Below are 72,089 nucleotides of genomic sequence, written 5' to 3'. Positions count from 1 at the left end.
GATTCCCGAGTTGTAAATTTTGGAGAATTATTAATTAAACTTTTATATAAGAGATTCCCTTCAGCGAGTTATTTATTATTTTTATTTCTTTTTGCACTCTGTGCTTGTTTAAATACTTTAATTCTTTTGATATCTCTTAATTTTGTGCGCGGATTTGATCAACCCGTGTTCCGAAATTAGGGGGTATCACATTAATTAATTTTGGCGGCCATTTTTTTCACCAAGCTAGCGGCGCACGAAAAATTATTCCTATTCCTCCCAAATTCGCACATAAACCATTCCTATTCCTCCCAAATTCGCACACATCGATCTATCAACCAAAATCGACACAAAACCCTAATCCTCTTTAAGTCCAAATTTCACGAGTTTCACCTTCAGAAGAAAAAAACCCAGGTACATATATATATATATGTGTGTGTGTGTGTGTGGTTCATATCTGTTCATCTCTGAACTCTCATCTCTGTTCTTCTCCTCTCTTCCTTCTCTAAGCTCCAACACAGGTACTATCCGATACCTAATCAAAAACAAAAAAAAAAATCACTATCCTTCTTCCCCTAATCCCTCCTCAATTTTCTCAGTTTCCCTGCGAGCGCAAATTGATCTTTTGATCAAATTCCACTATCCGATCCCTAATCAAAAACAAAAAAAAAAAAAAACTCACTCTCCTTCTTCCCCCTAATCTCTCCCCAATTTTCGCCTCTTTTTATCTAAAAAACCCTTGATTTATCTTTATTTGATGTGCCCTCGTCTAACAAGTTTGGTAGCGAAATCGGACTAGCTACGAGGTGTTCAGACCAATCATCCCTTATTTTATTTTGGGCTAAATTGCATTGACATCCCTTAGGTTTGGGTTAAAGACAGTCATCTATAACATGGACATTTTTTTAACAATGACACTCCCCAGGTTTGCAAAATTGAATAATCACATCTAACATGTGATAAAATGACATAAATGTCTTTTGACTTGTCAACAACCACATTTTAATCATGAAATGCCTTGAATGCCCTTTTTAACAATTTTAATTCCCCTCTCACTATATTCATAGTTTAAACTCTATTGATGCTTTTATTGAACGTCGGGAAAGTTTCATGTGATACCCCCGAATTTCCGAATGCGGGTTGGCCAGGCCCACGCCCGAATACCCGAGGATATCTAAAATAAATCGGTAATAAACGAACACAAAGTACAAAAGAATAAAGAAGAATAAATAAAATGCTGACAATAAACTAAAATGATAATCTAATAATAAACCTCATAATATATTTCCATTAATTAATAAACTCTTCTGATACAATTGATCCTCCAAAATACAACTCAGGAATCCATATTGTGTGGACCCCTAGAAAATCCAAACTAAACAAATGACAGCAATAACTGTCTAAATCAGGAAACTGAATCATAAAGGAACTCTTATGTAACATCGGAAGAATGAAGTAGATTGATCCCAGCTCAGCACGAACAACCTCTACTCCTGACGAACACCTGAAAAATAATGGTGGGTCAGGCCCACAAACAAGTTCTACTCTACTACAGTCCAAGCAGAGATCCGATACACGTATACATCCTAGTCAATTCAACAGTAACTAATAGTCCGTATATATATATACACACACTAAAGGAACCTCACTAGACTATAGGATTGTCTCAATCTGAATAGTAGGCAACATGCAAAACGCACATATAGTGGGCATGAGTACCTAGACCTACCAGGGTACACAACTACACTATATCTAGCTACACATCCCTGACGATATACGCACCCTAACCACTGATCCTGAGACTCAAGCTCATATCATGGCACCATACTTATATATATATAATCTAGTAACCATCATATTCAGTATAAATTAATCTTCCATAAGTCATTCAACTTGTTCAGCTGACCTAACTTGAATATAAGTAGAACTTAACATTTTAGTTAATCCATTCCCTTATATAATAAATTAATCCTCCATAAGTCATTCAACTTGTTCAGCTGACCTGACTTGAATATAAGTAGGACTTAACATTTTAGTTAATCCATTCCCTTATATAAAATAGGTAGGACTTAACTGATAAATTAATCCGTCCCTAGAATGCCACCGTCACATACCAGTGCATTAAACCACACAATCCAACAATTAATGTAACGATTAAGGAAATACATCAAACAATCCAGAAATAACTATGATAATATGATATCAAGTTATCACAAAATAGGAATGACTTATTATTTATTTAAGCTTCCTACATAAACTGATTCTTATACATATGATGATATTTTATTATACCGACAAATAAGCATTCTCCATATCCAATTCATCCTACATATTTAATCTCAATTGCTAAAACATATTAAAAGATTAAATCCATTCGTTTGTTTAAAACATTCAAATAGCAAGCATCATTATGATTGAGTCCATTTAAATTTATTTAAACCCAAACCTAGTTCTTATTTAATGTTCAGGAATCCTAGGCATGTTTCTACGTTCCATCATTCCACAGATATGAAAAATATTTAATTTAAACATGTAAAAATTCACACCGAAAATAAAATCAAAATCATGCATTTATCAATTCATAACACAAGAACAGATATGAACAAAATTCATAAAACCTATGTTCTAATCCAATTAAACATGCATAATTATTTAATTTTATGTGTTTAATAAATCCTGAAATTTCCTAGGCATGTACAGAAACACGAATCAAAGGGAAAGAGATAGAAGAAGAACTTGCCTTAAACTTTCGGATCGAAAGTTACACTTCTTCTTCCTTGATCTTCTCTCTACAAGGTTTTTCTTCTCATTTCTTCCTTTTCCTCTTTCCTTCTCTAACTCTTTCTCTCTCTAGAATATATCACGTGAATATTTCTAACCCCCTTTTACAACCTATAGCTATATATTTATAGGCTAAATAAAATAACTTTAACCTTTTTCCCAATCCAAGTTAACTTAAAAAATATATATATATTAAAATATTAAAAAGATAAGTAAAATATGTTACATATATAATTTATGTATATCTTTATTAAATAAATAAATTATACACATCCCATTATTTTTTAATGGATTATCTAATAATACTTAGTTACCATAATATTATAAAGTAACTTTAAAACATAACACGTATCAAATCTATGTATTTTTATTATTTAAATATAAAATATATACATCAGATTGAATATTACTATCTAAGTTACCATAAAAGTAATTAATAAATTACTTTCCCTTTTATATATATTAAAAAGGTAAGTAAAATATGTTACGTATATAATTTATATATGTATTTATTAAATAAATAAATTATACACATTCCATTATTTATTAATGGATTATCCAATAATACTTAAGTTACCATAATATTATAAAGTAACTTAAAACATAACACGTATCAAATCTATATATATTTTTATTATTTAAATATAAAACATATACATCAGATTAAATATTACTACCCAAGTTACCATAAAAGTAATTAATAAATTACTTTTCTTTTTATATATGTATATAATATATATCTATAAATATACATACACAACTATTCATGGGTAATAATCCATACACATTCAACCTCCTATCCAAATAGTTCATGGAACCCAATTGGTTGACCCATTACTACTAACCATGACCATAAAAGAAAAAATAAAATAAAATAAAATAATAAAAGAAAAGAAAACATTTAATTTACAATTAATCAAAACACCATTTAAGCACATAATCTAATTAAACAATTAATACATAGACAAATACAAATAATACATAGACACATAATCAAATAATCAAGTAATACCTAATTCAATTAAACACATAAGCAATTAGTTAAATAATCAATTAAATAATTAAAAATACAATTAAAACAAATAAATAAATACCGAGACTATCCTTTTAAAATTAGGGGTATTACATTCTTCCCCCCTAACAAAAGGAATTCCGTTCTCGGAATTCGCCCTTACTTTCTTTTATTGTACTTGGAAACTGTGAGCGAAAAACATCTTCCTATTCCCAAGTAGACGCAACCTCACTATAAGGGCTCCACTTAACTCCAATATACCAAGTGGTATACAGGGTTCCTATATTTTAAGAAACACAATAATCATAGAATGCGTAGGTTGTATTAAATAACAACGTAATCCTCCCATGTTGACAAGGGAATGATCTACATACCTCCAAGTGCCATAGAATATATGCACAAACTCCTATGCACCCAACGCTAATAATTTGGTAACGCCAATTCAGAGGCGACTGCCTCAATTACGAAACACAATCCTCTAAGAGTCAATGTAATAAGTAAAATTAACCTTTCTCCAAAAATCGTCGTTCTTCCTACATGGAAAACAGAACGAGCAAACTACTCCCTGATAGAAAAACTCTAGTATACGAGTTTAACTATTTACAACATCCCACTGTTGCCTCCCAACTGCGCGCAGTTCAATACAAAGGGAAGTATCTCTTTCCGACATATTTTTAAATGAAGTCGAGGTCTGATTGTACAACCCTTACTTCCATTTCCAACCAACAAATAAGAGGTATGCATTGTGAAAGATACAAAACCTCCAAAGTTGTCACACTAACCTCCTTGTACAAACAATATCACAGACAAAATTCTGACAGGTGAAGTAAACACTTCCAACTGTCCATAAAAATCTAGGATATGCGCCTCAAACATATCCTGTATGGTTTAATTTAATCTCTCGATTAATTCGTCCGTCTATAGATATGAAGTAGAGCTGCTGCTCCAAAATCTTCATAAAGCTCATTCGAAATAGCACTTTGCATCCACTAATATGGACATCCACATGCTATAACACCACTATCACTGAACTATAGAACTACTATGAAGTTCTAAAATAAGCATCACTCAAATTTATGTCCTCAAGTGATCTTTTTCAATCCACCACTCGGATTCCATATGAAAAATTGAAATTCCAAATCAATGTCGATCCTTCCCACCGACCGTCACTCCTGTTTAGTTTAGCTTCCATATTTGTTATAGGAAGTGGCTAAAGGTTCTTATGATATCCGATGATCAACTTTCCACCTTTGTAGCAAATTTTACACTTAGGGCAATTATATACACGTCCCTATCCGTATCTGTTCACCAAAACTGACATTTAATGTCGTGATGTACCTTCTAACCATTTAGGTGTACCAAGAAAAATTATAAATTTCCATCTCAGTCGCCCGACCGTCATATCACTATTTACATAAACTACTAACTCTCCTCCAGTACCTTAAACTCATTCTCTAGGGTCAGCACCAATATTTAAAATTGACCTCTTGAACTACCTTGGTAATAACAAGTGTTATTATTACACCTGCTATACATTCAACTAATAACTCATCAACGAACTGAAAGATTTAAATATCTTATTGGTTGTTAAGAGCATCCACTTCCATAATTGCTTCCATCAGACGGAACTTGATATAAAGTGTGAATCACCACTTCTATCAATTTAAACCGTCTCGTGATCCATTCTATTCGTATGAACTAAAGTCCTACCAGTTCGAAATAGACAAGAACTAAGCTGACCTAACTTATCAGTGAACCAATATCCCATCCAGAATCATGACCCTTGTGTGAAGTCAGCAATCCCTCAACTAAATCCGTGAAAAATGCTCTCTCATTTCCACTTCAATATAGGGAATAGCTGTAAATGATCTAGTGCTCTTTGATGGTCCATCTCAACTATCTAATAAAAATTATAATGGGAGACAAAATCACTATGTCCACCCTCCTGCTTGTTCCCCAAATGTCTGCTTCATACCGTGAAATATCATGTTTCCACTAAGATAAATAAAGAACTAAGAGTTGTGAAACTCAGTCCTTGCATCCTCTATCCAATTTGTCTGTAGAAAGTACCGTTAATCCAGTACCACCAGCTTTCGTCTGTACCCATTGTTTAAATTAGAGCATCTTCAAAAGCGTATTCTGCAACTAAATCTATCCACCAGTGATCTGTGATAAACTTACCGATACTGAAAGTCAATCGGTAATTCCATTTATCAATAGTCAACTATGATTTTAACTCAACAAAAGTCAACAAATTACGACCTTTCCATTCATACCATGCACCTCATCTTTATATAAGTGTTTGGTCTCACCATATTGTCTTTGACACACCCTGCTTCTTTAAGACAAGTTAATGACAATCCAACTTCTTTGTCTAACTTCAAAAGAATATGAAATCTTTACATCCTCTACATAAGTCATCAATTTCCTTGCAAAAGCTAATTGTTACAAATTGTGACTAAAAAAAATAATTCCATATTATTTATGGAAATGAAGAGACTTAGTTTCCTCCTCCATGTGCAACACCAGCAAATTCCTCCTAATGACACACTTTCTTGAATAAATTCTTGATTAAGAATTTATTGATGAATATTTATTCAGTCTCCTATCCTCACTCGGTGTCATTCCAATAAGTACTTAATCGAGTACTAAATCCTCCTTCCGACTTGGTAACAACTTCTGAAATTTTCAAGAAGATGTTCAGCAAATCCAACACCTCTGATATATCATCATGGCGTTACAGTGATCTTTATTTACCACTACCTCACGCATACCGAAACATTAACAACCACCAATATTATGGCGTTGTAATATGATACGAATCCATACCTAACATAAAGTATATCAAACTAATCGTTCAAGATTTTTTTTACTCGTAGTGATGGTTTAATTATCCCATCCCAAAACACACCATAATGATACATGTCCAGATCCAATAGATTGGCTAGATTTATGTGTATCTACCAAATTCTACGACCGTATGCTCACAAATCTAGCGTAAATAGCGCTATTAGTTCATATTATTAAAATAATAGCTAGCTGATCACACACTTGTGTCCCCAACTAAACCACATACCAAATCCCGAGTAATTAACAAAAAAAAAAAATTAAAACACGTATGATAAACACAATAAAACAAGATATACTCCTACTTAAGATATCGTTTTTTTTCTATTAAAAAAAAAAAAAAATCTCTTTTAAAATCAACCTTACTAGATTTTTTCAAAATTTCCTTTATAGTTTCATAAATAATCATCCAATCTCGAAACATATCCTTTAAAACATAGCTTAAAAACACAAATATTTGCCTAAGCAAATACCAAGGGCTTAACCCTCATCCTTCTTATATGCGGAATGTAAACTGTCTAACTTGGCTTTTTAAAGCGAATTAGAACGTCACAACATAATACCAATGCCCTCTTGTATGTGATTTAAAAATTATGTATTTCATTCTGATAAGAACACATCCGATCCCCAAACTCCTGAACAATACTTCTTATATACTTCTTTTATAGATGATAAGAAAGCTTAATTATTTGTAGATTGATCAACCCCAATTCTACTACTAACATTCGCTATACTACTAGCAATTCAGATCACCTTGCGCGATCATCCATCTTCAAGATTTAGTACCCTTTCTATTGGATGCACATAAATCTCTTCCATTAGGATCCTCTTCGGCTCCTACTCCTCGCTTGTCTCCTTTTTGAGATCAACTGATGTCGTGTTGGCCCTGATATGCGGTGACCTATCACGTACACCTAAATCCTTCCTTGGCTTATACTTTTATAGTAACGCCAAATGAACATAAACCATCGATCCCTAACTTTGCCTTCTGGTAACGAAATCGATAACGTACTCCTTTACTCATTTGGGTTTTTATCGCTTTCGCCTTGAACCCATCCTTTTCCTAGTGCCAACCATTCTATGACTACAGAATATAATTGACATCAGCTCCTTCCCAACAAACAGTAAATAGAGTACAACGAATCCTAATACGGGCTCTAAGTTTTAAGAGACGCAACGCGGAAGTCACATAAAGAAAGACACTCCTAAGGACACTTGAACCTGGAGTGCTCTGATACCAACTGTGATACCCCCGAATTTCCGAATGCGGGTTGGCCAGGCCCACGCCCGAATACCCGAGGATATCCAAAATAAATCGGCAATAAACGAACATAGAGTACAAAAGAATAAAGAAGAATAAATAAAATACTGACAATAAACTAAAATGATAATCTAATAATAAACCTCATAATATATTTCCATTAATTAATAAACTCTTCTAATACAATTGATCCTCCAAAAGACAACTCAGGAATCCATATTGTGTGGACCCCTAGAAAATCCAAACTAAACAAATGACAGCAATAACTGTCTAAATCAGGAAACTGAATCATAAAGGAACTCTTATGTAACATCGGAAGAATGAAGTAGATTGATCCCCGCTCAGCACGAACAACCTCTACTCCTGACGAACACCCTGAAAAATAATGGTGGGTCAGGCCCACAAACAAGTTCTACTCTACTACAGTCCAAGCAGAGATCCGATACACATATACATCCTAGTCAATTCAACAGTAACTAATAGTCCGTATATATATATACACACACTAAAGGAACCTCACTAGACTATAGGGTTGTCTCAACCTGAATAATAGGTAACATGCAAAACGCACACATAGTGGGCATGAGTACCTAGACCTACCAGGGTACACAACTACACTATATCTAGCTACACATCCCTGACGATATACGCACCCTAACCACTGATCCTGAGACTCAAGCTCATATCATGGCACCATACTTATATATATATAATTTAGTAACCATCCTATTCAGTATAAATTAATCTTCCATAAGTCATTCAACTTGTTCAGCTGACCTAACTTGAATATAAGTATGACTTAACATTTTAGCTAATCCATTCCCTTATATAATAAATTAATCCTCCATAAGTCATTCAACTTGTTCAGCTGACCTGACTTGAATATAAGTAGGACTTAACATTTTAGTTAATCCATTTCCTTATATAAAATAGGTAGGACTTAACTGATAAATTAATCCGTCCCTAGAATGCCACCGTCCCATACCGGTGCATTAAACCACACAATCCAACAATTAATGTAACGATTAAGGAAATACATCAAACAATCCAGAAATAACTATGATAATATGATATCAAGTTATCACAAAATAGGAATGACTTGTTATTTATTTAAGCTTCCTACATAAACTGATTCTTATACATATGATGATATTTTATTATACCGTCAAATAAGCATTCTCCATATCCAATTCATCCTACATATTTAATCTCAATTGCTAAAACATATTAAAAGATTAAATTCATTCGTTTGTTTAAAACATTCAAATAGCAAGCATCATTATGATTGAGTCTATTTAAATTTATTTAAACCCAAACCTAGTTCCTATTTAATGTTCAGGAATCCTAGGCATGTTTCTACGTTCCATCATTCCACAGATATGAAAAATACATAATTTAAACATGTAAAAATTCACACCGAAAATCAAATCAAAATCATGCATTTATCAATTCATAACACAAGAACAGATATGAACAAAATTCATAAAACCTATGTTCTAATCCAATTAAACATGCATAATTATTTAATTTTATGTGTTTAATAAATCCTGAAATTTCCTAGGCATGTACAGAAACACGAATCAAAAGGAAAGAGATAGAAGAAGAACTTGCCTTAAACTTTCGGATCGAAAGTTACACTTCTTCTTCCTTGATCTTCTCTCTACAAGGTTTTTCTCCTCATTTCTTCCTTTTCCTCCTTCCCTCTCTAACTCTTTCTCTCTCTAGAATATATCACGTGAATATTTCTAACCCCCTTTTACAACCTATAGCTATATATTTATAGGCTAAATAAAATAACCCTAACCCTTTTCCCAATCCAAGTTAACTTAAAAAAAATAAATATTAAAATATTAAAAAGGTAAGTAAAATATGTTACGTATATAATTTATGTATATCTTTATTAAATAAATAAATTATACACATCCCATTATTTCTTAATGGATTATTCAATAATACTTAAGTTACCATAATATTATAAAGTAACTTTAAAACATAACACGTATCAAATCTATGTATTTTTATTATTTAAATATAAAACATATACATCAGATTGAATATTACTACCTAAGTTACCATAAAAGTAATTAATAAATTACTTTCCCTTTTATATATATTAAAAAGGTAAGTAAAATATGTTACGTATATAAAATATATATATGTTTATTAAATAAATAAATTATACACATTCCATTATTTATTAATGGATTATCCAATAATACTTAAGTTACCATAATATTATAAAGTAACTTAAAACATAACACGTATCAAATCTATATATATTTTTATTATTTAAATATAAAACAAATACATCAGATTAAATATTACTACCCAAGTTACCATAAAAGTAATTAATAAATTACTTTTCTTTTTATATATGTATATAATATATATCTATAAATATACATACACAACTATTCATGGGTAATAATCCATACATATCCAACCTCCTATCTAAATAGTTCATGAAACCCAATTGGTTGACCCATTACTACTAACCATGACCATAAAAGAAAAAATAAAATAAAATAAAATAATAAAATAAAAGAAAACATTTAATTTACAATTAATCAAAACACCATTTAAGCATATAATCTAATTAAACAATTAACACATAGACAAATACAAATAATACATAGACACATAATCAAATAATCAAGTAATACCTAATTCAATTAAACACATAAGCAATTAGTTAAATAATCAATTAAATAATTAAAAATACAATTAAAATAAATAAATAAATACCGAGACTATCCTTTTAAAATTAGGGGTATTACATTTCATAAGCCCAACCCTAATCTCTTATAGTATATATATATATATATATATATACACACACACACACACACACACACACACACAATTTGTGAGATATATATTTTATAATTGGCTAATTTCGTTCTCAAAATAAGTCCGATCGAATTGTAAAATTTTGGTTCAGAATTTCAAGATTGAAGATCGGAAGCGGATTTGAAGAAGTTCAAGTGTTCATGTTTTGATACACTCCGGGATAATGAGAACAATGCTTTAGAAAGGTATGCGAGTATGTGAAAACACTTAGGAAGTTTTGAAAATTTGAAACACAATTTTTTAGGAAGTGTTTACATTCTGCCCAACTTGAACTGGTTCTAGAATTTTGGAACAGGTCAACTTTTGAGGCTTTTGGTTGAAATCGAGTCTGGCCAACTTGAACCGATTCGACCACCCTGAACCGGTTTAAGTATCACAAAAAGTTTAGGTTGTTTTCTTTGAAAACATACAGGCCAACTTAAACCAGTTCAACCACCCTGAACCGGTTCAAGGTCTTCTGATAGCTTTTGTAACTTTAGTTTCTTGATCTATTTTTATTCCTATTTGGTATAGACTTCCTTCCAAAATCCTATGCATGAATTTGACTTGGTTTCCAAGTATCTTTAGGTCTTCCAAATTTCTATATAATGTCTCTTTTATTCAATATTGAGGTATGGTTTTTTAGAACAAAAATTCATTATTTTGAGAGAGCCTTTTTAGAGATACTCTTCAGAAAATCAAATCTGATTTTTTATTATTATTTTTTTGAGAACACACACATATATACATGAGTGATTTAGTAGTATAGTTCTCTATCTGATCGGAATTGGAGCATAATTGAAGATTCAGAGATTTCGAAAAGCATATCTATTTCTTCTACATCAAATTCAGACCTTGAAGAAAATAGGTAAAGTAATCACACTTTGAAGGGGTCAAAACATTCGTGGAGTGTTGTTTGATCTACCAGCAATCCTTCTACTGAGATTAAGTGTAAGCTTGGAGTCAAGAGCTGTTGGACGGGACGTCTAATGCAGCCCCACGAGGTATATATAAAAAATTAGATGTTTATATGTGGCAAATGGGACATCAACTTTTATATTTATAAAATCACTAAACAACTATACATTAGTATAATGAGAAGGGATCGTCCACTAGGATTATTGGCTTGGAATTTAATTTAATATCAATGAGCATGAGACTGAAAAAATAGTACGTGATTGGTTTGATTAAACTAATGATGAATTCAATGTGTAAAGCATGCACTTAAAATAAGCTAAGGTAAACTTGGATTAAGGTGATAATTAAGGAGAAAGAGACTTAGGGCAAGGATTGTGTGATACCCCTCGGATCCAAGACACGGGTTGATCAGGCCCAGGCCCAAATCCGAGGGAAATATCAACCAATTAATATGTAATTGAATACAGAATACAAGATGAAATAAATAATAATAATAATAAGCTGGAAGAATGCTAATTGAAATCCTCAAAATATAATTATTGAAATCTGTTAAATCCAAACTTCAAAACTCTATAAGTTACAACTCGGGAATCCATTTAGTGGACCCCTTATTAAAATCCCAAAAACTAAAACATCTTAAATAAAAGCTAAAGGTAAACATAGCAAAGATTCATATGTAGTCGGAGGAATGAATGTCTGTATCTGCTCTGCACGTCCAAGCTCTAACCTTGGAACTAACAAATACCTGAAAAATAAAGGAGTGGGTCAGGCCCACATGCAAGTCCTGATCTACTACAATCTAAACAGTAATCCGATACGCAGATACATCCTAGGAAGACTCAACAATATCTAGAGTAGTCCATATATGTATATAGTATACACTATAAGACGCTCGCTAGTCCAGTAGGTCTATCTCAGCCTGAATAGAAGGCAACATGCGAATACGCACCCTAAGGTGGGCATAAGCACCTAGACCTACGAGGGAACAAAACCTATGTCCAGTTATCCATCCTAGGCGATATACACGCCCTAACCATGGTCCTGAGGCTCAAACTCATACCATGGCACCATATAATAAATATATAAAGTCCGTACTGCTCCTATTACAAAATACCATCCATCTGTGTCGTGTTCTGGTATCTGTATAATCATCCGTCCTGAAACCATAATAAGTCATCCAACTATTTTGTTGACATGACACAAGTAGGTGATGGACTTAACCTATATGGTTAATCCATACCTTAATCCAAAGTAGATAAGACGTAGTGTTTGGACTAGTCCGTACCTAGTATGTCACCGTTCCATACCGGTACATATAATCCTCTAGTTAACACAGTTAACAAAAATAACACCATATACACTTATTAACTATACTCCAGAATCAACATACAAACAATCTAATCTGTGTATGATTCAATTATACATTCAATATAAGATATAGAAATCCTATTCTAGTCCTTCAAATTTACAAAGAAAGACTACGCATATAACTCCTTCAAAACAGTACAATAACTGATGAAATATATTGTATAATTAAACATCAATTAATTTCTATTTAAGCGTACTTATTTTTCCCTAGAATAAATAATATATGCTTATAAAACAGTTGAAACATGAATAACAGTTTAGAATCATGCTAGAAACCAAATTGCTTTATGGAAACAGTAAGCAATGTCAAAGTATAATTCAACCTTCCACATACAGTGTATTATTGTAGGTTATCTCATGCTTCAATATTAATACTAACATGTTTTCCAATCCTTTTTATATCTCTGGGACAGTTATACAGACCATCCACATCCCCTGAACCAACTTAGAAACCTTCCTACAGGCCAAACTGAAGTCAGAACGTGGAAAATCACTAAAAACAAAGGAGAAACCGCCTCCACAAAAATAGAGCAGGTTCTACCCCTTGTAGAGGCAGCTTCACCCTTGTGCTGAGCCGGCTCTACTCCCCTGTGAGCCTTTTGCGCGAGAACTGCTCATCTTCTTCACCTCTATCGAAGTTCAGAGCCTCTGTACAGTTTTCATAACTTATTCTAGAGTCCAATTGATGTTCCAAAATTAATTATAAGCATGCGTCACATCGCATATACATGAAAGATTTGCAGGTTTAAAAATCAATACAAACAGATTTTCAAATAAGGACAACTTCCAACCAACGACAGATTTATGCAACGACTTAAAAGTTGATACAAATATAATTAAAAGATGAATTATGATATTTATTTAACCCATTTTGACGTTGGTTTAATCCCTGGAGTCATCCTAAACATGCACAGATCACGAATTAAAGGGAAAGAGAAGAACAAGACTTGCCTTTGAGTTTTAGATTTAAAACTCTAACCCACTGTCTCCGATGCTTCTGTCAACGACCAAGAATTGTGATGACCTTGTGGGCGGGTGTGCCGTAAGCGGGTACGAGAGACATTGTCAGGCTACCACACTAGCGAGCTACGGGTGCACAATCTCACATCGCCTAGGTAGAAGAAAGGTGAAGTGCTTATATGTAAGTGTGTCATCTCCAATTGGTATGAGGCCTTTTGGGGTGAAACCCAAGAGCAAAACCATACGAGTTCAGGCCCAAAGCGGACAATATCATACCATGTGGTGGAGTGGGTCGTTACAAATGGTATCAGAGCCTGAACCAGCCGGAAGTGTGCCGACGGGGACGTCGGGCCTCCAAAAGGGGTGGATTGTGATGACCTTGTGGGCGGGTGTGCCGTGAGTAGGTGCGAGAGACACTGTCAGGCTACCACACTGGCGAGTTACGAGTGTACAGTCCCACATCGCCTGGGTAGAGGAAAGGTGAAGTGCTTATATATAAGTGTGTCATTTCCAATTGGTATGAGGCCTTTTGGGGTGAAGCCCAAGAACAAAACCGTGCGGGTTCAGGCCCAAAGCGAACAATATCATACCATGTGGTGGAGTGAGTCGTTACAGATTACACCATTAAACTCATGCAATTATACCAAATACCTCAATTAATGGGGAAAACAAATTATAATAGAAATGTGGCTACAAGCTCACATCAATGTCAATAAGATAATACAAATTGCAATAAATAAGCATGAACAATCAAATTCAAGCATGAACTATCTACCTAACTGCAATTACTCTAAGGTGTAGCGCAACTCATCAAGACTAAGCATAATCCATCAAACTAAGAGCAATTGTATCAAATAAAAAATCATGCATGGCCATCACTAAGCACAATTACAAAAAGTATAAACCTTGGTACAATCAAATATGTATTCATAAGACCAAGTAAAATTAATTACAATTCATAATCCCCAAAATTGAAAGACAGAAGGTTTACTTACACAAGCTTAGGACTCATTCAAGCCTTAAGTGAAGAACTAGCCACTCATAGAGAATGTAGATGTCATCTTGGCGGTCTTACAATCCATCTCCAAACTTGGGTTCATCTTATTTGTCTTTCTCCTTGAGAGAAACCTCAGAGAGAGAATGTAGAGAGAGTGTCCCAATTGTCTATTCAATCTTCTAATAGTCCAACCCCATTCAAATTGGGTTAATCTTCTATTTATATATGACTTTTAGGATCCCACAATGGTCAGAATATATGCACAAGGACACCTGATGGATTGCACCCCAAGCCCCCTTGAATCAAGGCTTAAAACATTATTTTCGCACCTGGTAGGCTTCAATTCAATCGAGCGGGTCAGAAGTCCGAACAAGTGGATTCCGAACACAGTCCAAACACAATCCGAGTGATCGGATTTCCCTTGACTTTGACTTTGACTTTGAGCTTCTTTTGACTTTGACTTTTAGCTTCTTTTGACTACTCTCCTAAGACACTAAGGACCGAGTGGAATAAAATATGAAGAGGAAACCTAATCACGCAGAGTTGGGATGGGGTAAACAAGATTTCATCATTTTCAAGGCCCCTCCTGATGATAGCACTCTCATCGTTTGAGTAAAGACGAGTGGTGACACTGTTAGGGATGTTACAATGAAGGTGAAGGGCCTCGGTGTTAATGCCCATGGTAATGGGAATAAGGTTGAAAAAAGAGAGAAGCAATTGCAAAAAGAAAAAAACTAACCTTGAAGACGAAGAAAGCAGGAAAACAGGGAAGATCGTTGGAAAACACAGACTCTTGCCGGAGGGAAGCTTGTGGATTATAGTACGGAAATTGCAAGGGAAGTACTTGACATTGACAAGAGAGGAAAATGAACAAAGCCATCTCCAATTTATAGAAGTTTAAGGCCTTCACGTGGGGAAGTCAGGAGTCAAAAGCAATCATGACGATTCAGAAACCGAAGCACCTAATGTGGCTCACCCGTACACATCCCCCCACACCATCACGTCCAATCATAGCCTTCGTGGCCATCATTATACATTAATCTCGCCCTAATCATTATGGCGAAATTAAAGGGGCACATGAAGAATTGGGAAATGCGAATAGGCCTGGGCCAGGCTAGATGTAGCCCAATAGACCCGACCGACTGGGCTGCTCATCATCCGAGAGGTTCATAGTTCAAGCTCAAGTTGTATTTAATCAAAAATAATAAAAGCAGGGCCTGTTTAAATGGAGGCCTGTTTAGTGTAAGCGGACCACCTCTTAAAGGATGAAGGCCCATCAACCTGCAACCTAAGGGCAAAATGTAAGAAATTAAGGCAAGTGTAAGCTTCTATTAATAGAAACTAGAGAAGGAAAGAACAACAGATTGTTTGGAGTGTGAGAAAAAAATTTTGAACGGTATTTTCTTGCATCTTCAACAATACATGATTGGACCCCACTATTCAGATAGAACCTTCTTCCCTACCAACGGACCACGAAGCCTGCGTTGCTTCAGTGTGAACATAGTCCCAGAGACATTGATTCAATTACCATTTCCATCATACCGTCGGCCCAGTTTTTCTTTCTTGACCACCGTGCCTCTTTTATGTGAGTGGGATGAGGGCATCCCATATTTACATAATTTTCATCGAATTCTCAAATTTTGTATCATTATATTTCTCTTTTAATAAAGATCAATGCTATTATTAGGGTCAAGGCTTCCATAGAAGGTTTTGCATGAAAGGACGGCAGTGCCCTATTAATTTTTATTCTACATAGGTATATAATAACATTTATATAGTTCCCTTTGAAATTATTATTTTTTAAAAAGAAGTCTCTAATTTTATCTTTCTTTTCATTTTGTCTCTTCTTTCTTCAATAGTTTTTTTATTCTCTTAAAAAAAAAAATTGCATTCCCATTAGTCAATCACACGTTTTTTTTTTTTTTTTTTCCTTCAAAGTTTTTTTTTTTTTTTTCTTTGTTTTCCTTTTTGACTTCACTTGTTTTGGTTATTGTAGTTGAACAACTATAAAGAGATTTTCGTTTTTTTTTTGCAAAATCAATATAATTGTAAATATCAATTTAAAAATAATTCAAACAATTTTTTTATCGGACATTGAGCAACAAATTAGTTACCGAACATATTTTTATTTTGAAATAAATGACATGAACACAAAAAATTATTATTTTTGCTTCATATGAAATTCAAAATGCAAAATAGAACTTTTGGCACCCTTAATATTTGTATTTTATATTTTTGATTTTTTTTAACAATAATTGTTTTTTGAATTATTAGATACCATATGAATTTTGATTACTCATTACACTTCTATTGTTGTCTTGCTGCACCATTAGCTGGAAGAATTTTTTTCTTTTTGTTTTATTTTGTTTAATATGGTGCCCGTGTAAAGAATTCCTGACTCTTTCATTGTTCGCATCCATATGATGCATGTGGTGGGACCCAGAGTAAAAGTGTTAACTCTTTGGCCGAATTAGTGTTTTTCTTTAATAAATAAACTTTGTTAAAAATAATGTTAAATTATAACTATGTCTTTACTCTTTAGTGTACTTAATAGCAATAATTTATGAATTGCTGAGAAGGTATAACAGTATAAGGACCAATTTTGTAGTCCCTAGTCTCATGCCTAATTAAGTTTTCAACCCCAACCGTCGCTAGTGTTCACTAAGATTATGTTTTTGGTTGATACGCGACGTATCGGTCAGCTTGTAATTTTTTTTAAGAGTCTGATCTCGTTACACACTTTTATAAACCGACCCGACCGATTTATACCGATAATTGTCCAAATCCGTTACACTCTGACCGTGAACGACACCACGACTACTAAGATGCATTAATGTGCTCTAATTATTCACCTAATTTGTAGGTAGGAGCACACTTTGAATCAGAATCATGGGGCGTGTACGTACAACATATTCAATCAACCTAAAGCCCCAACTAAATTTTCATTCACACAGACTAATATATAATCTCCATTACTGAATAACTTTTAGATAATCTCTATTGCTAATTTATTTATTTAAATTGTTTTTTTTAGTTGTGCATGCATTGTGTTCCCAAACTTTGGCCTACCAGCACATTGATTTTTTTATTTTATTTTCAATAATCGGGGTGTCCGAGACTTTGACCCAACTAATTCATGAGACCCGTGCAAAGCAACCCCCGACACTAATCGAATAAAACTCAGATTATATATGTTCGAAGTAAAAAAAAAGAAAATTCAAAGCACATTGATTTCTTAATAATGAAAAAACAATGAATAAGCCAGTATATGATCCCCAATAGTTGATTCTATAGGAAGTGAACAAGGTAGAGAATTAACCAACATTTGACATTATTTTTAAAATTGGAGCCATTTGTGACATTTATTAGCTAAGCTTTCATACCTAATTAACTAAGAAATGTATATATTATTAATATATTGCTGAGTTACTTAGTTCAGTGGCCAACTGTATCAAAGCTTCTTGTTAAGTTCTTAAGAATTTAATTTTAAATTTTTTTTTTCTCTTTAGTAATGAAAAATCAACTCATTTGTTAGTCACCTTAGACTTTTAAATCGTTTGCAAATCCTACAAATCACATGCATCATTTAAATCTAGAGGTGAGACTCAAACCATAAATCTAAGGAGAGAATAGCCAGAGACTTTCTTCCAAGACTTTTCCTTCCAAGCTGACGGTGCTGGCTTAGAAACTTGAACAATCCTTTCTTCACACTAACATTAATCCACAGAAGACAAGCCTCACTGAAGACGTGCCACAGAGACAGATATACAGAGACATAGAAGAAGAAGAAGAATTTGTTTATTCCCAATATATAGATAAATCAACAAGTCTGCAATTTATGGCATGCTTAACTTAATTCACTTCCTTTATTTAATTTGTTTATGCTGAAGTTTCATACATAACTCTCTCTCTCTCCCTCACACACACACACACACACATAAAATTAAAACATACTTATCATATAAAAACTACATCAGTAGCAATAGAGTGCTTCTCTGAAGTCTAAACATTGCTTTGTCCAGCTCAGGGCGTGGTGATACCTGCACCAAAGAGGTAAAAATAAATAAATAAATAAAATCACACGTCATATTTTTCTGCAGATGTATAAACACACACATTATATATATGTGTGCCTTTCGACAAAAAATAAATATATATATATATATGGATAATTACAAAAATAAAAAAACATGGAGTTTTGGAGACTAATTCACAAAGTCAAGGAGTCAAACTACACTTGGTATTTTAAGGTACCAATTTTGTGCACATTAGTATCACTCTTGTGCGGAGGTACGTACCACTTTTATATATTGACACACCACATTTGTGCAAATTATTTTGAAGATTTGATTTACACAAAAAAAATATACATATACCTGCCTGCACGAGTATATTAATACATTTATGCACAAGATTGATACTTACATATACAAAAATGATACCTAAACATATTAAAAGGTAATTTGGGTAAATGGCCTGTGTTTTTTCATCTCCACCTTGTACTCTAAAAAAATAATAATAATAAAAAATCCATGATTGTAAAAAACGTTTACTTTGTAAATTGGCCTCCAAATTAAACTACTTGTTTGTGTAATTATCCCATATATATATATATAGAAAGAGGAGGATATTAGAGCTTACTTCCACACTTGTAATGGCGAGGGACTTGGCGTCCACAACCCTGAACGACTTTGATAGCATAATTAACATCGATGAGAGGTGCCAGTTTAGGTGTAATAACAGAACAAACACATTCAACATGGGTAACCCTCACTCTTTCACAGCAAAATGGGCTTGGGGGCTTTCTTGTCAGCACAGGCTTACATGCACTCACCAATATATTCCTCTCTTCATGGCACTGAGCTTCTGTGAGAGCCCCAACACTCCCTGCATTCCACATAACAACAACACCCATTAATGCCACCAACAACACAACACAAGCTCTTGATGACCTACCTATCGCTCTCTTTCCTTCCATCTTCGTTATTTTCTTGCCCTAGCTAATAATACACATATCTTCCACTTCACTACATATCTATATATATTACACACGCATGCATTCATATGTAAGGGTGATTTATGAAAATGCACTTGGTACTTGAGAAAATTACTCTCATGGTCTAAAATCATTATCATATTGAGTAATGAGATAAAAACAATACTAAGTAGACACAAAGAAAAAGACATAACACGTCTGTTTTTCCTTTGACTATATTGGTATATACCATGTGGGTGGAGCCCATTCCACCTCCTCACATTTTGAAATCAAAATTTATTTATGTATAATTTATAATTTATAAATATGTGAAAATAATGAATTTTTATTTTTTTAAAAATAAAAATTTGCCCTCTCACCGAGGAGGGAGGAAAAGTGTCTTGTGTGGACTAACCATTTTTATTTTGTGTTAGACTTTGTCATGACACACTTGTGGACAACATGGTCCCTTAGATTGAATTATTTATTGGGATTGTAAATTTATGAATTATTTTTATTTTTGTGGTTGGATTGTCTCCCACTAAAACTGTGGGCCATATTGTGACATGTATTCTGGATGCGACCTAAACAAAATTGACTTGGTCAACGGGTGAATTTCTTGGTGAACACTCTAAAACAAAACCTACCAATAATATGTACTATATTATCATCATACCTAGTTGCTTTTGTTGACTACATGCCTATGTCTATGGAGAAGAAACTTACAGTAACACTAACAGTTTTGTTAATTGTCCTTGATACATGGATCTGAATTATATTTAGCACAAGACTCGGGTCCTTCTCCGTGTGCTGCCGAGGTAAACCTATAAAATTTAGATACTTGTACAGAACGAATAAAATTGTTTTGGAATGAAGTGATGAATCTGTGATTGATGTGGATACCGGTGGGATTGATTGAATGGATTTGGAGGGTTGTTGATTTGGTTGTTGTTGTTGGTGGTGGTGTCAAACTGAATAGAGTCAATGATTGAAGAGCTGAACAGTGTTACGAGAGAAGATAATCATTACTCAAAATGAAAAAAAAAAAAAATACGGTTTAACTCGATGGATAATATTCATCTTCAAATTATATCTATTTTAGACAAGTATCGAAATTTTATTGATCCACGAGATGAAGTTGATTCTCTTTTAAGAGAACCAAAGTCCTATCCTTATATTTATATTATTATTGTTGGCATAGAAGAAGATTTATGTAATTTGTTTTTTTTATAAATTGATATGGTGAGTCATTGGTGATAGTTTCCTTAAATCTGATTCCTAATTGATACTACTGATTTTTCTTAAATGAGGATTTGTCTTAATTAGAACAATATTGTAATTATTTATTGTGTTGTGATTTTTTTATTGAGACATGCTTAATAAGAAGAATTCTACTCCTTTGGGAGAACCCAGTAATATTTTGCATTGTCTTCTCATTTTTATCTTATATTATTCTGCACTTATATAGTCCATCTTGTGTTTTTTTTTTTTTTTAATGAGTACAATGCTTTTTGAGTTCAAATAATTTTGAGGTCTAGTGTAAGATATATGCTTCTCCATTGGATACTCTTCGTCCCAAACAAAAAGCATCAACTTCTGTCATCATTTGTTTAGCTTTCGCCATGTCTACACATCGGGGAGACCTTCGGTAATCTTTCATTAGAGGTCTTACCATTGATGAAAAACTGTAGTGTTGTTATGCGGATGGTCTTCTTGTGATAATCCTGTGGGCAAGTGTGCCGTGACTCTTGGGCTTTATTCCAAAAGATCTCATACTAATTGGAGTGGCACACCTATATATAAGTACTTCACCTTTTCCTCTCTCAGGCGATGTGGCCTGTCAGTCAGTATCTCTCGCACCCACCCACGACACACCCGCCTACAGGGTCATCACAATCTACTCCCTTGAAGGTTTTTTTTTTTTCAATAATTGAAGTATTTAGGGTTTTGTCCCACTTATTTCACGAAATATGTGCAAAACACCCTCTCACACACGAATGAGGTAAAACTCTGATCATATCTACAGCAGTGATCCTAAGAAATTGGCATACCCCTTGTCAAGCAGCACAGAACTTTTACAGACAAGCAGCATTGTAGTATTAATAGCTGCCATACCCCAAGTCAATTTCTTTCAAAAAAAAATTATTTAATTATAATATTTTTGTTTTTTACTAGAGGAATGTACTCCCTCATTTGGTCGAACCAATCTAGCTTGAGTCGAGAAATAAAAAATAAATAAATAGAACACTCAACATTAACTCTTTTTATTATTCAACTCTGTTTTCTCTCTCTCTCTCTCTCTCTCTCTCTCTCTCTCTCTTGCAAGTAAAATAAATCCACTTTTAGAACACTCAACATTTCTCTTTAAAAATTTGAAGAATCTATCACTAAACATTTGCATAAAATTTCATAAAACTCTAGGTGGCTGTATCAACGTCATCTTTGTATATCTATTTACTCTATAAAAAGTGTATTTTATTTGTATTTTTGATATACACTTTTTTGTAATAATAATATATACTTTTCAAATAACTATTAACACCTATTCTAAAAGTCACCTTTTATTATTGATATTTATTAAATCATTAATTTTATTTAATAAATAAATACAACTTTTCAAATAACTACTAACACATTTTCTAAAAGTCACCTTTTAACTGCACTTTGTATTTTTTATATATACTTTTTTATAATAATAATATATAATTTTCAAACCTTTTATTATTTATATACAATTAAATTATTTAATTTATTTTAATAAATAAATTTGACCTTCCAAATAACTACTAATTGTGGGCCATCTTGTGACATGTATACTGGATGCGACCTAAACAAAATTGACTTGGTCAACGGGAGAATTTCTTGGTTAGCACTCAAAAACAAAACCTACCAATAATATGTACTATATTATCGTCATACCTAGTTGATTTTGTTGACTACATGCCAATGTCTATGGAGAAGAAACTTACAGTAACAGTAACAGCTTTTGTTGACTACATGCCAATGTCTATGGAGAAGAAACTTACAGTAACAGTAACAGTAACAGTAACAGCTTTGTTAATTGTCCTTAATACATGGATCTGAATTATATTTAGCACAACACTTGGGTACGTCTCCGTGTGCTGCCGTGGTAGACCTATAAAATTTAGATACTTATGTAGAACGAATAAAATTGTTTTGGGATGAAGTGATGGATCTGTGATTGATGTGGATACCGGTGGGATTGATTGAATGGATTTGGAGGGTTGTTGATTTGGTTGTTGTTGTCGTCGTTGGTGGTGGTGTCAAACTGAATAGAGTTACCCATTGAAGAGTTGAACAGTATTATGAGAGAAGATAATCATTACTCAAAATGAAAAAAAAAAAAAAAATTCGGTTTAACCCGATGAATAATATCCATTTTCAAATTATATTTATTTTAGACAAGTATCAAAATTTTATTGGTCCACGAGATGAAGTTGATTCTCTTTTAAGAGAACCAAAGTATTGTCCTTATATTTATATTATTATTGTTAGCATAGAAGAAGATTTATGTAATTTGTTTTTTTTATAAATTAATATGGTGAGTGATTGGTGATAGTTTTCTTAAATCGTGATCCCTAATTGATACTACTGATTTTTCTTAAATGAGATTTGTCTTAACTAGAACAATATTATAACTATTTATTGTGTTGTGATTTTTTTATTGAGACATGCTTAATAAGAAGAATTCTACTTCTCTGGGTGAACCAAGTAATATTGTTGCATTGTTTTCTCATTTTTATCTTATATTATTATGCACTTATATAGTCCATTTTGTTTTTGTTTTTTTTTTTTAATGAGTACAATGCTTTTTGAGTTCAAATAATTTTGAGGTTAAGCGTAAGATATATGCTTCTCCATTGGATACTCTTCATCCCAAACAAAAAGCATCAACTTCTGTCATGATTTGTTTAGCTTTCGCCATGTCTACACATCGGGTAGACCTTCGGACTATCACCAATCACTCACCAGATTAATTTATAAAAAAAACAAATTACATAAATTTGTCTTAACTAGAACAATATTATAACTATTTATTGTGTTGTGATTTTTTTTATTGAGACATGCTTAATAAGAAGAATTCTACTTCTCTGGGTGAACCAAGTAATATTGTTGCATTGTTTTCTCATTTTTATCTTATATTATTATGCACTTATATAGTCCATTTTGTTTTTGTTTTTTTTTTTTAATGAGTACAATGCTTTTTGAGTTCAAATAATTTTGAGGTTAAGCGTAAGATATATGCTTCTCCATTGGATACTCTTCATCCCAAACAAAAAGCATCAACTTCTGTCATGATTTGTTTAGCTTTCGCCATGTCTACACATCGGGTAGACCTTCGGTAATCTTTCATTAGAGGTCTTACCATTGATGAAAAACTGTAGTGTTGTTCAGCGGATGGTCTTCTTGTTTTCAGTTCTTGTTTTTTTGGATAATCGCGATGTTTAGAGTTTTGTCCCAATTAATTCAGGAAATCTGTGCAAAACACTCTCCCACACACAAATGAGGTAAAACTCCGATCATATCTACAGCAGTGACCCCTAAGAAATCGGCATACCCCTTGTCAAGCAGCACAGAACTTTTACAGAAAAGCAGCATTGTAGTACTATTAGTTGCCATACCCCAAGTCAATTTCTTTCAAAAAAAAATTATTTAATTATAATATTTTTGTTTTTTACTCGAGGAATGTACTCACTCATTTGGTCGAACCAATCTAGCTAGAGTCGAGAAATGAAAAATAAATAAATAGAACACTCAACATTAACTCTTTTTATTATTCAACGCTGTTTTTTCTCTCTCTCTCTCCTATACATTCGCATAAAATTTCATAAAACTCTAGGTGGCTGTATCAACGTCATCTTTATATATATACATATCTATTTACTCTATAAAAAGTGTATTCTATTTGTATTTTTGATATATACTTTTTTGTAATAATAATATATATATTCCAAATAACTATTAACACCTCTTCTAAAAATCACCTTTTATTATTTATATTTATTAAATCATTAATTTTATTTTATAAATAAATGTGAGTTTTCAAATAACTACTAACACATCTTCTAAAAGTCACCTTTTAACTACACTTTGTATTTTTTATATACAATTTTTTGTAATAATAATATATAATTTTCAAATAACTACTAACACCTCTTCTAAAAGTCACATTTTATTATTTATATATAATTAATTTATTTTAATAAATAAATTTGACTTTTCAAATAACTACTAACACCTCTTCTAAAAGCCACCTTTTAATTGCAAACACTTATTTATCACCCTATATCTCACTCCTCTCTATTTCTTTCCATCTCTCTTTGAAAATAATTTCTTTACAAAAAATTTGTTAAATGTTTCTTCTTCCACAAACAATTTTAACGACTTTAAGAGTAGACTCGTCTTTTAGTTCATGTACATCAAATTATAACTCAAAACCCTTTCAAAAAAATTTTTTAAAGGTATATTATAATATGGATTGAAGAACAATTTATATATCTTATCTTTTTATCTAATCATATATATATTTATATTGTTTCAATTCATACATAATTAGTACATGAAGAGTTATTATATTTTATATGTTCTCCTAATAGTTCAGTTCTTGAATTCTTTTATTACGATGTGAAAGAAATATGCATGAATATTAAATTTGTTCTGTTCAGAAAAATTACATAGATAAAATATATGAAATATTGTATTTTATATGCAATATACGTGTACAAGTATATATAGATAACTGACGCGTATGATCATTGATTGAAATGTCAGTTAGTTATCATAGAATTCTTTCACGAATGAATCATTTTATATTCAATACATAATTAGTACATGAGGAGTTTTTATATTTTATATGTTAAAGTTTATTCAACTTTGATTTTTATACCTTATAAAAGTGTATTTGATTTATAATATTTATATACATTTTAAATGAGAGTGGAAGACTTGATAAATGTTTTTTTTATGAACGTGACAATCTTGGAGCCTTTCAACTCTCCAATTGGCCAGAAGTTTTTTAGTCTCTATTACTTTAAGATGCTTTTACTGATATTTTATTGGATTGTTATTATTTTGTAATACTTTATTTGTACTATTTATATTCTGCTCTAACTAAGTGTTTTGGTCTAACTACATCCTGATCATGTTTAAATATTAAAAAATTCCCATTCTCTACGTATATGACGTGTTTACTGTTCTTTGTTGTTTTTTTGTCTAATTTTGTGTTCCTTTCCTATTTAATTTTTTAAGAAATATTGTTCTTTTATATACGTTTGTCTAATTATCTCTAAAGTATTTATGATTCCATTATATACTTTGTTTATATTTGGAAGTCTATTCCATGAAAATTTTTGGAAGCATTGAGAAATTGCAATGTAAAAAAAAATAAAATAAAATAAAATAAAAAATACTGAGAAATTAAGAAATTCTCTAGAGTTACATTTAGAATAAAACGGCATTTAGTTCAACTAGTTTAATATATACTTTATCTGTAATATGTGTATTACATATACATATATATGTGTATATATATCATTAGAAACCAATTTCTATTTACTTATATCGATTTTTTTTTTTTTTTTAAAAAAAAAAAAAAGCATGGATAGGATCTTCAATTGAAAAAATATTAGATCATCTCAATACATCATATTCATCAAATAAAAACTCACGTTAATTTCACTTCTTTAGTCATTTATATTACTGAAAGTCACAATTTTTTTTTAAAAAGTATCATAAACTAAAACTCTTCTTAAATGTGAAATTTTTTTTCTTTTTTACTCTTCAAGCAGCGTAAAAGTTATTTTCTAAATTCTTTCATAAGTAGAGAAGCTTTACAATCCTTGACTAAAAGTCAATCTCTTTAAATAATAAATTATTAATATTAAATAATAAATTAATAAATATATGTCTAATTCAAAAATTAAAAGTTGTGTTTATTCAACCGCATTGGAATAAAAAGCTCATAACATTCTTGTATATAAAGTTATTCAATTTTACTGAAATTGATATAATTAAACATCTTTTAAAGAAACCAGATGATGGCTGAAAGTTACAAATTTCATTTATAAATAAATCTCTCCTGACGAATTTTAGTTATCTCTGAATTTCTGGTATATATTAATTCCATGTATTGAAATCTATTCATATGAAAAAGTATGAATTTGAATTTATTTAGAGTGTTGGAAGAATTTATTGGATAAAAATGAAAGTGTCATGAAGGTGAGAGTGAAACACATAAATGTTATACTTCTTTTCTGAATTTAGAAATTAGAGAGACACACTTATAAGTATTATACAGAGTGAAATAGGTAAGTGTTATAATCCTTTTTCGAATTTAGAAACGTTTATTGTGCGTAGATAGACACACTTTTAACAGTAAACACTTGTAGAAAAATTAGACTGTTCATAATTATAGATTTTATTTATTAATATATCATAATACTTACTCTATATCATAATAATTATGTGTGAACAACTTTAAGGTCTCTATATAATATACTATCATGTATATTATATTCTATTAAGTCATACATAACAAAAATAATAATAAAAAATCGATATAAGACGGGCATATATAATTATTTAATTTTTATTGCATGTTTTTAAACCTATTTATAAAAAAATGTAATGTGTTATATGTAGTATTTATAAACGTAATGTTATATTCTAATACATCCTATGATTTGATATAATAAATCTCTTGTACAATTGATTCAATAGTCTTTTACATTGCTTTGCAAAATAAAATTATATTCTTTAATTGTTCGGCTATAAATACCACAAGAATATTAGGATTTGCATAAGATTTTAGATAAAGAGACTTTGAAGATGATAAAAGTCTTATATATATTTGAAATTAATAGTCAAATAGTTATTCGGATGATAAATAATAACTTAAAGTTTTGAATTTATTTTGCTCTAAATTTATAAATACATAAACTAAATTAATTTAACACAAGTTACTTTAATTTCATTTTAGATTTTATTTCTCTATTTAATTTTCAAATTATTTTTACATATCATTTAAATTATTTTACTATCTCAAAATATTGCTAAATTCAAATTCAATCACATGCATCGCACATGATTCTACCCCCCGCGCGCGCGCGCGCGGGGGGGGGGGGGGGGGGGGGGGGGGCATGTGTTACCAGACACTGCTGACAAAATCTGAAGAGTCAAGACCAATGAGTAAGTGGTATCTTCTTGGAACAGTCCCAGACCAGTTTACTTTGACTTGTAATGTTTAAGAAAGACTTCCACGCAGAGCAATCATCAAAAACAGTAAGGTTCAATTTGTCCGTCTCAATATAATAAGTCCATTTCCGTCTATTAAAAATTGATTCTGTTTGGAATTAAATACTGTATATAATAAGTCTAATATTAAAAAAAAAAAAAAAAAAAAAAATGTTTTGTTAACCTAATACATGGAGCTTAGACCGCGTTAGTTGCTATAGGCTTGACCGATTCAAAGAGTCCACACAAAACGCATGAATCTGGACATATATGCCTCTATGTGCATTTCTTTTCATTATGCCTGTAAATGCATTGTCTTTTATCTTTTGACTAAGCCCATGGAAGAGCTAATAGGCAAGGGCCAATATAACTTCACCATGATAATTTAGTCTACTGCCATGTCACACATCTAGCGTTGTTTTTTTTTTAGCAGTACTTTCCCATCTTGCAAGGTTCAGACTTCCAACCACAAGAGTATTACACCTTTTTTTTTCCGATAATTGGGATGTTCGGAGTTTTTACACCGATTAATTTTCGAGACTGTGTAAGGCGTTCAACCCCTACGCGGATTGAGTAAAGCTCGAACTATGTCCACGAGTGTGGCCCCTAAGGAATTTTTTAGACCTAAAAGGAATTAATCATGAGATATGATACTTTGTGCTACACCAGAATCTAAATCTTTTCCAACTAAGTCATCCCCTATGGGTTATGTACATCACATAGTTGGGATCTAAATAATCCATAAAAATTAAAGAGTAAGTCAAGTGCTAACACATATGCTATCTAGGGATGGCAACGAGGTGGAGATAGGTAAACCCTACTCCACTCCATTAGAAAAACTGTCATATCAACTCCACCCCTATTCCGAGACCGGTTTGTAATTGATATACCATCGCTCCTACTCCGGCAGACAAAGTACCAAGTTCACCCCGCGTACTCTGTTTAATTACGATGTGGGGCGAGTTATGCCATACAGTATAAAAAATAAATAAACAAACAAACAAACAAACTAGCCCAATGTGTTGGCTGTGGTTTTTTCATTTGTGAACTGAAGAGTGAAGAGAAAGTAAAGTTGATTCCTTGGCCAGAAGGGCTTGGGTCCTTGAATGGCTTAATCGTTGATTGATTCCTTACTAAGTACCAAGGGCATAGCTAGGGGTGGGCGCAAGCCCACTCCTAAATTTTTTTTTATTATTATTATTTTATATTATAGTCAATTTTAGCCCCGCCCCAAAATAAATAAATAAATATTACTATTTTTAGTCTACCCAATTGACAATTCCTAAATCCGCCTTTGCTAAGTACCAAATATTACTAGTAATATATTAATCCACACACACACACACACACATATATATATATATTAATGGTACATATATAATCGGGGAGGGGGTGGGGCGGGTTCATCATTAAATCCGCCCCCACTCCAAACCCGCTTCAGGTTTTCAATTATTTTACCATATCCACCGCAAATCCATATAGGGAGTTACTAAATTCGCCCCATTGGGACAGGGCGGGGCGGAAACCCGCTGGACCGGAAGAAATTGTCATCCCTAATGCTATCAATCACTGCATCGGGAAGCACATTCACAGTTTTGAACTCAAGCTATCTGCATCCCATCTTGCGTAGGGATTTGATCCTATGGGCCCTGAATGCGGCTTGCATGGAGTCCAAAATGAAGCTTGAGTATGGCTCTATGCTTGTGTACCAAAATGGTACGTTAACACTAAAAGTCTAGAACCTTGTAATGGGTGACAAAACACACAAAATCTCCTCCAGCACAAAAGGGGATCCTCTTTCCACGAGCTTCATTTTAGTGCAAAGGCACCAAATCCCCTCCCACATAGAAGGAATCCTCCTTTCCCCAGGCTAACAAGTGAGGGGTGAGGGCATGAATTAATTAGAGCGCCCTTGTGACATATCTTTTTTCTTTTAAAAGAAAAAAAAAAAATTTGAGACGCATGTCATAACCGATCATTATTTTGACAGCCTTTTAAATTAAGGTATTTGTGTATAATGGGTAAATACAAGGATACCCTGAGCATTTCTTGGAGCCCAAAGGGCTAGAAGGAACCAAAAAAGGCCCACACAACCAACAAAGGGAACCAAACTCCAAAGACTTGCAACTACAATGCCCATATTCCAGACTCTGGAGCCCAAAGGGCCAGGAAGAACCATTATTGTTGTGAATTTGGATTTCAAAATATTAATATTTCTGTAAAAAAAAAAAAAAAAAAAGGGAGGAATCATGAAATCTAACCGAACTAAACCGTGTTTCACAGTTTGATTTGGTTTGATTCTTTTGATAAAATGATTCAGTTTGGTTCTAATTTTTTTAAAACCATCATAAATAATTTGATTTTAAAAAAAAATCCGAAACCAGTTCAAAGTGAACCCCTAATTATAAGAAAAAGACCAATTCCATTGTTTAGTTATTACGGATCATTATTATGATTATTTTCTCATATGATTGGTAGACCACATAAACGTGGAGAAGAGAGAGGGTGGTGGGGGCCATAAAAAGAATATGTGGATAAGGAGAAATATATATGGGTGTCATCAGCCCTTTATCCACTCTTTGGAGACTCAAGTTTCTCAAGAACCAAACACAATTTATGCTGAATAGTTGCTGAAATAAAGTAGGAGAATTTACAAGTTCCTGGTGGTAGAGAAATGGCTAAGCTCTTTCTCTGTTGCGACTGGAAAATTTTGCCAGAATTACCAGTTCATGCTCACTTCAATACTACGTGTACAATTGGTGAACACAAAAGAGGGAGCACATTAATACCATTCGCCGCCAACTCTTTCTCCCTTAATTCGGTATGTTCTCTTACTTTCTAACTCCTACATCCATATAGCACACAAATACAAATACATACATACATATATATATATATAGTGAAAGAGGGCAGACTTTGGTGCGTGAAAAATTCGTAATTGTGATATGAATGTCACGAGTTTGAAATTACAATGGTCTCTTCTCATGGGAGGTAAAAAAATATATTTTTATATTATTATACAAGTAAAAGATTAAATGATTATAAGAAAGAGCATTCAAGAAATGTTGAGAACATATAATGCATAAATAAATAAATAACTAAGGGAAAGTAGATAATTATATATATAAATATTCATTATAATAAGTCTAGCATGAATGTTTTGTTAATTGTGGGAGTCTCTCAGTCTCATATGCATACTTACGGTTTAATTAATTGTGGGAAATAAATGGATAAAATAGGATCACCAACAATTTTTATGTTGAAGTATAAGATTAAAAGGAGAACACTACAAATTACTTTACCAATTGTGCTCAATATATATATATATATATATATATGACAATGTCACTGAACCTACCAAGGTCATTGCTATTCTCATTGTCAATTCCCTAACCATTTTTAATCATTACAAAAAATTTATGCCATTGTAATTTGACAATTACAATGTTAATTTATATTGTATTGAATCATATGATCTGTAGATCGGAAAAAGGTGCCAAAAATGTGCAGGCAAAGGTGCTATAGAGTGTCCTGGATGTAAGGTACTGTCATTTAACTCAAATTTCTTATATATATCTATACTATTATTAAATGTGTAAAGTGTTTCAGTTTCAGTATTTCAGTATTTATTTATTTATATAAAAAATATTTATTAATTGATGTAAAAATAGTTTTTGTAAAAATAGTTTATATAAAACTTTAAAAATTACCTAATAAAATCAATCACATTCTATATAAAACTCTTATTTTTAGTTATTTTTTATGGATAATTATAGTTTTTATAAAACTTTAAAAATTACCTAATAAAATCAATCACATTCTATATAAAACTCTTATTTTTAGTTATTTTTTATAGATAATTATTACAATATAACCGGCCCGGCCCAATTATGATTATGTCATTATCAGAAAAGGACACATGTCATCATCCTATTCATCCAAGAAGTCTATAAATAGAGGCATGGAGGAAGGAGGAAGGGGTACAGAAATTGAGAATTCTAGAAATCCAGAATTCCAGAGTAAAATACAGAAACTGAGTTTTTTTATTTATATAAAAAATATTTATTAATTGAGTTGAATTTCAGAGTAAAATACAAAAGCTCTGTCAAAAGTTTTTAGTATTTATTTATTTATATAAAAAAATATTTATTAATTGATATAAAAAGAGTTTTTATCTATATTATTATTATTAGATGTGTAAAGAGTTTCATTATTTATTTATATAAAAAAATATTTATTGAATAATATGAAAAGAGTTTTAACCTATTTATCTATTTATTATTATCCATTTTTAATAAAAGAAAATCTAATTAGACAAGATTTATTAATATAAAAAATATTTATTAATTGATATATAAAATAAAATAATTTTTATAAAACAATACCACAAATTAGCTTTTATTATGAGTATCTTAATAAAATTAAAACTAATTAGACAAGTATATATTTAAAGAAAATAAAATAATTTCAATAAAACTCTATTACAAATTACCTATTTTATTATCAATATAGATATATTTAAAGAGTTTGTATAAAACTCTAACACAAATTACCAATTTATCAATTTATTATGAGTTTTTTAATAAAAGAAAACCTAATTAGACAAGTATTATTAATATAAAAAATTATTTATTAACTGATATAAAAGGAGGTTTTTAAAGAGTTTTTAAAACACAAATTACCTATTTATCTATTTATTTTGAGTTTTTTTTACTAAAAGTAAATCTAATTAGACAAGAATTATTAAAATAAAAAATATTTATTAATTGATATAAAAAGAGTTTTTAAAAGAGTTTATATTAAACTCTAACACAAATTACCTATTTATTTATTTATTACAAGTTTTTTAACAAAAGAAAATCTAATTTACCTAATAAAACCAATCACATTTTATCTAAAACTCTTATTTTTAGTTTTTTTTTATGGATAATTATAATTTTTATAAAAATCTAAAAATTACCTAATAAAATCAATCATATTCTATATAAAACTCTTATTTTTAGTTATTTTTTATGGATAATTATCACAATATAACCGGCCCGGCCCAGTTATGATTATGTCATTATCAGAAAAGGACATATGTCATTATCCTATTCATCCAAGAAGCCTATAAATAGAGGCATAGAGGAAGGAGGAAGAGGTACAGAAATTGAGAATTTTAGAAATCTAGAATTCCAGAGTAAAATACAGAAGTTCTGCCAAAAAGTTTCAGTATTTATTTATTTATATAAATAAATATTTATTAATTGATATAAAAAGAGTTAAATTCCACAGAAAAATACAGAAACTCTGTCAAAGAGTTTGAGTATTTAAATATTTATTTATTTATGTAAAAAAATATTTATTAATTGATATAAAAAGAGTTTTTATCTATACTATTATTAGATGTGTAAAGAGTTTCAGTATTTATTTATTTATGTAAAAAAATATTTATTAAATAATATGATAAAACACTAAATTCTACATAATAAAATTTAAATTAACCTATTTATCTATTTATTATTATCAATTTTTTAAAAAAATAAATCTAATTAGACAAGAATTATTAATATAAAAAATATTTATTAATTGATATATAAAAGAAAATAATTTTTATATAACTCTACTATGAGTTTCTTAATAAAATTAAATCTAATTAGACAAGTATATATTTAAAGAAAATAAAATAATTTCTATAAAACTCTATTACAAATTACTTATTTTATTTTCCATAAAACACTACCAACAGAGTTTCTATAAAACTCTAACACAAATTACCTGTTTATCTATTTATTATAAGTTTTTTAATAAAAAGAAACCTAATTAAACAAGTATTATTAATATAAAAAATTATTTATTAACTGATACAAAAAGAGGTTTTAAAAGAGTTTTTAAAAAACTTTAACACAAATTACCTATTTATCTATTTATTATTAATTTTTTAATGAAACTAAATGTAATTAGACAATAATTATTAAAATAAAAAATAATTATCAATTGATATAAAAAGAGTTTTTAAAAGAGTTTATATTAAACTCTAACACAAACTACCTATTTATTTATTATAACTTTTTTAATAAAAGAAAATCTAAGTAGACAAGAATTATTAATATAAAAATTATTTTAATTGATATAAAAAATAAAATAATTTTTCTAAAATTCTACCACAAATTACCTTTTATTATGAGTTTTTTTTTTAATCTAATTAGAAAGGAATTATTAAAATATAAAAATATTTATTAATTCATGTAAAAAGAGTTTAAAAATATTTTCTATAATACTCTAACATGTATTACAAATTACAAATTTTTAATAAAAGAAAATCTAATTTTCAGAGTAAAATACAGAAATTCTACCAAAGTGTTTCAGTATTTATTTAATTATATAAAAAAATATTTATTAATTAATATAAAAAAAGATTTTATCTATGCTACTATTAAATGTGCAAAGAGTTTCAATATTTAAGTATCTATTTATAAAAATATATATATATATTAGTTGATATGAAAAGTATTTCAAAAAAAAAAAAAAAAAATTCTATCAAACTCGAAAATCTATCTAATAAAATTTAAATTAAATTATTTATCTATTTATTATTATGAATTTTTTAATAAAAGAAAATTGAATTAGACAAGAATTATTAACATAAAAAATACTTATTAATTGATTTATAAAATAAAATAATTTTTCTAAAACTCTACCACAAATTAACTTTTATTATGAGTTTCTTAATAAAATTAAATTTAATTACACAATGATATATTTAAAGAAAATAAAATATTAAATGTGCAAAGAGTTTCAGTATTTATTTATTTATATAAAAATATATTTATTAATTTATATGAATAGAGTTTTTATAAAAAAAAAAATAAATAAAAGAAAAAAAAAAAACTCTATAAAACTTTAAAATCTACCTAATAAAATTCAAATTAACCTATTTATCTATTTATTATTATGAATTTTTTAATAAAAGTAAATCTAAAGTTTCAGTATTTATTTATTTATTTAAAAAATATTTATTAAATGTGCAAAGAGTTTCAGTATTTTAGTATTTATTTATTTATATAATAAAATATTTATTAATTGATATGAAAACTGTTTTTATAGAAAAAAAACTTCTATAAAACTCTAAATTTACCTAATAAAATTCAAATTAACCTATTTATTATTATGAATTTTTTTATAAAAGAAAACCTAATTTTATGAGTAAATACAGAAGTTGTGCCACGGTGTTTAAGTATTTATTTATTTATATAACAAAATATTTATTAATTGATATAAAAAAAAGTTTTTAATAATAGTATTATTACATGTGCAAAGAGTTTCAGTATTTAACTATCTATTTTTATAAAAAAAAATATTTATTAATTGATATGCAAAGAGTTTTTAGAAAAAAAAAAAAAAAAAAAAAATGTCAATCAAACCCTAAAATCTATCTAATAAAATTTAAGTTAATCTATTTATTATTATGAATTTTTAAATAAAAGAAAACCTAATTAGACTAGAATTGTTAATGTAAAAAATATTTATTAATTGATATAAAAAATAAAATAATTTTTTCTAAAACCCTACCACAAATTAACTTTTATTATGAGTTTCTTAATAAAATTAAATCTAATTAAACAAAGATATATTTAAAGAAAATAAAATAATTTTTATAAAACTCTATCACAAATCACAAATTTTATTTTCAATAAAACACTATCATAGTAGACAAAGATATAGTATTAAAGAGTTTCTATAAAATTTTAACTCAAATTTTCTATTTATATATATATTAATTATTTTTTAATAAAAGGAGATCTAATTAGACAAGTATTATTAATATAAATAATTATTTATTAATTTATCTAAAAAGAGTTTTTAAAAAAGTTTCTATAAAACTATATCACAAATTACCTATGCATCTATTTATTATGAGTTTTTTTAATAAAATAAAATCTAATTAGACAAGCATTATTAAGATTAAAAAATATTTATTAATTAATATAAAAATAGGTTTGAAAAGAATTTCTATAAAACTCTAACACAAATTACCTATTTATTTATTTATTATGAGTTTTTTTAATAAAAGGAAATATAATTAGACAAGAATTATTAATATAAAAAAATATTTATTAATTGATATAAAAAGTATTTTTTAAAGAATTTCTATTAAACTGTAACACAAATTACCTATTTATTTATTTATTATAAATAGATTTCCAGAAATATAGTATTTTCTATAAAACTTTACCACAAATTATCTATTTTATTTTCTTTAAAATTCTATCACATATAACTTGTTTTTATCTATTTATTGTGAGTTTTTTGGTGAAGGAAATCTAATTAGACAACGATATATTTAAAAAAAATAAAATATATTTTTAAAAGAGTTTATATAAACTTTTAATAAAAATTACCTATTTATGTATTTAATATGAATTTTTTAATAAAATATAATATAACTAGACAAGAATTATTAATATAAAAAATATTTAATAATTGGTATAAAAAATAATATAATTTTTCTAAAGCTCTACCACAAATTATGTTTTATTATGAGTTTTTTAATATTAAAAAAAAATCTAATTAGACAAAAATATATATATTTAAAGAAAATAAATAATTTATATAAAATTTTACCGCAAATTATCTATTTTATTTACAATGAAACTCTATCACATTAGATAAAGATATATTTAAATAGTTTTTACAAAACTCTAACACAAATTACCAAAACTTTACCACAAATTAAGTATTTTATTTTCTTTAAAACTCTATCGCATGTAATCTGTATTTATCTATTTATTATAAGTTTTCTAATAAAATAAAATCTAATTAAATTAGGATATATTTAAAGAAAATAAAACAATTTCTATCACTCTATCACATTAGACAAGGATATATTTAAAGAAAATATATAATAATATAATAATACATATAAATAAAATATAAATGTTAAAGAATTTGAACATTTCAGTATTTATTTTTTAATATAAAAAATATTTATTAATTAATACAAAAAGAGAACTTTATCACATATAAGTATATAACCCTTGTATTTATCTATTTTTTGTGAGTTTTTTAATAATAAAAAAATCTAATTTTACAAAGATATATCTAAATAAAATAAAATAATTTCTATAAAATTCTATCACAAATTACATATTTAAAGAAAATAAAATATAACCTAGGGTCTTCCAAAAACCACAAACTCCATATAATTAATTTTTATATCAATTTCAATCTAATGTATAATTAGTATAATTGAATTTCTATTTTAAAATTTAATTAAAAATTAATATAATTGAATTTCTATTGTAAATTAAAAATTATACTAAATTTCAAATTATCTAATAAAATTCAAATCACAAATTACCTAATAAAATTCAAATTACTTAAAAAAATTTGTTACTTTGCAAAACTCAAATATTTCACTATTAAAATAAAAAATTATTATTTAATAAAAAATAAAATATACATATTTCAGGATTAATATAAAAATATAAAAGAATTTATTAATTTACGAAACTTAAACTCTATCACCAATTTCAAAATATTTCAGTATTTATTTATTAATATAAAATAAATTTTTATTAATCAATATGAAGACAAAAATTTTATAAGTTACAAAATATTCACCATGTGCATCGCACGTGCCTTTTCCTAGTATATATATATATATATGTCTTGCAAATAAAAAATAGTATATATATATATGGATTATATACATATAACTTACTAATATATATATATATATATATATATATATATATATATATATATATATATATATTTATGCATGTTTTTGTTCACTCAGGGAACAGGAAAGAATAAGAAGAATGGGAACATCTTCGAGCGTTGGAAGTAAGTTAATTTTTCCCTGCTTTTTAAAAGGAATTGTTACAATTAATCATGAACAAATTAAAAAATATATTTATGGTTTGGATTTTTTCCCTCTAATTTATATTTTAATGTGAATTATCTTTAGATGCTTTGATTGCCAAGGATTTGGATTAAAGAGTTGTCCCAGTTGTGGAAAGGGAGGACTAACTCCAGAACAGAGAGGAGAAAGATAATCTGCTCATGTGTTTGAAATTATATATATATGTATGTATGTATGTATTTACATATAGATATATAACTTTATGTAAATCTCTAATTTGCAAGGTTCAGCAAGTCAAATAATGTTTGCAAATATTGCTAACACATTGCACGCTGTAATATATAATGGAATATTAGTGTACTCTGTGCATAAATACAGGCAAATGAGATCCACTATGTTTAATTTGCTATAGTAATATCTTTCTTTTCTTTTTTTTCATTTTTTTTTTTTTGGCTTGCTTATATATGTTCCATCGCCATTCACCAAAAATTTATATGAAATTCAAAAAAATCTAAATGGTGAATTTCACCATTATTATTGGTGAATAAAAAAAGGTGAAATTCTTTATCATTGGAAGTGACAAAATTTTAATTAAATGTGATAAAATTGCATCGCCATAAACAAGAAGGAAAAAAAAGGCACCCAGGAGAATTTGGGTTGTTAATGACTACAAAATTAATAAATGTCCAAGGCTCTGATTGTTTGCATCTAAAATGCTTTTTAAAAAAATATTTTTTTATTTTTTGGTGTTTGATTACCGTAAAATATTTACGAAAAAAAAAATTAACAAAAATTACTTATTCATTAATTAGGGTGTGCTAAGGACTCGTGCAAGACCCTCCACCCAACACGGAATGAGTAAGCTTTGACTTTGTCAGTGGGCTTGATCCCTAAGGAATTGTTTGAACTTAGAAATAATCGAATCTGAGACCTAATATTTCACGAAGAACCCCAAATTTTTTCTAACTAGTTCAACCCTTACGTAATTTAAGAGTTATTGTGGATGGGAATTAGATTTGGGCATCTTCAATCCAAAGTTCTTTAGGAAAAATAAAATAAATAAAAAAATAAATTAATGACTACGAAATTAATAAATGTCTAAGGCTCTGATTATTTGGATGTAAAATATTTTTTTATTTTTTGGTGTTTGATTGTCGTAAAATATTTACGAAAAAAAAAAAGAATACCTTAACAAAAAATTATTTATTCATTAATCAGGGTGTCCTAAGGACTCATGCAAGGCCCTCCCCCCAACACGGAATGAGTAAGCTTGGACTATATGGCTTGGTCCCTGAGAAATTATTTGCACTTAGAAAGAATTGAACCTGAAACTTGATATTTCATGATGCACTTCAAAATTTTTCCAGCTAGTTCAACCCTTACGGTTATTTTAGAGTTATTGTGGATGGGAATTAGATTTGGGCATCTTAATCCAAAGTTCTTTAGGAAAAAAAAATTATAATAATAAATAAATAAATTTATTTGAATGTGGACTTGTTAAAACATCCCACCAGTATTTACATATAAAACATCCCCTCTATATATGTTTTTCTCGAACTCCCATCAAATCTTCAATAAATACTTAAGGCCAAAGACCATTTCATAAGGAATATGTTAATGTACATGTGACCTTGGTACATATGACCTTTTTTTAACTCAGCGCTATCTTTCGAAGTTACAGGAGTTTAGAAAGTTTTCGGTCCATACAGGTTGTCATGTCATTTTCTGTTGGGCGTCTAAGTGGTGCTTACGAAAAATTCCCAATCCATGCAGGTTGCCATATCATCTCCTGTCGGGCATCTGCATGGCATAACCTCTGTTGGGAATCTGCATGGCATAACCGCTGGATGTGCTCCGCGAACGGCCAAAGTGCGTCGGTTGCCATGTCATCTCCTGTTGGGCGTCTGCGTGGCGTAATCTCTAGTTGCGGGGCTTGACAACTAGATCATTCTTTTTTCTTTTTTTTATATTATTTCATTTTTTTATTTTTATTTTTCTCATATATGTATCTTTTTATCAATTTTTTTTTTTAACATTCTTTTTATCAAACTGATCCCGCTAGTTGTGCAGAAAAAAGCTCTATATGGATGACTTGGCCCCTCCCTCTCTCTCTCTCCCCTCAAGAAATTTACTGCAATCTCTCTCTTTCTCCAGAAAGTAACCCTTCTGTAATTTGTGTCGCACGGGTACTAATAGAGCTTCCTTTCATTTGATATTTTCTTCTTTCCCTCGTTTTCATTTCAAGTTTCATGAATTGTGTTTCATTCATTTTTTGCTATGATTTTTCTCCTCATTTTTTATTTATTTATTTATTCATAATGTGTAAAAATGATCTGGTTTTAGCCACAAATGTTGTTTAAAACTTGCCAAATATTTGATTCATGTTGTATTTAAGCTTTACATCAATTATAAATTTATATAGGCATTCATTGGAATTGAATGATTCCATTATGTCTCACATGCTTTAGTCTGCCCGGAATGATGATATATGATCACATTTATTAGTTTTAGTATGATTTATTGGAAAAATGTTGTTCTACAGAAGAACTTTACATATGAAACACAATGCAGTCTATCAAATTTCATGATTCAATTGCTCACACACCCAACAATTCAATCTTTCTTAGCTTCTTGTGGAAATCAGATCTTTTCACCTAATCGTGTAACAAGAGTCATGTTTTTTTGTTTTTATTATTTTTTTTACAATCCTGGCAAATTAGGGAGAGGAAGAACTCAAACACGGGCACACCCATTCGGAGAGTTAGGCTTTTACCAACTAGGTCACTGAGTAATGCTCCAAGAGTCATGTAGATGACCATGCGAAGTTGGGACAAGGTTTCGTTGAATTAAATGTGTTTTAAATGTTTATTTTTTTTCTTTCTATTATTATTATTATTATTATTATATATATATATATATATATATATTTATATAAGCCAAACAAACGAACACACGCTCAACCTCTTATTTGAAGAGGTAACAACATATCTGTGTTAATGTCTATTGGTTGTTGGGTACAGACATCTCTATGGACCAAGAGATGTATGTGCACAGTAGATGTTTGACAATTTGCTTCGTAGCAAACAATGCTCTCTCCACAAAACATTAAGCTGCGCTTGTCAGACATTTTGTAGGTACTTGGCAAGGATTAGATTTTTATAACTTTTAAAATATTCTAGACTTGAGATGCCAACAGATTTAATTTTTAGTTTTTAGGAAGAATTGAGTTTCTTCCAGGTCACAATTATCCCTCCAAGTCACTCAAATTTTCTCTTGAGAGACTTAATTTAAGCTAAAAATAGGCCATGTGATCTTTTTGGCAAGGTGCATGAGTATGCCTTTAGCAAAAAAATTCGAAACTATTGCTGTCACAATCCATATAGATGTTGTCTGGTTTGGACTCTCTTGTTCACGGTTTTGTTCAAAACGCGTCTATATAGTTAAAGGATGTCCGCACATATAAATCTCAACAACTTATCCTCCAGACGATGTGAAACGTCACAATTGCAGTTTCAGTCTCGTAATATCACCACATCTCCTATATGGGACTTGCTTTTTGCCATTTCAATAAGATAATTGGTATAGACTAAATTAACACGAAAGAAAGATGACATTGTCATATTCTTAAAGTTTAATATTGACATTCTTTATTATTTTATTTTGTAATATAACAAGTGAAGACTATTGATTATGTTCAACTTATTTTCTTTGCTCTTTTAGGTTGCAGATTTGCAATGGAATCCTTTAAAGGACAAGGAGGCATTCAGATGCTACTATCTGCAGAACAGGAGGCCCAACAAATTGTGTCTGCTGCTAGAAACTGTAAAATCTAATCCATGTGTTTATTTTCTAAGGTTATAGCTATAAGTTGGTGTGGAAATTTTGACATTTTCGAGTTTGAAACAATCTGATAATAAAGGGTCGTTTGGTATGCATTTTGTTTTTGGTGTTTTTATTTTTGTTTTTTAGGGTACTGTAGCAGTGAACAATGAAGAAAACGCATTTAGTAAAAAGTTGTTTTATTTTACACTGACACGCTTCGTGAATTGTGACCAAAAACTGAAATACCAAACTGAAACGTTTGGTATTTTTATATGTTTTCACACCAAAGCGTTTTGATACTACTATAGTAATGAACAGTAAATTTTTTAAAAAAAACAACAACAACAACAACAACCTCTTAAATTACTTTTTTAAACTAATCATTATATTTTTCAAACTTGCAATATTTTTTACCAAATATGTGTCATGTTTTTGCTTTCAAAAATCTTACAACAAATAAATGCTTCCAAACATGCTACTGATTATTATTCAAAACACTTAAAAAAAAAGGTCAAAAACAAAACGTATACCAAACTAGCCCAAAGTTCCTTGTCATTATTGATCACAGACCGAGTTTTATTTCTATGTAGTATGTACTGTAATTTGTTTGTTTAAATCGGCCTATTCCTATTTTCTTTTTCATTTTTTTCACCTTACTAAAGTGGATTAATCATCTCGTAATCTTTTGTGCTTCAGTGAAGTTGACAAGGTTGAAACAGGCTAAAGAAGAAGCTGAGAGTGACGTGGCACTCTATCGTTCCAATTTGGAAGCTGAGCACCAAACGAGACTTTCCGATGTAATATTGTGTTTTTTTTTTTTTTTTTTTTTTCTCAACAGTTCAGCAAACGCACACATACAAACAATATTTCTCCCTAGCAGGCTCGAACTCTCAAACTCTTTCGAAATCGAAAGGAGAGAAATCATACCATCTCTGCTAATGTCCATCGGTAATAAAACCAACATCAACTAGCGCAATCATCATCACTGAATATTAATGCCATCATCGCTGTCATGATCTTCTTCTTGCTTTCCTTCTTGTCTCAAGTGATATTCAGAAGCTTATGGGAATTATTAGTTTTTCCATTTTCATTGTTCTTCATTTGTAGACAAGTGGGAGCTCTGGGTCAACTGAAAAAAGGCTTGAAGAGGAAACCGAAACGAGGATTCAGAACTTGAAGGAGACAACTTCGAAAGTATCCCCAGAAATCGTCGAGTTCCTCATGAAGCATGTCACAGCTGTGAACACTTGATGCATGAAGGTTAGTCGAATCATTTCATCTGTTGACACCGTGAACTCATTTTCCACCGTATTCCGGAATTTGTTTTGAAAATGTGTCACATTTCAGCATAAATTCATAATCTGCTAAAAACTAGAAGGTCTGTGATAATTTTTGAGTTGCTGAAAGTTACGTAAATCTGATATTACATTTGTAACTCTTTCTTGTATTCCAGTTACGGAGTATTGAGAAGACGAGAATATAAAGGATGGCCGGGAATAAAGAAAGAAGCAACGCAGAGCTACCGGAAAAATGAAATAAGTATTTTTTTTCTGTCTTTCATTGGATGCATTTTCTTGAAACACAACAAATATGTTTTCCACCTTGTTTCTAGGGGATGACCTATTTTGGGGCTGGAATTTTGTTCTCTTTTCCATTCATTATTTTATAACAGGAGTAACTTTAGAAGGTGTTTCGAATACAAAGAAATGTGTCTACTTTTGTTATTGTTGTCAATTACTGGTAGAGTCATGTTGGACCATTTTGCAGACAAGATTATACCTACCTAAACTTGGTGAATATAACCCACAAGGTAACCAAGTTGGCGTATATAGAGCTTGTACATATATATATAGGTCTCGTGTTCGACTCTCAAATGTTTTGAACCTTTGACCTAGTCACTCAAACTGTGGGGATGCGTGCAGGTATCCGAAGGTATTACTCCCTTTGCTAAGGAGGATGAGACACCCTTATTTAGGAGAGAGAGACTTCATGCGCCGGTCATACTACGTCATTCGTATCATCTACTAATTATATCTCGTCACATAAGTAAAAGTGCTCTATTTTAGTAAATCATATCACTATTTAAAAGTCTACAATACTCTAGGGTACTTACACATGGTACCGCACCCATAAACAGATATAGAAAGTGTCAATTTAAAGCATATCAAGACAAATTGAGAATTTTCATGCCCCCGATGGGGGTACCACATAATACAATATCCTTGGGATTGTAGACTTTCTCCTCTTTTAGATGCATAGCATATAATTAATGCATTTCTCTCTCTCTCTCTCTCTCTCCCCCCTATGACATTGTGATTCTATCCCTTTAATAAGATGTCCAAAACTAAGACGCACAGTTTTTCCCAATAAGTGTTACTCACATTGTCACTCGTCGCTCTCATACTCCGTGTACACGTTCACTTCCGTTGTGTGACTTAAATTTTATCACTTTCCCACTTCTGCTCTCATGCTCCCCTTTATGTGATTTAGGTCCAAAATTAATAATTAATTGAAAGTAGAAAAACCAGGCCACCAAAGAAAAGTTGAATTTTTGCTTAAAATGCAACTTGGAAATTGCTAGGAAGTTTCACGTGAGCGGACACTAGCTAAACGTGAAAGACGGTCTGGTGAGAAAGTGACATCTGCAGTTGAGAATTCTTGATTAAATTACCCAAATGTTTGATTCAATCAAATTATTTGAAAATTTTACGTTTACCTTTCTGATAAAACAATTTACTTAAAAATTTATAAAATTAAAAACAAGAGATATATATAAAAGAATGATCATTTGGTACTAACATCTGAATGGCCCATTTCATTCAAAAGATTCATTACTTTTATTTTTTTTATTTTTTAAACGGCGTGGATTCGTTGTTTATCCGTTTTGGACAGATAATAAATGGGCTGCAAGTTTGTGAATACTTTGGGTTGGGCTCGTCTAGGCTCGTATTCTTCAGGTCGACTTTCAACACTGGTTTTTAGTTTCTTAGGCCCAGCCTGGTTGGTAAGAAAAGGGCAAAAAAAATAAATAAATAAACAAAGAAATGGAGTGATGTGAGTTTTTGTATTTGGTATAAAATTTTGGAAGGAAAAGAAAGGGAACGGAAGGATTTAAGAGTAAATAAAAGGAAAGTTGGAAAGTAAATAAAAGGAAAGTTAGAATTTTTAATAAAACTTTGCTAATACCAAATTTTCCCTTATATTTATAAAAGATAAAATATATGAAAAAGATCATAGTAGTGAATTCATTAAAATTATTTTCTACTCCTTTCTTTCTCCAAACAGGATTACTATCATTCTTTCTTCTTTTTTTTTCTTACAAAATAATTGATTAACAATATTCTCTCATTTCCTTTAATTTTTAATTTTTATTTTTATTTTTGCCTTTTTTTTTTTTTCATTGTACCAGATGTATTTCAACTCAATTAAGTACTTATAAAACAAGTCGGAGAGAAAATATTGGGTGCCCCCGTGCACCATGCACCGGCGCATCCCGACCGTCCATGATGTACATGCACGGACGTCTCGGATGCATGCACCGGGCGCATTTCATCTATGTCTACCACAATTAGTTTGGATTGGAATTTATCCCAGTTGAGTACATATAATATACTTGTGGAGATGTGGACATGGCATGACAAAAATGTTCTAAAGTAAAAAATGATGTACCATAGAGTTGAAGGCAGGTAGGCTGACAATTGGTGTACAAATAATTTCACTCCATTCAACAACAGTAATTTCAATTTTCTGTGGTCAGCCACATGATTTTGTTCCAAAGTAAGTAAAGTAACTGTGTGGGACACACAATAATCGCACCCGACATAGGTAAGCAAGTCCATGTAAACATGGCTTGCTACCCTGCCTAATGAGAACTACCTTGTAAAACTACTCCTCTAACCCTCATGTTGAATTATATCCAACTGCCATGTCTAAGCATTAAACACATTATTAAAGCCTCTTAACATATATGCATATCTGAATTTCTAGGTTGACATACATTTGACTATTTTTTACTTTCCCAATAAAACAGCCCCACTGTCACTTTGTTCATGATGCATCTTGTTCTATTCATGATGCACTTTTTAATATTTAACCCTAATTTTTACTTTTTTATGGTAAGGATATCTCTCTGATTAAATGACTAAACAACTTAAGATGATGTATTAGATCATGCACATCCAAGTACAATTTCGCAGAAATACACACACACACATATATACACATAATTATGTTTTAGATATATCACAATGGACAGCATTAAGCAAATTTCCCCTTTCCATTTTATTGTTTTAGCTCAAGCAATCCAAAATAAAAAGGCAACAACGGAAAGGAAAAACATTCGCACCTTGGCCAATCTGCAACGCCATTTGCTTCAGTAGAAGTCATCTTTACAGTTTACACCCGCTCCCCTCAACTCCCCAAATATATTACACCATCACTTTAATGTCCCAACTGCAGTTCCATTAAGCAAACAGATCATCTTCCATAGTCCAGTAGAAAAGTTGCTCCTAGCCACATTGGATAGCACACCATAACTTCTACTGCTTGCTCAGAGAAAAGGACTTGAAATGACCACAATGCCACCTTTCCAATAGGCCAACAGCGCGCAATAAGAGTTCAAAAAAATTTTTTTTTTTTTTTTTTATTATGTGCTTTTCCCATCAGCCAGAGCAACTCCCATAGAATCATAGAAACATAGAAGATGAGATTCTCCACTAATTACTTACCAAAGAAAAGAAGAGATTCTCCACTAATTCCTGAAACTACTGTTTATGTTTAAGTCATTTGGCTAATATTTACCAACAGGCAGACTACGATTCTCAAAAGTATAAACAAACTTCACGTTCTCTTTCCTTTCATCTCTCTCCAAGTCTTTTTCTTTTTCTGCCACCTTAATACTGCCATTTTCTCAGATTTCCACTTCCGATATCTTTGCCGATCCTTCAACCAGCCAGAATAATCCTTCCCTTGCTTGCATTCAATGAAATCAGTTAAGTCGTCAATATCAGATGATTTTTTCGGGCACTCTAGTATGCAATTGAGAAAAATCTCCCCATTGCAAGTTTCCTCTGTTTCCTCCTCTATGCCAACAACACATTCCATGTGATTTGCAAATGAGGAATTTGCTGAAGTATTTGTTTGCCCATCTTCACTTTCTGCACAATCGATTGCAACAGGAGCCGCACTGCCAAAAAGTGTGTCAAAATAAGGCAAACAGAAGGAGATAACATGATGATAGCATTTTGGTAGAGAATTTAGGCAGCTGTCTCCTCAAGTTTTTAGTGGAACTCTTGTATAATTTAACAGAAGCAAGAGAATATGGCAACACTCTCGCCACCTCAAAACTCCTTTTTTTTTTTTTTCAAACACTAAGATTAAAAAGGAAAAGTGTATGATAGCCAGCCTAGTTTTGTAGAAACATAATCCTCAAAGTTGTCCCTTTATTGGAAAATTAACACCTTCTCTAACAAGACAAATTATTCCTTGCTCCAAATACTAGCTATAATCATGTTTAGATATCCAGCACATTCAATTTTCCCCCTTTTACCCCATACAATACGTATTCCCCTTCAAGAAGAGTGACATGATAAACAAAATTTTCCCCCTTTACCCAACACATTAGGGGCATCCAAACATATAAGTGCCAGCAACTTCTCCCCCCAGGCAATGTTGGACGTCAGAATCACCCCCTCTAGGGACTCAACATCCTCACTGGCCTGCTCATTGTATTTAAATGCATTCCTCGTGTTGGAGAGAAAATACACTACAAGGTTCTCGTGTGATTTCATGGTTTAATGCAGCACATTTTTCAGCATAAGACCATATTAGCATGTTCATTCAACAAACACGAATGATCGTACACATTTTTCATTGAAGTTGCAGGAAGCATCACACAAGTCCAAGGGCTATTATCTGTATTGCATACAAACTTATTGTACAAAAAAAATCCATTTTTCTTTCGGGTCTTGAAACAAACAGCACTTAAACAGAAAACACTTTTGGTATGTTTACTCTACAAGAACAGTGTGCCCTACAAATTGAATAGGAATATAATTTGCAGCAAGAATCCCAGTCTTCCTTGTACATACAAAAGGTGATTTAGTCCAAACTACGGTGCTATTATTCATAAATTGCAAAAATTAGGAAGACAAAACTTGGATAATTGCCAAATTTCAAGGATTAAAATAAACGATGTGATCCAAGTTAAAAAGAATTCCTGAACTAGAAAGACAAAACTTGGATAAAAGCCAATTTTCAAGGTCTAGAACAAGCAACATAGTCAAGGCAAAAGCGACCATAAATGTCCTTTAAAGAAAATTTCTCCCTTTCCAACATCTGAGAGTAAAATGCATGGGAATATGGTACCAGCTTTTTTGAGGCATCAATCAACAGAAATTCAAAGATAAGTTGCACAGCAAACAAATATAAACATCACCAAGTCAATCACAAAAAAACCTTATTAGCAGCAGATAATATATAGAAACCTTATTGAATAATTAAACATTACATCACAAAAAGCAGATGACTAGGTTTATTCGTTGAAATATGACAATGCTTGACATATGAACACCATAGTATCATTCTTTAAATTGTAGTAAAAAATAGAACAGAAGTGAACATCCAATAAATCATACACTAAACAGACCACAAGCTTCCACATGACAATAATTGCCAATAAAATTTGAGTTCTTTTACATCGACTTCATATCATAATTACTATGTCTATATTAGAAAAAGCATAAGGAAATCCAAGGTAAAAGTTTCAGCAGAATATTGACAACGAACAGTTTACTCCTAATATTCAAACAAACAGATTATAATATGACATAAATTGAAGAGTTAGAGGCTCGCATGAATAACTTGTATTTTTCAGGCTAATATTAGCTTATATGATGTACACAATAATATCATGTACCTCAAGTACAATGTCTGGATTCTCTGGAATTTTGATGCAACTAATTGGCTAGATCTTTGATCCAACACAGCCTACAACAAAAGTCACAAATTTAAGAACATAAATCACATAAAAAAGGAATATATTTAGATAAGGTACAAAGGGGTTTAAAATACACCTCTGGGACATTATCAGTAGGTAATCCAATTGAAAAGGATTTTGATTTTGAAGCAATCAATGATTGCAATGTCTCTATATTACCCTCTTCAAAAATAAATAGATTCATCAATGTCATCAATGCCAATATGCAGCCCTTCACCAAGAAATCAAGCCCATAACGAGAACTTAATGATAGCAGGCCTAAAAAATGCAGAAGCATCATCATGGACTCTTTGTGCCGTATCGGGTGACTTTCCATCATGTCATATAGTGACTTTTGGATTGGTAAACAGATGTTAAATTGTTGAAAACAACTGATAATACCCACTATAGAATCATATTCTTTGCATGAAGAGAAGTTCTTTAAGGTTCTCGGACAACCCAGACTGCCACTATGCCTTAGGCACCAAATGGCTTGTAACAGGGAACTACTCATTAACTTCAATATAGAAGCAAGAAAACATATATCTTGTGGACTAGTATCCCCATTGGTAGTTAATGCAGTATCATTAGTGCCACCAGAAAGAGCTTCTAATATTATGAAGCTTAATATCGATAAAATCTCATCTCTGTATGATATGTCAAGAACAAACTGGATATCCTTCATGTATGCAATAGAGGAAGTTACCAAATCAGACTTTGTTCTCGAAAACATGTTGTAAATGTCTGAATGCCAAGAGGTATCTAACTTGGTGATTATGTGATTAACTTTGTTTCTTGTGACTTGCTGAATATAAGACTCAAATGATGGCTGAATGTTTTCCCCGAATATACTTGAATTCACAAAACAACCTCCAGCACCTGTAGGATGGCTATCCATTTGCAAACTAGACATGTGTTTCATGTACAAGATGACAGACCTTTCAAATGCTGATAGGTAGCAATCCATAAGTCTAAGGTCTGGTCTCATATTTTCAAAACCCATGCAAATACCAGTTGCTTCAGAAACCAATGAAATAAGATGTGCCTGGAAAAATTTTGGTGCAGAAAGCATGATAGGATTGAGAAGCATTGATATGGCTGCAGTTAGGCTTAGTTCCGAAGATCTATAATCCTTTCCATGCAGCAAAAATAATCTGTTGAGAAAATTTTCAAATGCTTGCTCATCAGAAAATGATAGGGAAAAATGAGCAGAGATCACCTCCATCACACTTCCAATATTACCATGACTATTGTGGCACATATATAGCATTTTATTAGGAGAATTAACAGAATCAATCAGCTTAAGATATTCTCTTAATCGTCCATGCACCAAAAGCTCATCTGCAAACACCTGAAGAGGACAAAAAAAAAAAGCTGCATTAATTTGAGCAAGGCTGCAATGAGTTAATACCTGACTGGAGAAGAAAGCACAAAAAAATAATAATAAACACCATAAAAAGGAATGTGACCAATATTTAAAATAATTATGAAACAAAACCAAACTCACTCTGCTAATGGGCAAAAACATCAAAATGCATGTCGTGCATCCTCTAAGTTTATCTAAAAATACAAGCAAGATATGATACAGAGTGCCCCTTGATGGCAAATTCGATATGAATAGTGACCTTGAATTTTTAATAGGTTTTCAAGGATCATTTTGTTACGTTAACAAATATAAGTATAGAAATATGTTTTGTAAATAATTTTGTACCTTTTGTTCTTTTTGATAAGTTAAATAATTTTGTACTGCTATACAGCAGTATCCACAAAAAAGCGAGATACTCTTGTATTGTCAATCAGCAAAATGATTTGCATCTAAAAACCAAAAACATCATTTTTGAAAATGTAATTAAACAATATTAGTTAATTTAGGGAGGTCAACATTATGGGGGAGGGGGGGTTGAGTACCAACTCGGAAAAAAAAAAAAAAGTCATAAAAGTAATGACTTTTTCATTTTTTAAGTTGTTCTAGCATGTGGCAATACGAGACATAGCCAATTATATTTCATATACAAACGAAAATATATTGCCTCGGAAACACCAAATCCGATCACCAAAAACAAAGAGAAAAATGACATGGTTGATATAAAATTGCAAGCCAAATGCATCATGTAAAATTTTCTATGAGCATTAACAAATATTTAATTAAACACAGCTGCAAAATCAACTCGCGGCCGCGGAGAGGGGGGGGGGGGGGGGGGGGGGCGGCTTGTGTAATTGTATAAATGTCTACGTCAATAGATGTATGATTCAACTTAAGTTTCCCTTCTCTAACAATTGACATCACAATCATATTTCTTCTTGGTAAAATGCTGTGAAATCAGAGTTCAAATGAATAAGAAAATTTGGAATTGTTAGATTACCTCAAGCATTGTGCACAGAAAAGGAAGGCATGGATCAGAAGGCTCTAAGAAACGCAAAGAAGCAACAAAGTCTTCTGCAAATGAGGTAGTAGAATCATTAAAAACAAATGTGTATTCACGAGAAACTACCTTCTCAAAGGCGACAGTATTTTTTTCATTTCCTGTATTAAAATCCAGTGAACATAATTTTCTGAGCATCACCAGAAGAACTTGCCCATTTTTCAAAAGAAGATGTTGTTCAGGCCCAAGCAAGTTCAAGATGGCCATACAACATCTTACCAGCAAATTTAATACTTCAGCAGCAGCCCATGTATCTGAAAGCAAGCTAGCTTGTCCACTGGCTTGACTTGCAGAAACATCAAGTAAAACAGAGAAAAACAGTTCAAACCTCGTTACGAGTCCTTCAAACAGTATATCAGAGAGACTACCTATGTCTTTAAATGTTACCCTGATCTGACAATTATCAATTTCCATCTCCGAGTAATTTGAATCAGCTCCATATTTTAAAGGTTTTGAAGACAAATGAACGAGCAGATAATATAAACCTTTTAGTAGTGGTGGCTTAAAACCCTGAAACACGGCAATGTTAAAAATCAAATCAAATTTATTAGAATAGAGAACCCCACTTAGAACATAATGATATAAGGACACGTTCGTGAGAATAAATTTCACAGAAGATCCATCCAGACTTCGTATTGTTTCTAAGAGTTCCTTCACTGAATAATAGATTCACCAGAAATACATCCGCATCATATACTGATTGGCTGATGAATCTGATGATACTAGTTCCAATTTACAGAAATTATGAAGTACCTTTACTAAATTACTATTGCTTTGTTACTTATAAGAACCGAAGAACAACCATAAAGCATCAGGTATGCAAAGGCGTTTATATGTATTCAGAAACAGTTTTCTGTTTCCTGAATCCTGATTTCCTGCATTCTCTACAAGTAATTTCCTGCATTTTCTACCCAAAAAAAAAAAGGTGCATTTACTGCATTTTCTGTTTATTTGGAAAATTTGGCTATGTCCCCATTTATTTTCCAAAGCACAATTCCTCATTTGAAAATAAAATAAAATAAAATAAACATGGGTGATTCTTAGGAAACAGTGCAAAAATGATTTCCACACTTCATTTTTAACACAAATTTTTAAAATGAAATGCAAGAGATTATGCAAAAAGAGTTTGCTTCCTATAAAATCTCAACATACATATATAAACACATGAACATAGACATACCTATATAGGTGTTTAAATATATATAATTGTAAGTAACATACATATATATTTATAGACAAATATAGATAATTATAGAAATGGCACTTATTCAGCAAATACGTCAAGAAACCCTAGTCTTACCCACCACTCGCGGAGGAAAAGGAAAAAATAAAAAATTAAACAGAACAAAAAATTAAGTGCATGAGAGAGACGGGTACCTCAGGAGCTTTAATGGCGGATAGCAGGTTCTGGAAGATCGGTGAAGATGACGAATGCCCACAATCTAGGGTTTCATTTGATGATTTGGAACGCTTCTTTTTTGTCGAACCCATCTCTAAACACAACACTCACACAAACAACTCTGAGGCGCTGATCGGTTTGGACTTTGGACTTTGGAGTCTCCGGACTAGGGATTGTGCTTGGCAAATTGGCAATTAAAGCTTCAAAGTTTGGTGCTTTTTGGCGCTAATTCTAAGAGTGTGTTTGCCCTTTGGGTTGAAATGACTCAATTGAAAATTTATTAGGTGGTCTGGTCCAAGTGAACTAATTCAATGAAGTCTCTGAAACTTTGTAATTTATTAATTCATTTTTGTGGGGCAATTTTTTCAATTCAATTTAAGATTCTGTATTAAATTGGTCCGTCAACCATTAATGGTTCGGTACCATCTAATAATTTATAGACTCAAATAACCAAACTCAATATTCGAAAATAATCTGATAATATTGTCTAATAAAACTGAAAATTATCTAGGTTATAAAACAGCCCAAAGCGTTTTGTTCTTAACCTTTTATTTTAACTTGAAACAAAAGAAGTGTTTTTGTTATAGAATATTTTGAATAGTAATCGAAAACATGTTTGGTAATATTCATTTATTGTAATATTTTTTGAAGTAAAAATATGAAAACGTGTTTGGTAAGGCTGCGTTTAGTAACGAGAAACGTTTCTTGTTTTTTATTGTCAACCTCTAAAAAGGCAAAACGAAAAAAAAAAATCACGTTCAATAAAATGTTTTTGTTTTTCTATAACAAAAAACGTTTTCAATTTTTGTGAAGAAAATAGAAAACATCAAAATAATATTTCTTATGTTTTCGGTACGGTAGCACAGAAACATTTTTACTAATATTACTGCACATGCACTATTCATTTCAAATAAAGTTCATATTATTTGTGTTATATACTAAGTTGCATATTAAATGTTAATAAAAATATATATTATTAGTATAGAATATATTAAATATTGTATATTATTTTTTATTTGATAAAAATATATTTTAATATATAATATATTAAATAATAATGTAAATTATTTTTTGTGACAAAATAATTTTTGATATAGAATATAATGTTATTAAATTATTAAGTAGTAGATATCTTATATTATTATATATCATATCTGTAGTATATTATATGTAAATATTAAATTATAATTAATTTATAATATTATAACACAATATATATTTTATTACATATAAGATGTATTATTTAATATTTTTTATTCACAATAAATTATCGTATGCTAAATATATTATATATCACATAATAAATGTATACATCATGCATATACATGTATTTATATATATTTATGGCTTTTTGATATTAATGGAAGCAAATGTTGTGCCTGAGTGGTTGGGTTGCTCCCTGTATTCGAGAGTTCGTGTTCAAGTCATCTACCCTCCCCTTTAATCACTAACTCCTAAAATTCTTGTTATGAAAAATATAAAAAATATTATGTACATTTTGTAACAAATATGTTGTATTACTAAACACAGATATTGCTTTATGTTTTCAAATTTGTGGCAACAACAAATATTAATAAATATCATTTATGTTTTCAATTTTCACTCAATAAAGCAAAATCATGTTTCTGCTTTCTTAAAACTGTAAAAACATAAAAACGAAAACGTTATTAGACTCACCCTAAAAAAGTCTTGCAAATTTGAAAAATATAATGTTTAGTTTAGAGCCGGTTTGGTAAGCATTTTGTTTTTTGACGTTTTGTTTTAACCGGAAACGAAATAATTGTTTTATTGTATAGCATTTTAAATAGTAATCAAGAGTATGTTTATTAACGTCTATTTGTTGTAAGATTTTTTAAAGCAAAAATATGAAGGCATATTTAATAGCAAATAGCATGTTCCGGAAGATCGCTGAAGATGACGAATGCCCACAATCTAGGATTTCATTTGATGATTTGGAATGCTTTGCTTTTATTGAACCCATCTCTAGACACAACACTCACACAAACAACTCTGAGACGCTGATCGGTTTGGACTTCGGACTTTGGAGTCTCCGGAGTAGGGGTGGGGTTCTGCAAATTGTCAATTAACGCTTCAAATTTTGGTTCTTTTTCGCGCTAATTCTATAGCGCGTTTGACCTCTGGGTTGAAAATTTGAAATGACCAAGTAGGAAATTCGAAATTGTAATGCTGTTTGATAAAATTAAAAATTAAGGTTTTTTTTTTTATAATAATAATCTAAAACATGTTTAGGAATATCAGTGACTCTGTTATAATACTATTTTATCAGTTTTTTAATACTTTATTTTCCCTTTCCGTCACACTTGCTATTAGACTACAAATTACAAAATTAGTTTTAGATGTCTAGAGCTCAAAAAAAAAAAACGCCAAAATTCAAGTTTTAGTGGATTCATATAACTATTTGAGAAGTAAAGGTACTCGATACAATTGATAACTTGTGATGTTAATTGTCCTCAGGGCTTGGTAATGGTGATAAGGAAGAAGGTTGGGTTATAATATGTTTCGATTCAAACCCCAATACTCTCATTATGATTCTTGATTTAACGGTGTTATCGTTATAGAGCCGGTTACAGCACTCTCAATTTATAATTTGGGGTGAATCCAAAAGACCCTGCCGAGGAGAATTCTGAGTTTCAAAAAAAAAACCTTGTGACATTAATTGACCATAAATTTTGTACGGCCAAAGGCACAAATTAAGGGGTACCCACTTACTATTATGCCCATTTAACTTCATTGAATTTAGAATCTGAAACTAATTCATTGAAAAATCATATGTTTGAATCTCCATGAATCATAATTATAAAATTTTTGCAAGTATATATATTATATACCAAAAAAAAAAAAAAAAAATTGTTACATTGTAATTAATTATCCATTTTGCAAGAGAATGTATATATATATATATATATTAGTAATATGGTTCCTTGAAGAAGATGACATAAATGATGCAACAAATTGAAAATATAATGATGAAAATATCAAAGGTAAGAGCAGAAGCTGCTTGATCACTGAGCTCCAAGTTCCTTCCACCGAGACGATCCACCATGTCTGGGACAGACTCATAGTTCTCTAAATCCACCATGTATGGATCCTCCAACGTCATCTTCATCTTCTCAGCTTCGCGACTCGCGGCCTCCTGAGCAAGCGACCAGTCGTAGAACCTACGCCTCTCGTCATCACTCAGCACATCATAAACTTCTTTTAGTTTCATGAACTTGTCCGATGCTGCTTTCAGTGGGAGTGAAGTTGTGTCTGGATGATATTCTTTTGATAACCTCCGGTAAGCGGCTTTAATCTCCTCCAAATCAGCTTCTGCAGATATTCCTAAGAACCTGATCATCATCAGTATCAACTAGTTTTATCACTAACTGATCCATCAATTCTTGAAAAAAATGATTTACACATAAAGATAGAGAAGCCAATCCTTAGGAAGACTACCAGAAATTTGTCAATTGCCCCACCAGACACACACATTGGGTCGAAAGAGGGTTAACATGGTATCAGGTAAGGTTTTGAGTTTAAAATTATGTGTCACTGAAAACACATGTTGGACCAAAAGGTCATAAATGGATAGGTTAGAGGAACTAAAAATTAAAGTTACACTCGTCTAACGGATTAAAATTTTAAAGTAGATGGTGATTAACAATTTTTTATCCTTGTTATTGATCAAAGATGTTTTTTACCTTGTAATTCAATGAATAGCTGACCTAAATGGTTGTTAGTTCAACTTTTGACACAGAGAGATTACTTGATTATGGTAATTGGTTTAAATAACCCTTTGTCACAATTTTATCTAGGACCAATTAAGCATGATGTTAAGTGTTTATCTTATCTTCTGAAATTTGAAAACTGCCACATAAATTGAATAAAAATAATAATAAAAAAAAAGAGAAGAAAAGAGTATGTTTACATATTTTAGGTTCTGTTTGTTACATATTGAATATTTTTACCCTTTTTTTTTTTTTTTTTGGAAAGGAGTGAATTAAAATATCAATATCTCCTTATAATTTAACTGGTGGTTAATTTGGGCATAACTAGGAAAACTATTTTAGAAATAACATCCATCAACAAAGCAAACATAAGCCAAATCATAACAAGTGAAGAAAGTAGTGCTAGCAATTCCTGCCAATCTATAAATGCATATATAGAATTGAGAGTACTCACTGGTAGTGAGAATCAGATGAATTGTTAAGTAACTCAGAGAACTTTTCACCCAAAAAGTCCTGTTCCTCTTCTGCTTTAAGCTGCTCTTGTGTTGACTTACTACTACTACTACTGCTACTACTTCCCCCTATCCAACCTTCATCCTCACTCTCCCAGTGAATCCTTGTATCAACTCCGGGCTGCGGGGCTTTCTGTCTCCGGTCAGAGTCTTGCACCGCGAAAACTTGGAATCCAGTGTTTCTTTCCTTTTTTGTTACTGGCCATTGATCCTTCTTGTAATGGTGTTTGCCTTTTTGGCCTGTGAGTAAGAGAGAGAATGAAGCTTGAGGAGCTGTTGTTGAAGCCATGGGTGGGAAATTAAGGCAAATGGGTTGGTTTTGGAAGTTGACATACAGATGCTTTCACCACCACCTCCTCTTCTTTATGTGGTTGAGAATTGAGTTGGGGAGTGGGGCTTATGTGCAGAAGAGTTAAGCATGTAGTTTGTTTGTTTCTACTTTCTACATGTTGTGCACATATATATATATATATATATATATATATATATATATATATATATAACTATATGAGCATGCATGAAAGTTTGGGACTTATCACCATGACTACTGTGGCACATATATAGCATTTTACTAGGAGAATTAATAGAATCAATCAGCTTAAGATAGAGTCTCTTAATCGTCATATATATATATATAACTATATGAGCATGCATGAAAGTTTGGGACCTATCACCATGACTACTGTGGCACATATATAGCATTTTACTAGGAGAATTAATAGAATCAATCAGCTTAAGATAGTCTCTTAATCGTCATATATATATATAACTATATGAGCGTGCATGAAAGTTTGGGACCTATCACCATGACTACTGTGGCACATATATAGCATTTTACTAGGAGAATTAATAAAATCAATCAGCTTAAGATAGAGTCTCTTAATCGTCCATGCACCAAAAGCTCAATTTTTTAAAAGTTAAGAACACGATGTGATTATTATTAAGATCTTCAATTTTTTATAAACCATGTTTCCGCCAAGAGTCTTGGTTATTAAAGGACCTAAGATTGAAATCAATGACACACATCACTCTACACAAGAATTATATAGCATCTATGTATTGATTCATGTATCCGTTGAGTCGTTGACCAAGACAAAATTTGTATCATAAACTTTAGTCATATTATTAAGGATAATGCTTGGGTCTAATCCAGGATTTATGTACGATGAACTTCATCTAACCTGCTGACGTGACTCAATAGATTTAAAATAAATGTCCAAAAATAAAAATTAGGGTTGAGATATTACCCAACTATTCTGGTTTAACCCATTATTGTGATATTTTACTTTTCCTTTTTGCTTCTAGCTTTTAGTGTAAATCATGCACTGACATTAAGAATTCAAGTATTAGAATCCAATCCCCCACTATAAGATATAGAATCCAATGCATGATCCCAGGTATAAAATAAAATTTGATACTACTTTAACATTCTGGCATTGAGATTTTTTTAAGGATTTTGCCTCTCTCTCTCTCTCTCTCTCTCTCTCTCTCTCTATATATATATATATATATATATATATATGTGTGAAAGGCAAAAGGAGAAAGTTAGGGCATTGTTGTGTGTGTGTGTGTGTTTTTTTTTTTTTTTGCCGGGGGGGGGGGGGGGGGGGGGCGGGGCTGGGGGTAGCAAAGGAAGTATGTTTTTAAGTTAGAGTAATGAGTTAAACCCGAATAGTTGGACAATATCACCTAATCATGACTTTTATTTTTAAACGCTTATTTTAAATTTATTGATTCACATAAATCTGGACCCAAAACATTGTCCTTCGTAAAAAGCATTAATGAGGATTTGCATTTGTTTTTACAAAATTATAGTCTTTAGAGCCAATTTAGTAACAGGAATGATTCCTGATTTTTACTGTCAATTCTTAAAATTGAGAAGTAAAATTAAAAATCATGTTCGATAAAATATTTTATGTTTTTGACTTCAAGAAGTACTTTCTCTTTTAATGAAGAAAAGAGAAAGTAACAATTTGATATTTTCTTTATTTTCTCCACGGTAGACGGGAATTACTTTCTCCACTATTATCCCACCAAAATTACTGTACTACCCCTCTTTCTTCCACTAACCCATCATCCTCTCCTATCACCAAGACCCACGCCACAACCACTGCAAGTTTGGAATCGGCTGATCAGTGACCGGCGACGGAGAGGACACCAGCTCCTCTCTCTTCTTCTCTCTACCACCAGAAACCGCCGTTGATCATCCATTGAAGACTGAAACCTCGTCCTCCTACTGTTGACCCATCATCTCATCATCCCGATTTCTTCCAATTTCAGACAACTAGGCCTCAATTTCATCGAATCGTTGGACTGATGTAGGATTTTGACTGACGATTTCCTCTATCAAACTTCTCTATTTATCTCTTTTCAACCACGTCAACTACTTCTTGATTCCGGCGTTGTCGTTGCCGGAAAAGAAGAGAGGCCACAACTTTAGGACAAGAGATTATTCAACCAAAAGAAGGTGACGGACGACCAAAAATTGATGATAATTACATCATCTACAACAAGGGTCTGTTTACAGAGCCCACCTCTTCTACTGTGTGCTTGTCAAAGAATCGAGATGACATTGATATGTATGGAGGAATAGATGAGCTCTTTAATCTTTATCAGGTTCTTCTTTGAAGTCATAGTTTCATGCCCTCACTTTTTCTATGCTTGTGTTGCTAAATTTATGCTTGCTTAGTTCGCCATTAAGGAAGCCAAACAATTATCATCAAATCTAGATACCCTTTTTAGAGAGAGAAAGATACCACGAAAACAAAAATAAATTTATAATTTATTAAAGTTACTTTCTATTTTTTTACTTTCAAAATGTTGAAAGTAGAAAAAATTATTGAACATGATTTTACTTTTTATTTTATTTTAAGAAATTAAAATTAAAATTTTATTTTAGAGAAAGTAAAAATAAGAAAGTGAAATTGTTAAAAAGTAACGAATCTTCGTGTGTTTTTTTTTTTTCACGCTACCTTTTTGGATAAGGTTGAGATGGCAAATATTTACTGTTTTGTTTGCGACATCATAACTGTCCAAAATCTAAATCCATTTCAAGGTGCGTTTAATCTCAAACTTCACAATCCATCAAATAATGACATGGAGCCTTGTTTGTTAAAAAGTGACAGGTTTGTTAAGTAATAATATTTGAGAATCGGATAAATATTTTTTTTTTATCATAAATGTCGGCTAAAGTTTACTTCCTTGCACTACTTTTTACTAGTTAATTTCAAAATAAATTGAATCCCATTTATGGTAAATCATGTTCAATCTAGAAATTATGAATTTTAATACAAATCATAAAATTGAAATACGAACTTAGATTTACACGAATCCTCTTCCGACACAATTTTGCATATTTTTTCAAGTCATTTAAACCCGTTTATTAATGATACTAATTTTCAAAATTTTTAAAAATATTTTTAATTTTTTTAAACAGTTCTTCTTATGGGATGATCATCTACCATACCAGCTATAACAAAGGTCATTTGTCTCACATCAAATCCGGATAGAAAAATGATTGAAAATAATAGTTGGGTATATAATATTACCCAACAACTTAAACTTTTGGATAAATGGGTAAGCGTCCACCTGTTACCGTTAGTATCAGAGTTAGACCTAAACCTAGTCCTTGGTCCGGTGTCACACAAAGTGTTCGATCCGGAGGGCGTTTGGATTTGCAATGCGGGTAGGCAGGGTGGCCCGAACCGCAACAAGAGCGTTACGAGTTTAAGTGGGGAATAACGTAGTAAGGGTCATTAATCAGCCTTTACATTATAGAACATAGTCGAGCTCGAGTTCGTCGGATACCAAGGTCGGCCTTCTCTTTCTTAATCTTTGTTGCACAGAGAATCCTTTGTGTTGCTTGGATCTCCACTTGGATACTGATTTCAGATTTCTTAGCTTACATGGAACGATCTCCTCATCCTACTAAGAACCACCTTCAACATTTTGGCGACTCAGCTGGGTAGGGGCGTTTCACAGATGTCAAGCGTGCGCGAGATCAGCGTGCAAGAGATCAGTCCACGCTCTCAGACTAGCCCTGACCTCGATGAGGGTTATAGAGGTCTGTAAGTATGCTTGGATCATACTTCCCCAGAACTAGAATCATTTATCTTGATGCCCTAGTCGAAGACCATAACGCGTTGTCATACAGAATGGAGCAGCTTGAGGGCATTCAGAAGAAAGTAGTGACCTTACTTCGGGAAATTGTTGACAGAGAAGAACCTCGGCTAGACGCGAGACTGAACGACGATTTCTTTGACGGACCCACTGGGGGACGGGTGACCCCAGACGATTCTGCGTGATGTGCGCCCCTGTCATCAATCGAGGTAAGACATTCCACTGGCCGACACAAGCGGCAGCAGGATACGCCACCGCATGCTCGCCGAGCCCTCTTCAGCATACCTTTCACAGCACCGGCCAGACTGAGCACGCCGAGCACCAGTCGAAGAGAGGTAGTCCGCAGGGGCAGAAGCTCGGAGGAGTTCAGGGGTCGGCAGGATTTGACTCAGCAGTCGTCTTATGTAACATTGGCGGACCTGCAAACGTTGTTACAGAACGAGAGGAGCATTCCGACTCAGGAGTTCGCTCCCGAGCCACCCTATGCGCAGTCTATTGCGCTCCTTCATATCTTCGGGGTATGTGGCTCCTAAATTCAGTAAGTTTGATGGGAGGAAGGGTAATCCGCGCGAGCATGTGGTGTGATTTATAGAGGCCTTGGGACCTTTTGGAAATGATCACACTGTGCGTATAATACCCCCGGATTTTCGGATGCGGGTTGGCCAGGCCCACGCCCGATTACCCGATGATATCAAACCAATCAGCAATAATCGAACACAGAGTATAAAAGAATAAATAGGAATAAATAATTTACTAAAAGAAAACTAAAATAATAATCCAAAACTAAAACTCAGAATAAATTTCCATTAATAAATAGTTCTGATACAAGTAATCCTCCAAATATACAACTCGGGAATCTATACTATGTGGACCCCTGGAAAACCAAAACTAAAATAATCAACTGTTTACAATAATATACTAAATCATAAAGGAAACTCCTATGGAGACAATCCGGAAGGATGATCCCTGCTCAGCACGAACAATCCCTACATCTGACGAACACCTAAAAAATAATGGCGGGTCAGGCCCACAAACAAGTTCTACTCTACTACAATCCAAGCAGAGATCTGATACGCAGATAAATCTTAGACAACTCAACAATAACTATTTAGTCCATAAATATATATATATCCACACTAAGGACATTCACTGGACTACAAAGGGATTTCAACCTGAATAGAAGGTAACATGCGAAAATGCACCCGAAGGTGGGTACGAGTACGTAAACCCAACATGGTACACCTCAACCTATCATAGCCAGTTACGCATCCGCTGCATATACGCACCCTAACTAACGACTATGAGACTCAAGCTCACACCGTGGTACCATAATCATATACCTAAAGTCCGTCCAAAACTAGAGTATGTCATTCAATTATTCATTGATCTGACATACGATTAATAATCCAGTTAGTCACTCAACTTATTCAGTTGATATGACTTAACTACAAACAACCAATCCAGGAAGTCATTCAACTTAGTCAGTTGATCTGACTTACATAATTAGGATTCAATATTTCCGATAGGTTAGGTCTTAGCGTTTTAAGCTAAACCATCCCTAATATGCCACCATCCTATACCAGTGCATACAATCCACAACATCCATATTAACTACAGAACCTAATTAACAGTTCAGCAATCAAAGTCCAAAACCATAATCCGAGAAATTGCAAAATAGTGTTTAATATATCAGCAATTAAAACCCAAGCTTTAGTCCAAGTAATTGCAGAAAAGAGATTACTATTTCAACAATTAAAATCCCGAATATGCATAGATCAAGTCTGATAAATAAATGACCCTACTGTGCATCTACAACAAGATTTAACATCATGTTATACTTCGTTAAATCGCTAAATAAAAATTAGGCAATTAAATCATTTCCATCCGTAAACAGCATAAATGTTTAAACTTTTATATAGTTAAATCCATTAGCATAAATGTATAAATTAGCATAAAGTTAATTACTTACTTGTTTCAATTCACTTGATTGATTTAAAACAGTTTAAAACAATATCCATAAATTAACCATTATGTTAATTTTATTCCAAACCTAGCATATTATCGTATATTATGCATTCTAGTTAATTGTCAAGTCCCAAAAAATCATTAAAACCATTTAAACAGACCCAACCATCCCTAGATACAAACCCATGTGCCAAAATCCTACACTGGACAACACATATGACGATTACAGGAACCAATCGACGTGTTTTCTCTAGGTGGCAACAGGTTTACACAAACCGGTTGATGTAAAGTTAGTAAGTGTCAACTGGTTTACCTAAACCGGTTGATGTAAAGTTTGCAAATGTCAACAGGTTTACACAAACCGGTTGATGTAAAATTCTAGATGTCAACTAGTTTACAAAAGTCTACTGAATCTAAAAGATGTCAACTGATTCATCATAGATGTCGACTGGTTTAATAAACAGTTGACGTTTTTCCCCAAGGTGTCAACCGGTTTCAACCAACCGGTTTACCGAATCACCAAGGTATCGACCGGTTCATGCAAACCGGTCGACGTGTGCACTAAACCAGTCGACCGAATTGTTACAATTCGTCTTCCACGGCTCCGGCGACTACGTCTTCCTCCGTTAAGGTCCTAAGGCTATTGTTTTAAGTCCAGAAAAACCCTAAACATTACTTCAAACCTCTTATGCATAATTTAAACAAATTATAATCAAGAATTATGCAAGAAATTGAAAGTTAAACAAACATATACACATATACATAATCTACTGTAATTCATCTTTTAAGCATGCATACATAATTAATTTTAATAACTTAAATTTCTTGGAGTTTCCCTAGGCATGCACAGAACACAGATCAAAGGGAAGGAGATAGAATTAGAACTTACCTTTGTGGTTTTGGTTTGAAACCTTTAACCGTCCTCTGTCTAGACTTTTCGGCGGCCACTTGATTGTCGTCCACTCCTTTGTTGCCCTAGGTTTAACCCATAAGCAACATCCCTTCTTCCTCTCCTTGGTTCAGCCTTGGTTCTTGGCCGGAACCTTAATTCTCCCTCCTCTGTTTTCTCTTAAAACTCAATGTTCGTGAAACAAGTTTTGTTGCTTCTAAACCCTAAGCAGACGTAATATTATACTTATATAAGCTTAGTGCAAAACCTAATTCTAATTCCAAGAGGAAATAGAAAACAAAAGAAAATAAAATAAACTATAAAATTCATAATATATAAGTCGGCTACGGATATCATATTTATATAAAACCCTAAAATCATATTAATTAGATTTATCTCATATACATATATACCCTAAAATATATGTATAATCATTCATGAGTATTAACTGTACTCATTACCCTTCTATCCGAGTAGTCCATGAGACCCAAACGGTTGGTCCACCACTACTGTCTAAGCCCATCCTTTTAAACTAAAACTAAAATAAAGTAAAATACACATTTAATCTATCTAAAAATTACAATTAAACAATTAAATAAAATTAAACATATAATTGAGTTAAAACCCACAAATCAATGCACACAATTAATTTAATAACAATTAGTCAATTAATGCAACTAAACAGGCAAACAAAATAATCAATTAAACAACCAATTCACGTAAATAAAACAATTAATCACTTCAACACAAACACATATCCACATAAGCACATAAAATATAATAACTAAATTCCAATTAAGTCCTTTCTAAAACTAAAGGTATTACATTCTTCCCCCCTAACAAACGGAATTCCGTCCTCGGAATTCACGAAACTCTGAATGATTTGCTTTTAAAGTTCATTTTCGGTCTCTTGTGGACTCAGCTCTATCAGTATAAATATATTGATTCATAACTGGGCAACACCTCCATGAAGATCAACCCCAATATTTGCAATTGACTTCCTTAATTTCCGTGATAACAGCCAGTGTCATTATTATACAGGCTAAAACTTCAACTGCGAACTCCACAACAAATTGAAAGATATAAATATCCTATCAGTTGTTGAGAGCGTTCACTTCCCTATTCCCTTCCACCAAACAGAACTTAATGCAAAGTGTGAATCACCACTTTGATGTATTTAAGTCGTCTTGTAATCCATTTTAGTCATACGAACTGGTATTCCCCCCAGTTTGAAATAAACCAGAATTGAGCTAATTTAATGTAGAAATCAACCAATATCCCATTCAGAATCCTGACCCTCTTTGTAAATTCAGCTATCCCTCAACTAAATCCGTGAAGATACTTTATCATTTATACCTCAGTATAGAAAAATGACTGCAAGGATCTAGTACCTCTGATGGTCCAGCTCGATTATCTAATAAATAGTAGACTTGGGATACCAAATCATTATGTCCCTCCTCCGGCCTGTCCTCCAATCGTCTGCTTCATACCTTAAAGCTGCATGTTTTCACCAGAAAATAATTAAGGAACTAAAAGTTATGAACCTCAGTCTTTACATCCTCTCTCCAATTTGTCTACAGAAAGTACCGTTAGTCTGGTACCACCAGCTTCCGTCTGCACCCATTGTGTAAAATTGGAGCATCTAAAAAATTAACTCTGCAACTAAATTCTTACATACTGATCCGTGATAAACCTACCGATATGGAAAGTCAATCGGTAATTCCATTTATCAAAAATCAACTAACTATGAGTTTTGCACACACACCGTGCACCTCTTCCTTATATTGGTGTTCGGTCTCTCCTTCCTATCATTGACACACCCTACTTCTTTAATATAAGTAAATGTCAATCTGACTCCTTGTCGCGCTTCTAATGAATATAGAACTTTTTCATTTTCTATACAGTCATCAATTCCCTAGCAACAGCTAATGCGATGCAAAGAAGATAACATTCTGCACCCCCATGGGAAACTTCTATTTTGCAGTCATGTCCTTTGGTTTAAAGAATGCAGGGGCTACCTACCAACGAGCTATGACGGCTATTTTTCACGATATGTTGCACAAACAAATGGAGGATTATGTGGACGATTTGGTGGTAAAGTCGCGAGCTAGGAATGGGCATTTAGCTGACTTAATAAACATCTTCGAAAGGTGTCGGAACTATAAGTTGAGGATGAATCCGCTAAAATGCACCTTCGGGGTAGAGGCTGGGCAGTTCTTGGGCTTTATAGTGCATCGGCAGAGCATTGATGTCGAGCAAAGCAAAGTTCAGGCTATCATAGAGATGCCCCCTCCGTGATCTCTCAAACAGCTAAAAAGTTTGGTCTGACAGGCTTCGTACCTACGACGGTTCATACCAGCTCTCGCCGAGGTTACACATGTCTTCGGCAGTTTGATGAGGGGAGGGTCCAAGTTCAGATGGAATGAGGAGCATCAACAAGCATTTGACCAACTTAAGAAGTTGTTAGCATCGCCAGTTACAATGATGGCTCCTCAGCCAGGAGTACCTCCCAGGCTCTACATCATGTCAACTGAGCATTCCATTAGGGCGCTTCTTACTCAGGAAGAGAAAGTCGCGAGCGCCCTGTGTATTACATCAGTCGTGTTGTACAAGGCGCCGTGGCATGCTATTCTCCGATAGAGTGCCACTGCCTATCTTTGGTGTTCGTGGCTAAGAAATTTCGCCATTATTTTCTTGCCCATACGATCCATCTCGTCACCAAGTGTGACCCATTGCGGTATTTGCTATCGCGGCCAATTATTTTAGGGCGAGTGGCGCGGTGGCTTCTAGCGTTGGCCGAGTTTGATTTCCAGTGCCTTCAGCCTCGTGCCATTCTGAGTTAAGCTATGGCAGACTTGGTAGCTCAATTCTCCTCTGGCAATTTCGAGCCAATGAGTGATGATCTTCCTCATAATGAGTTTGAGTTGGTCTGTTGCCCGGAGGAAAGTATGATCTGGATGTTGTTATTTGATGGGTCGTCGACTTCTATAGGAGGAGGCGTAGGGGTGGTATTGACCCCTGAGGAGGGGAAAGCCCAAAAATTTTCATACGAGCTCACCTTCGGATGCTCTAATAATACAGCGGAGTACGAAGCATTAGTATTGGGCCTTTTGCCAGCACGAATAGCTAAGGTCAAGCGGTTGTATGTTCAAGGAGATTCAAACTTGGTAGTGAAACAACTGGACTGTTCCTACGCTATCAAGGAGCCCGCTTTGGCGGCATACAGAACAGTTATCCAAAAACTCAGTAATTATTTTGACGAACTACGTATATCTCATGCACCTCGGACAGCTAATGGACATCCGGATGCCTTGGCTACGTTAGCGTCTAAAGTGGAGATTTCAGGAGAATCGGTGGATATCAGCATTCATAAGAAGGATGAGTCGTGTCTATATGACGTGGAGTTAGCTAATCAAGGAAACAAGGAAGACTGACGAAGTTTGTACGAGTCACAGCTGAAGGGTAATACCGGCAAAATTCCTTTGTCAGAGCTCAAAAATTTCACATTGTACCTGGGAGTGTTATACTTCAGAGCACCTGGTGGAACTTTGGCAAGATGTGTCGGAAAACAAGAGGCCAACCAAATACTGAGCAAAGTCCACAGTCACACGCGTGGCGGTAATTCGTTAAGCCTGTACCAAAGAATACAAAGACAGGGATACTACTGGCCGTCAATGGCAAAAGACGTAATGACTGTACAGAGAGCATGTCCAGAATGCCAGGAACTGCTTGAGGCGGCCCAATGTGTGGCCAATGTTGAGGAAGACTAGAGACAGAGATATGTGGAGTACCTTAAAAGGTGACTGCTCCCACAGAACAGTGAGGAGGCCGCTCTACTACGGAAGGAAGCAAGACGATTCTTCATATGCAATGGCGAATTAATGAGGCGAGGTTTTGACGGTAAAGCTAAACAATGTCTCAACTCTGTTAAGGCCCGCGAAGTTCTGAAGCAGGCCCACGAAGACGAGCATCAAGGGTGGAAGAAACTACATCACCGCCTCATACAATTGGGCTATTATTAGCCCACGATGCAAGCTGATAGCAAAAAAGTACGCCCAAAAGTGCCGAGAGTGCCAAATACACAACCATACCATACACGCACCAGCAGTAGAGCTACACTCCATAGATGTTCCTTTACCTTTTCACACTTGGGCCATGGATTTGATAGGCCCAATCTCGCCCAAGTCTAGAAAGAAAAAATGGATACTGGTGGCAACAAAAGTTTATACCAAATGGGTCGAGGCGTCAGCTTTGTCAACTGCAACGGGATAAGTAGTGGCTAATTTCATCAAAGAGAATATCATATGCCGTTTTGGTGTACCTCAGGTTATTGTATCGAACAACGAGACTCCCTTTGTCAATAGTAGAGTCCGCGCACTTCTTTGAAGGTACCAAGTAGCTCACCGCAAGTTGACGCCCTATTATCCAAAAGGCAACGAACAGGCGGAAGCCACTAATAAGACGCTAATCCGAATCCTAAGCAGAACTTTGAAGGAATAACATGACAAATGGGCTAAGCAGCTACCTCTTGCACTTTGGGCGTACCGGACTACCGCAAGAGGAGCCACATGTGTCACGCCCTTCTTCTTGGTGTATGGCACAGAGGCGGTGCTTCCAATAGAGATAGCGATTCCTTTCAGGAGTCTAGCCGAACAAAGTCAGCCGCAGTTTGATTCCAGAATTGGGGAGCTCGAGGGACTCCAGGAGCAGAGGGAGCAAGCAAAAGGTAAGATCACGGTTTACCAAAAGAGGGTAGCTCGGGCCTACAATGCCACTGTTCGGCCGAGAGCATTTCAAGAGGGCGATCTGGTTTTAAAGTCCGCGGTTCGCATGATGCGGAACTTGTCTGCACCTAAGTTTGCTCTAAAGTGGGAAGGCCCCTTCGAAGTCAAGGCTGTAAATCCCAGTGGATACTATAAAATTGGAGGAGTATGCACTAACAAGGTATTGGGCACATTCAATGCCAAGTGGTTGAAAAAGTACTACTCTTAACCTGACAGCCCCGGACCCTATGACTGTGTGAGGCCATTGAGCCTCGACCCTGCTTTTTGTAACATAAAACATATCAAAAGAGCCCGAGGGACTCTGTATTTCCCTGTGTCTTTTCTCTATAAACTAAATGCGTAATGCTCTTTTCTAATTTATCTTCTGGATCACCTCCCCTGGTAAAGGTCACTTGTACATATTTTATCTTGTCTCTAGCCGAGGTCATTTATAATAATTCCACAACACGTTCAAATTGGAATGTAAGGAAGGACAATCACACTGTAGTCCAAAAATAATTTAAGTACGACAAAAACTAGTCCAAAAGAGAAAGCGATGCATTAATAACTGATCATACATAATTTCCCCTAAACAGGGTACAAATGGTTTTCATTACAAAAGAGGTTTCTTATTACAATAATCAAGGAAAGTCATGCAAATCTAGGGTGGCGGGACCCAATAAGGCTAACCTGCGCTCGATCTCCTAGACTAAGGAGGCAATATATTGTTCCCTTGAGTCCACCAGTTCCTGCAACTCGACCAAGCGGACTCTCTCGGCATGAAGGGCCCTTTCCTCATTCTCGATTTGATCGCGAAGATCTTTAATATCCTCAACCATCCTCTCGTGCTCCCCAAATGCTTTAACTAGTGCAAGGATATTATCAGCCCAGCCTACTTCGATTTGGGCCCTCTTCAAATTCGAGAGGAGACAATCATGGGAGTCGAGTTCCTCCTTGCTTAAGGAACGTCCCTTGGCCTCGCAAATGCCTACCACGAGCTCACATGTAGTCTTGTACGCGAAATCTAAAAACAAGGGCAACATCCCCTCGAGATTTTCAAGGGTTTGAGGATATTTGACCTTCACTTCGTCCAATATTTTAGCCTCTTCTATAGAAAAAATGGTCCCACCCCATGGTACGAGTAAGGAGGCACTTGCTTCTTGATCTGACCTCGCCAGACCCTGTACGGCATTGCCCTCTTGTGGAGAGTGACCCCCTCCCTCGCCCGTGTTCTCATCTTGTGATGGTTGAATTAAGCCCTCCTCCTCAGCATGGTCGACATTGTTTCTCGAGCTGCTTGACCTCGAGGCCCCATCTTTGGAAGAATCGCTGGCACTCGAACTCCCGAGTTCATCTGAACTATCTTCTTTAGGAGGAAGAAGAGACTTGATGGCTATCTCTACCATTTACTGAAACTCAGTGATGTGTCCTTGGGGGAGCATATGGAGAACCTCGACCTGTGAACTAATATCACTATCTTCACCCTCGCGGCTAAAGTAATGGCCCTCAGAACCAGCAGCTACCTCGATATCTGTAAGAAAACTGGGTGAGTTTCTTAAAAAAAAAAGGGGGAGGGGGAGAAAAGAAAAAAGAAGCGAACTTTGAAAGGGGGGATACCTCTGTTGGATAGTGAGCGACTGGGACTTCTTTCAAAATTAAATGCTCCCATAGAAGGATCTGCAGCGGTGTTCACCTCCCCTGTGTCCTTGTCAAGTCTACCCAGACCTCGGGCTAAGGGAATCAGTTCCTTCCCCATCCCATGCCGTAAAGGTGGAGGGGGTTCAAGTCAGAAGAAAGTATCTCTACGGCTGCTTGCTCAGGGTCCTCGAGTATACTCACAAGAGTATGAAGAGGATCAGAAGGAACAGCCAAGCCCGCATGTGTCTCAGAGGCGTGAATGGTGTCATCAGTAGGAACGAATGCTGCAAGAGTTTTCTCCGGAAGTGCAGAATGAGACCTCGTGTTCAGAAAAACCCCAGCTCAAGCCGGTGGATGAGGAACTTCGAAAGAGGTGGTGGCACCCTTTGCAGCAGAGGTATTCTTGGGAGCGCCCTAGAAATGCACAATTATCAGCACGCAGAGTTAGCAGTAAAGAAAGTAGAAATGAAGTATAATCATTTACCTTAGCTCGTTTTGAAGGAGTGGCTGCAGGTACGAAGGTGTTGACGTCTTGATCAACCTTAGGCTTGTCCCGGCGAGTCTTGGTAGCTCGAAGAGCTATCACGGGCGCGATAGCATCTGGCAGGGACAGAGGAAGTAAGCCTGCTGTGCTACAGGGTTTGCCTCGTGCGGATATTGAAGTATTCTTAAAGGGTCGAAAGGAGGAATCACCCTTTAGTATAGAACGAATAGGGATGGGTACTGGAGTACTACTTATAAACTTTCTGAATGAGATAATTACCTCCTTCCAGTATGCCCTTGGTTTCACAGCCCATCGCCCCGTTCTTGAAGTGAAGGCACATGAAGGATTTGGCGAGTTCCCAAGAGCCCTGCCTCCTCGGAATCAAGAAAGCGTAAAAAAACCCAGCGCATACGTGCTATGATTCTAGCGAGCTCCGTAGCCATAGTCCCGAGAAAGCCCTTGATCAAACCCGAACTGCCGAGCTACCCTATAAGGGTTGTAAACTTTACCTGCCCCCGAGTGAGGTGGAAGAAGGGCGAGAATATAACTAGGCAAAGTCATGGCAAAGATAGTCAAGGCCGGAGTACACCTCAAAGACTTGCCCGAAATTACCATGCCATTCTTAGAAGCATAGCATTCCATGTGAGGTCCATTAGTATAAGGACGAGCCACAAAGCAGCTATCTCGGTCAATGTACTCCGCTAATTTCTTCTTTGTATTGTGCTTGTGCCATTGGAAGGATCATTTCAGACCACTATCAGGAGGCAGTGTGGCGGGGCGAAGGAAAATTGTGTTGATGATAAGCGCCGAATATTGCATATATAAGCGCCCTTAATTGCATTAGTTAAGTCCATTGTTCGTTTAATTATGTAGATTACTTTCATTTGTATGTTTTTGTGCATTTTCAGGTTCAATTGCAATAAAGGAGCAAGAAGGGTGTTTTGTAGAGTTTTTGAATATCAAGGGGCCAATTCTGAAATTCTGGCAGCAGTGAAGCCCAAACTTTGTTTGCCATTTTGACCTACCAAACTCAAGAACTGGACTTCCATCATAACATGAAAGATTTAGAGCTCTGAATCAGCTTTCCAAATCTTCAAGCAGTTTGTCATTCGGAGTTCGGAGCAGAGAGTTATGATCTTCTTATTAGAGGTGCTCAGAACTGCCTGGCAGCAATGAAAGTCTGCCTTGTTCTTCAATTTCAACCAATCAGACTTGAGAATTGGATCTCCACCAAAACATAAAGTTTTTAGAAATCTGAATTAGCTCTCTAAATATTCAAACATTTTGTCATTCAGAGTTTGGAGCGCAAAGTTATGGCCATTTCATCAAAGTAGGTCTGGGTAG

General features: G+C 32.9%; 5 protein-coding genes across 7 annotated transcripts; 2 read left to right on the top strand and 3 right to left on the bottom strand.

The window, feature by feature from the left end:
* Positions 1–18,728: 18,728 nt before the first annotated feature.
* Positions 18,729–19,995, bottom strand: LOC132273864 (uncharacterized). The gene is made up of 2 exons (XM_059774959.1): positions 19,594–19,995; positions 18,729–18,992 (listed from the first exon to the last, which is right to left on the bottom strand). The coding sequence occupies exons 1-2, from the start codon at positions 19,928–19,930 to the stop codon at positions 18,976–18,978; spliced, it is 354 nt and encodes a 117-aa protein (XP_059630942.1). The 5' UTR covers positions 19,931–19,995; the 3' UTR covers positions 18,729–18,975.
* Positions 19,996–30,744: 10,749 nt separating this feature from the next.
* On the top strand, positions 30,745–38,463 carry LOC132273863 (protein PHOTOSYSTEM I ASSEMBLY 2, chloroplastic). Of its 2 annotated transcripts, none has more exons than XM_059774957.1 (4): positions 30,745–31,001; positions 31,663–31,722; positions 37,947–38,008; positions 38,133–38,463. In XM_059774957.1, the coding sequence occupies exons 1-4, from the start codon at positions 30,855–30,857 to the stop codon at positions 38,218–38,220; spliced, it is 357 nt and encodes a 118-aa protein (XP_059630940.1). In that variant the 5' UTR covers positions 30,745–30,854; the 3' UTR covers positions 38,221–38,463. The 2 variants fall into 2 exon arrangements, with proteins under 2 accessions (XP_059630940.1, XP_059630941.1); XM_059774958.1 differs by having other exon boundaries at positions 30,747–31,001; positions 37,962–38,008.
* Positions 38,464–41,596: 3,133 nt separating this feature from the next.
* On the top strand, positions 41,597–43,528 carry LOC132273283 (V-type proton ATPase subunit G1-like). Its single transcript, XM_059774274.1, has 4 exons — positions 41,597–41,849; positions 42,546–42,646; positions 42,957–43,109; positions 43,303–43,528. The coding sequence occupies exons 1-3, from the start codon at positions 41,762–41,764 to the stop codon at positions 43,098–43,100; spliced, it is 333 nt and encodes a 110-aa protein (XP_059630257.1). The 5' UTR covers positions 41,597–41,761; the 3' UTR covers positions 43,101–43,109; positions 43,303–43,528.
* Positions 43,529–46,066: 2,538 nt separating this feature from the next.
* LOC132273862 (uncharacterized) lies at positions 46,067–52,940 on the bottom strand. Of its 2 annotated transcripts, XM_059774956.1 has the most exons (6): positions 52,626–52,940; positions 51,617–51,758; positions 51,189–51,262; positions 48,923–50,176; positions 48,766–48,836; positions 46,067–47,034 (listed from the first exon to the last, which is right to left on the bottom strand). In XM_059774956.1, the coding sequence occupies exons 1-6, from the start codon at positions 52,737–52,739 to the stop codon at positions 46,689–46,691; spliced, it is 2,001 nt and encodes a 666-aa protein (XP_059630939.1). In that variant the 5' UTR covers positions 52,740–52,940; the 3' UTR covers positions 46,067–46,688. The 2 variants fall into 2 exon arrangements, with proteins under 2 accessions (XP_059630939.1, XP_059630938.1); XM_059774955.1 differs by having other exon boundaries at positions 51,189–51,758.
* A 2,519-nt stretch (positions 52,941–55,459) lies between these two features.
* On the bottom strand, positions 55,460–57,232 carry LOC132273861 (NAD(P)H-quinone oxidoreductase subunit T, chloroplastic). Its single transcript, XM_059774954.1, has 2 exons — positions 56,830–57,232; positions 55,460–55,997 (listed from the first exon to the last, which is right to left on the bottom strand). The coding sequence occupies exons 1-2, from the start codon at positions 57,174–57,176 to the stop codon at positions 55,574–55,576; spliced, it is 771 nt and encodes a 256-aa protein (XP_059630937.1). The 5' UTR covers positions 57,177–57,232; the 3' UTR covers positions 55,460–55,573.
* Between the last annotated feature and the right edge of the window lie 14,857 nt (positions 57,233–72,089).

This window comes from Cornus florida, unplaced genomic scaffold (assembly GCF_030987335.1).
Source record: "Cornus florida cultivar Cherokee Brave unplaced genomic scaffold, ASM3098733v1 CherokeeBrave_3.0.0_Hap2_Chr09, whole genome shotgun sequence".
Classification (NCBI taxonomy): Eukaryota; Viridiplantae; Streptophyta; class Magnoliopsida; order Cornales; family Cornaceae; genus Cornus; species Cornus florida.
The sequence above is the reverse complement of the archived record's forward strand: the minus strand, read 5'-3'. Positions and strand labels throughout refer to the sequence as shown.

Bases quoted from the DNA above. Each gene is read 5' to 3' on its own strand.
- LOC132273864 (XM_059774959.1), bottom strand. From the start codon at position 19,930: ATGGAAGGAAAGAGAGCGATAGGTAGGTCATCAAGAGCTTGTGTTGTG.
- LOC132273863 (XM_059774957.1), top strand. From the start codon at position 30,855: ATGGCTAAGCTCTTTCTCTGTTGCGACTGGAAAATTTTGCCAGAATTA. The intron at 31,002-31,662 runs GTATGTTCTCTT...TATGATCTGTAG, and splicing joins ACTCTTTCTCCCTTAATTCG to ATCGGAAAAAGGTGCCAAAA. The intron at 38,009-38,132 runs GTAAGTTAATTT...AATTATCTTTAG, and splicing joins AACATCTTCGAGCGTTGGAA to ATGCTTTGATTGCCAAGGAT.
- LOC132273283 (XM_059774274.1), top strand. From the start codon at position 41,762: ATGGAATCCTTTAAAGGACAAGGAGGCATTCAGATGCTACTATCTGCA. The intron at 41,850-42,545 runs GTAAAATCTAAT...TTTGTGCTTCAG, and splicing joins TGTGTCTGCTGCTAGAAACT to TGAAGTTGACAAGGTTGAAA. The intron at 42,647-42,956 runs GTAATATTGTGT...CTTCATTTGTAG, and splicing joins ACCAAACGAGACTTTCCGAT to ACAAGTGGGAGCTCTGGGTC.
- LOC132273862 (XM_059774955.1), bottom strand. From the start codon at position 52,739: ATGGGTTCGACAAAAAAGAAGCGTTCCAAATCATCAAATGAAACCCTA. The intron at 51,759-52,625 runs GTACCCGTCTCT...GCCGTGTTTCAG, and splicing joins CCGCCATTAAAGCTCCTGAG to GGTTTTAAGCCACCACTACT. The intron at 48,837-48,922 runs GTGTATTTTAAA...CTTTTGTTGTAG, and splicing joins CTACTGATAATGTCCCAGAG to GCTGTGTTGGATCAAAGATC.
- LOC132273861 (XM_059774954.1), bottom strand. From the start codon at position 57,176: ATGGCTTCAACAACAGCTCCTCAAGCTTCATTCTCTCTCTTACTCACA. The intron at 55,998-56,829 runs GTGAGTACTCTC...GATGATGATCAG, and splicing joins TCATCTGATTCTCACTACCA to GTTCTTAGGAATATCTGCAG.